The sequence below is a fragment of the Pezoporus wallicus genome, unplaced genomic scaffold (genome assembly GCF_028554395.1).
Source record: "Pezoporus wallicus isolate ANWC-B61680 ecotype Strahan unplaced genomic scaffold, APGP_CSIRO_Pwel_v1 contig_5785, whole genome shotgun sequence".
Classification (NCBI taxonomy): domain Eukaryota; kingdom Metazoa; phylum Chordata; class Aves; order Psittaciformes; family Psittacidae; genus Pezoporus; species Pezoporus wallicus.
This window is the reverse complement of record NW_026641150.1, coordinates 5,042,161-5,097,368: the sequence shown is the minus strand read 5'-3', so window position 1 is coordinate 5,097,368 and position 55,208 is coordinate 5,042,161. Positions and strand designations below refer to the sequence as shown.

General features: G+C 41.0%; 2 protein-coding genes across 3 annotated transcripts in view; both read left to right on the top strand.

The window, feature by feature from the left end:
* Positions 1 to 13,937: 13,937 nt before the first annotated feature.
* LOC130606217 (interleukin-1 receptor type 1-like) lies at positions 13,938 to 36,226 on the top strand. Of its 2 annotated transcripts, none has more exons than XM_057422338.1 (13): positions 13,938 to 13,984; positions 15,408 to 15,489; positions 18,134 to 18,404; positions 19,203 to 19,269; positions 19,710 to 19,941; positions 21,558 to 21,747; positions 22,815 to 22,989; positions 24,180 to 24,245; positions 28,607 to 28,727; positions 31,684 to 31,829; positions 33,292 to 33,435; positions 34,475 to 34,639; positions 35,523 to 36,226. In XM_057422338.1, exons 4-13 carry the CDS (start codon positions 19,209 to 19,211, stop codon positions 35,897 to 35,899), a joined length of 1,677 nt encoding a protein of 558 aa, XP_057278321.1. In that variant the 5' UTR covers positions 13,938 to 13,984; positions 15,408 to 15,489; positions 18,134 to 18,404; positions 19,203 to 19,208; the 3' UTR covers positions 35,900 to 36,226. The 2 variants fall into 2 exon arrangements, with proteins under 2 accessions (XP_057278321.1, XP_057278320.1); XM_057422337.1 differs by having other exon boundaries at positions 31,642 to 31,829.
* Positions 36,227 to 46,487: 10,261 nt separating this feature from the next.
* LOC130606216 (interleukin-1 receptor type 1-like) overlaps positions 46,488 to 55,208 on the top strand; it is a 14,354-nt gene continuing 5,633 nt past the window's right edge. Inside the window, exons 1-7 of the mRNA XM_057422336.1 lie at positions 46,488 to 46,512; positions 46,970 to 47,163; positions 49,753 to 49,822; positions 51,821 to 52,064; positions 52,373 to 52,559; positions 53,334 to 53,496; positions 54,925 to 54,990. Coding sequence (XP_057278319.1) covers positions 47,116 to 47,163; positions 49,753 to 49,822; positions 51,821 to 52,064; positions 52,373 to 52,559; positions 53,334 to 53,496; positions 54,925 to 54,990 — 778 coding nt within the window. The 5' untranslated portion in view covers positions 46,488 to 46,512; positions 46,970 to 47,115. The remainder of the gene's footprint in view (positions 46,513 to 46,969; positions 47,164 to 49,752; positions 49,823 to 51,820; positions 52,065 to 52,372; positions 52,560 to 53,333; positions 53,497 to 54,924; positions 54,991 to 55,208) is intronic.

Here is a 55,208-nt window from a genome sequence, read left to right as displayed (position 1 = left end):
CAAGTTGATGCAAGCCTTGATGGAGGCAGGCACATTAAGAATCAAAGATGTGACTGGGAGTGCTACTCACCTGGTATCTCAGTGACACCTCTGGGCCTGTGTCAAAGCAGAAATGCGGAGAATTTGGGGACAAGAAGCACTGAGTCACTTTTCCAATTCTGAAGCTGTAAAAGGACTAAAGAAATACCTACAATGGATGTAAATGTTGTGAGAATTTTGGAAATATTTAGGCACACTGGCAACCTTTATTCAGCAGCTAGGGAATTGCTCTGAAGTCAAAAGCTATTGTTCAAATCTAAAAATACGCAGAACTTGAAAACAGAGGAAGATGGTTTGGCAGCATCTTCTCTTATTCCTTGACACATGTGAAAGAAGGAGACAAAACAAGAATCTCTGGCACATCCCTTTATTGTTATATATCTTCCCAGTTGCCTGGAAATGAGAGAGAGAAGCACAAAGAGGTAGAGCCAACACTACCTCAAGAAACTTCAAAACAATCTTAGCTGTTCATAAATCAGTACAGTCACACAGTAAAAATGACAGTTTCCAACTTCTAAGGGACTTCTAAGTATTTGTAAGTTATAAGATATGCATGGGTTAATAAATTCTAAGGCATGGAAAAGAGAGGAACAGGATAAGGTGGGGAAGGAAGAGGATGTATAAGGGTTGAGATGATGACAGACACTTTAGGCACACATTTCAAGCTTTAGCCAAAACTAGAATACTGGCAGTGTCACTGTATGATTTAAATCGTGCCTATTATGGGCTAAACAAAATCCTGCCCTGTTGAACAGATGGATTTTATATTGTACAAAAATGATCTCATTCAATTACCTAGAAGTATTGTCTAATGTGGTTTGCTGCAATTCTGGAAGAAAATTCTAGGTTAAAATTACCATTATAGTTTATGTTTTAATCATGGAACTTTGTCCTTATGCTCACTGGTAGACAAAGGAAGAGATTTTGAACCTTTCTGAGTGGACCCTTGTTGTTCTCCTGAGTTCAGGAGGAAGTAATTGATGGTATGCTTCGCAGCTCTTTCTTGTAAAATTAAGGTAAGAAACAGTTTGTATTTGAAATTGGCTCAGCTGTTTATGTAAGATTGACCTACTCAAAAAGAACAATGAATATGATCCATAAGAAAAAGACTTCACAAATGAAAACACAAGTTTTCAAGTGAGGACTTATGCAAAAATACTGACTTGCTTAGCACTATGTATAAGAAAAATGCCCCAACAAGTCATCTTCAATAGAAAGCATAATCAAACATCAAAGAAGTCACAGCTACATCATCAAAACGGGTAAACATTTACAATGACTTATAAAAGCATATCTCCTCATTATTAACTCAGGTCAATTTCCACCACTAATTGGGTCAGCTAACCACAAAGGCACATGCTTCACTTCCTCTTCAAGCACGTCTTTTGGTGGCTTCTCAGAAAGTTGAAGCTTGTGTACTTTATGGCAATACTTTGAAACACTCCAGAATCATTAATGTTCCTTTCTTAGCCATCACCTTCCTTCTGTTCTGTTTTGCTTCTCTTTCCGTCAGTTAGTTCCCCTATTTTTTAATCACCTTGAAATAAGATAACTTTTTTTCATCTTCTATATGTTCAGCTGCCATTTCCTGTAAAATTTTAAATGTTTGGGTTTGTTTTGGTTTGTTTTTTTTTTCCAACAACACCTTTTTCTGTAACTTCCTTTTTTTTTTTTGTTTGTATGTTTGTTTGTTTGTTTCTGCCTGGTCTTACTCATTTCTTTGCTTTATTTAGGTTCTGTGATAAAGCTACACACATGGCATTTCTTCACCCCTATCCTCGATTCTTTACTAGTTCAAATACCCTTTTTCCTCCTCTTATTTTTTACATCAGGTTTGGCTTCCCATTCTCTTTCTCTAATTTGTTTAATCCAGCCCCACTTGTTTTCATCATTATGAGAAATTAGGAACTTCTTTGAAACTAAAATCACGGAATCATAGGATCACAGGATGGTTTGGGTTGGAAGGGACCTTATAGATCACCCAGTTCCAAACCCCTGCCATGGGCGGGGACACCTTCCACTAGACCAGATTGCTCCTAGCCCAGTCCAACCTGGGCTTCAACACTGCAGGGATGGGGCAGACAGAACTTCTTTCTGGGCAACCTGTGTCAGTGTCTCACCACCCTCACAGTAAAGAAATTCCTTCTTATATCTAATCTAAATCACCCCTCTTTCAGTTTAAAGCCATTCTCCCTTATCCTGTCACTACATGCCCTTGTAGAAAGTCCCTCTCCAGCTTTCCTATAGGCCTTTCCTGTTATCTTTCACATCCCTTGCAGATTCAATTCTAACTAGGACTTAGCTTTCCTGACCTGGTCCCTAGCTTCCCAGACAACATCCCTGTGTTCTTCCCAGGGCACCTCTCCTTGCTTCCACCTTTTATAAGCTTCTTTTTTCCTTTCCAAGTTTTCTCAGTCTGTTTGAACCAGACTGCCAAACATAATTAAATATCTGAAAATGTGGAACAAAACACAGTTGATAAATAATTTCTTCAATAGAGACCAAACTTGCAACATCCTCAAGTGCTGATGCTACTTTATTCTTTGTGGCTATTGCAGCTCTTCCCTTATTGAGTGTTACAGGGAGAGGCAGGAAGCCTGTCAAACCACAGAAGTACGAGCACAGGGTACTGGTACCTTTTGAGTAATGTTCCAGTTGCAGTCTAAGCTTCTGTAGTGCCGCACTGATTGCTGCTACGCCCTGTATTGATGTAGTAGATATTATTGACCTGTGGCTGAAAACCTCTTGAATGAGAAATTCAAAGATTGTCCTAATGACCTCTGTGAAAAATTACTCTTACAGTGAGGAGCCGTTTACCCTGTAGTCTGTTTTGGATTTTATTCTAGGTGTTAAAAAAATATTTATAATCAATAAAATCATGGTTTTAGTCTAATCAATCTCATCTGAAAATTGTTATTACTGAACAAAACTAGTGACCACTTCAACATTGCAACAAGTGTAAGTTCCCAAAAGCACTGTGGGAGTCTCCTTCAACTATTTGCCTTAACAGGATGAAACAAGTGAACTTTAAGCAACAGAATTGCTTTACAGCTTACTTCAGCACAGTCTTTCATTTTTTTAACATGTGTTATAACTGGCTGGCATTAGACTTCAGAAGGTGATTTACAATACATTAGTAATGAAGAGGTAGTACCATGGATAGAGTTGGTAGAAACTCTGTAAGTTTCTGAGTAATCTCTTTTTAAATATTGCTAAAATTATCCCTTTGAAACAGATTTTCTATACTTCTTAGTCATCTAAGTTTGTTTTTGAAGAGGAAAGCCACCCAAATCCACTTTGAAATTCCTAAAATGAGGTTTAAGAAGAAAAATACTGTGTCTACATGCTTTAAAGACAGAAACGGGAACACAGTCAGGGATGTGTTTTTGGTGTAGCTTGCATTTCTGTGCAGTGTTATGTGGATTTGGCCAACTTATAAATCACTGTATGTTTCACCTCGCACATGCTCATATTTGGTGAGTTACCAGCTAAGGCCTTTGAGTATTTTTCTTTGGGATGTTTTATCTGATTTCTGTCTATGCTCTGGGTCCTCAGTTTCTGTGCCATAAGAAAGGAAGTGCTCATTATTGCAACATCTTCATAAGTCATTGTTGCCATCCCTTGCCAGAAACCCTAGAAAATTCTGGGCCCTGTCTGCCATAGATACCAATGCAGGGAAGGTAAGGAGACAACCTATGACTGGCTGGGGTCAGGCCGCAGGCTGTTTTATCCCACATGCTAGCATGTCTCTGAAAGCTGTCCTAAACTGTAGCTCCTTCAGAGGAGTCTATCAATACCAAAAGATGACTCTGCTTTGCTTATGCTTTTTCTTTCCCCTTTTCTACCCTGGCTTTCCTGGTGACTGGATTTCTGTGGTTAATGGCTCAAAGGTACAGCAAGGGTCACAGAGGAGGAACCTACCAGTCACGGAATTCCCTGGGGGGAGGCAGATCTCTAAATGAGGCGCAGCCATGCTCCTTCCCCTCTCCACCAGTAGTGTTTAATCATGAATAAGCAACCTCACCCAGTCGGCATACAAGTATCTCAGATTTGTAATGTTTTCAGTAAACTGAAACATGTCGTTGAAAAGCTGCTTTTGAAGAAAGAAAAACAAGCTTTGAGAAGTTTCTTCTAAGTGAAGCAACAAAGGAAAATACCAGGTTTGTAATTTGCTGGACCTGTGCACTTTCTAAGAATGGAGACAAGGTCTGTTCTACAATGAGATTTACGTTGGAGACAGCTTACCTAAAGTACAGATTTAGCTTCTTTCCTTTAGGTCTGTCTTTTCCCTTGCAGTCTGTTAAATCCTTCACCTTACTTGCTCCTTCTCCCAGATACAGCATCACATCATGCTGAAACTGCTTCCTGCAGCACTGCTAAGTACCACAACACAAACAAAGGGCAGGGAAATAAAGAGAATGCTTACTGTTGAATCACGTGAACAAAAATTATTGTTTCCAGCTTGCCTGCTTGTAACATGAATTTCCACCCTCAGCATGTCCCCTCCTCTTCCATTCTTCAGGTTTCTGCTGCACGAGCAAGATGAGGAGGACATGAAGCTCACTTAACACCTGGTGGCATAAGGGAGGCTGGGAACATTCAGAACTCATACTGCTTCTCCCATTTGCTCCAGGGATGGAATAGATGCTGCATCCCAAGGCATCACCTTCCCACCTTCCCAGCTCTCCAAAGAATGGCCAGAGACCTGGAGGACCAAAGGGGATCGTTTAGGGGAATCAGTTGTTACAGTAAATTGAACTTTTTCATGCATCCCCAGAAAGTATTAGAAAAGCGCACCTGCTTTGTCTGTTTTAATTCACTTTCAAAACTCCATGCTTAGCACTCATGAGAGACTTATATTACCAATTTAATAGCTTACACTATCACCATCTCAAACTACAGATGTGATACCAGTTAAATGGTAGTCCCAAATCCAGATTTTTTACCTCCTGTATCAGACAGTCAGGTCAATCACTTTGTTTCAGCTAACACCCAGTTATCATACAGTGATTTATCACCATTTTTAGGGAATGCCCCAAAGGAGAAAGCCTTGAAGTGGCTCATGCATTCTCTGCCAATGTTCTTTTAAACTGGTTATGTTGCTCAGTCTCTCATCCCTGAACCTTCTTCATCTCAGAGTGGTTGCTTTTATCTGGGGAAGCATCAAGGCTGCTGTGAGCAATGGTGAATGCGGTGGCTCCGAATTCGTTACTGAGTCTTGCAAAAAGAGTTAAATTGGCTAAAGTTAATTTCATAATAGCAGTAAGAGATAGCAATTATTGTTGAATGAAAGAAAGCAACTACTTGACTGGAGGTTATGAGGTTACATCCTGTTGCAGGCTTTCTTTGCAAGAGAAAATCCAAAAAAACCTCCAAACAAGTCCACATCAATGGCAATCTCCTTCAGGTTGTTGTGAAACCTGTAAATAAAGTAAGGTCTCCTCACACAGAATTTGTTCCTACTGGGTACTCCTGATTATTTAACAGCTTTTTGTAGACAAATGTCATGTAGACAAATAGTAACACTCTGCCCCATAGATCCAGAGAGGTCAGTTGAAGTAAAAAAGAAATGGAGAGTACCAAAGCTCAGGGACACGCTTCTCACCCTCCAGCTACACTCACCTGTACAACAGTGGTTAACCTCTGAGTCAAAGCTGCGGCTAGTGTTCTTACTGCTCCACCCCCTGCCACAGCAGCCTGATCACATTTGAATGATGGGTTTGAATTAGGATTCCAGTTCAAACATTTGTCACAAGCTTGTTCTTAAAACTCTTGTTTGCTCTTTTGCAGGGGATCATGAGGCAGCTTTTCCCTACTTGCAAGCACAGCCTTGTTATATCTTGCAATGATATTATTCATGTGATAATGAATGATACTTCATTTCACTTTTCTTAATCTTTCTTCTTGGTATGGCCCCAGAAACCTGACCTATCTTGCTTTCTTCCACTCCTTTTTTCCTGCCGATACAAACTCTCTTGCCATTTACTCAGCATCGTGATACCATCTTTTTCAAGAAGCTGTTTCTGTCTGTCCATAAAGGTCCTGCTCAAGTTTTCCTCTTCCTCATCCAGATCTGCCTGATTTGATCACCTTTGAAGGCCTAAGACAAAGGTTCAGACAGTAATGCTTTCTATAGAATTAAAACTGTCAAAACATAAACAGATTTTTCGCACAACTTTGTAGCAGAAAGGTCTGGGTGTTTAAGAGGAAGATGTTTCCTCTGGTAGAATGCCGGGAAGCACAAAGTCTGGCAACAGCATTCTTACACTATTGCCCACTATTGTGCCTGACATCTCAGGAAATAAAAATCCACTGTAGTGGAGACAAATCAAATTATATGAAGGATTTTCACCTCTTGTCACAATGGATTACTTGAACTCAAAGTGCGTATGGATGTATGTTCTCTTTTGTTTCTAAACTTGGCAGTATAGGAACCTAGTACTTTAACTGGGGCATGAACTGGGGCATGATTTGATATAATACGAAGAAGGATATAGTTTAGGCTGTGACTGTGACCGTTACAGTACCCATCTCTGTGAGTACTCACATGCAATTTAGACAAAAGACAGAGGACAAAAAGTGCACATTGAAATCCAGAGAAGGAAATCATTTGAATCTAAAGAATTTCAAAATTAACTGTTTTGTTTGTTTGTTTGTTTTGGAACATAGCAGCTGACTGTGCCATCTGCAGCTGTATTTACTGTGGCTGGAGAACTGATTTTGATTACCAAAACCCAGGCAAAATATTATCCATAGCCCAATAGCTCAATGAACACTGCACCAGTGTTTTACTATAATGTTAGTATCACAGGCCAGATACTAACACAGATAAGCAAGAACCACAGGAACAGAAGTGACCAGCAGGGCAAAAGGATACACACAGTATTTTTACTTCTATTCCCATGACAAGATAGTCCTTGAGTGACTGCCAGTAGGAAAATGAAGAAATCTCAATGAAATTAATAAGAAAATTTCTCTGTGGCTGTGGAAAATAACAAGATACAGGTTTTTCCTGTTCTTTCATTGTTGTTGTTGTTTTTTTCCCCCATCTACAAAATGCCAGTTTATAGCTGTGGTCCAGCTGTCCTTTGTAGCAATAAAAACACACAGAATGAATGTCTCCAAAGGAGAAAGCATAAGGCTAGTGGGAGCTGGGATTGCTTGACCCCACTGTCGGCATTTGCCAACTCATTTTTAAAGGTTCCACTGACAGAAAACCAGCTCAGGAACTACTTCTGTATTCCACATTACTGTTTGCTTTATTTTGACTAGGGAGAATGCCAGCTCTTCAGGCAATGGAAAGTTTCAGTAGAGAGCAAATAAAGCTCTTGCAGCTACTTTCGGAAGCAACAAGAACTTATTAGTTCAAAATTTAGTGATGCGACCTATGAGGGAAATTGTCTTCTCTTCTGTAGTGTGATTCAACAGAAGGAATTATCACAAATAATTAGAAATGCATAAAATGTATTAGAGATGCTGCAGGCTGTTCGGGCAGGTCTGAGGACTGGATTCATCCTCTCCAGTGCAGACATCTGCTGAGTTCATGAACTCTGTCCTGATCACTCAAGTTAGGCTTTGCAAAAGCTTGAGAGATCTGGAAGCTGAAAGTCCTGAAGAGTTCGCCCTGAAAGGATGGTTATAAAGAGGAATGTGACACGTACAGCTGGGTAATGGGGAGAAGAAAAACCTAAGGAGATGAGTGTGGCAGGGGAACACTGACATCTTGTCAGCAAGAAAGCTGGAGACTGTTTTAGTTTCTGCTGAGGGCTGTAAGAGAAGGACAGGATTTAGGAGAAGCTATTGTTCTGTAATGAGTTGATCTCCTTGGGGTTAAAGACGAGAAAAAATTGCAGGGTTACTCTTACAAATTCTGAGTTAATGCTTGTGTTTGAAGGACATGTGGAAGGAAAAGCAAAGAAGTAAAACCATCTGAGTAGTGTTATGTGTTATGAATACTGCTGATGACTAAAAGCCGACTGAGAAAATAGGTGTGACCTGATCAGTTTGCTGCAATGAATGACAGGGATGCCCTAGGGAGAGCTCTGTCATGGGTAAGCTTCTTTTGTTTATATGCAGGAAAGGCAATGAAAATCTGCCTTGTAGACTTTAAATCTGTCAATTTTTCAGGTGAATCAACCTTAATTAGAGCTAACATGCTGGCACTGAGGCAAAGTTATTACATGACACAGCCATAGCAGTCTCCTGTTTAAAGGGGTTTTGTCAATATCCCTCTACATGTGCTGCTAATTACATGACTGAAATCCAGTTTTGACTTTTTACTTCTAGTCTGACTCTTCCTCCTTCTTCTTTGCCCTCGGCTCCTCTTTTTGCAACCTAGGTTTATGGTAGGGTGGGTACACAATGGTTGCAAAGAAAAATCACTTTCTCAAATACAGAATTTTTGACTTTACAACATGTACTGAAGAATGGTGGATAGATAAGAAATAAAAATCTAGTAATAAGCACAAATTATGAGACATTTTTCCCCAAACAGCCTGAGAGTATAAAATTTTTAACTGAGGGAACATGTTGTAATTTCAGCTGTGTTCACCACTCCAGGTTGCTTGGGCCTTTCCTAAGGCTTCCTTACTAAAGGAAGTCCCTATTAAAGTCCCTATTAAATTTGTGCACAAAGCTTCTGATGACTAGTCTATTAAAAACTACTAACAATGTCAGTACGGCTTATCTGCTTTGACGATTCAGCAAAAACAAGGTGAAAACATAGGAAAATCAAAGCTTCTGCATGAATTCAGTAGCAATACCAGTACAGGACCTTTAAACACATGTATAGAAGACAAAAAATTGACTGCTTGGCAAAACATTAATCAAAGTATTCTGCTGGTCTCTGGAAGCATCTGAGGCAGCATTTAGCACAGTGATTCATACTCAGCCAGTCTGAGCTCAGCCCTACGAAAGATGGTAAATTACTCCCCAAAGGCGAAGGGTTCATGCTCTAATCATGGGAAATCAATTACTGTAGATGATTAATTCTTATTTTATCATGAGCATTACCTGCCACACATCTGCTACTTTGATTTTATTGCTTTTTTTCTGCAAGGAATGTCATAGCTTAGGCAGAAAGTAGCTCTGCATTCTGTTTCCTATGCCTCATGCTGTTCCAAGATTTTACAGGTGATGGGAGAAAGAAACATTACATGCTTCTAAGGCAACTAATCCTTCCTTCTACTATAGGGTTAAATCGCCAACATACCCCAGTGTCTTCTGAGAGAGAGTTTTATTTTTCAAAGCACAATCCACTGCAAGTTACTGCTCCTAAAGATTCTTTCTTTTTCAGTTACCATATTTAAGGGTCTGCTGTAATTGTGTGGATCCTTTATGTGCTCTTCTAGAAATCTAAAGAATATTATTGTATGGGTTTCCTCAGGCCACTTTGTTGTTCCATCTTACTTGCTACTTTTTTTCATACAATTTTAGTGGTATTCTAGCAAGACACTGGATAATCTTATTATATAGATATGTAGCCATTGTACAGTTTGTACAGATTTTATTGTGTGCCCCTTTGTGGCTGGGTAAGAAGGTTAAATCTAGAATTCCTTTGCTCAAAGTTCCAGGTTCCTTTTCAGCATGTGGCCCTTTATTGTACAACATTTAATAACAATTTCTGACTGCGCACTGTACGTAGCAAATTGCAAAAGCAGAAGTTAGAGAGCTGCTCATAACAGCTGACAGATCATAGCCCTTACAAACAAGGACATTTTAAACTCATGCTAGACATATACAATGTATAAACCACTGCATCCATCTTACAGATGTCACTGCAAATAAATTACAGCCATCTCAGTTGCACTTCTGCTGACTCCAAGAGCTCTAACCCACAAAACAGGATAAGATCTTGAGGTGGCTATGTGTCAGGCAGAGATACCAAGTTGTGAAACTTGATTTTTATTTCAATGACTCAGCTACTGGGTACTTGCTTTGGCTCTGATATGCATTATTAGCGCCAACATACTGTCTCCACCTCAAGGAAGTCCTAAGCTGACCAATAATAACATTCCCAGCCTGCCTTGAGAACTGTTTCAGTTAAAACCAGAACTGTTCAGGTAATGTTCTGAGTTCACTACGTACTACATTTACTTAAGTAGTAACGTGATAAAGCCAAAAAAAGCAGGGTTTTGGACCTGCTCAGTCACATTGGAAATGAGCTAGGCTATAGAGCTTCTGTGTGCTGAAGGCAAAAAGGAAAAATCTCAACAACTGTCAGCATTGCTCTGAGAAGGCATGGAAACCAGTCACAGAAAAGTCAGAAGAGAAGCATCCTGCTAAGAAAGCAACAGTGATTCTCGGTGGACAGGAGGAGAATGGTGCTCCTAGTATCATTCCTAGTCAAGTGTTGCAGTGGCAGTCATATAACTGCACAGACTTCCTCCACTTCAGCCACAGTTGCACATGGAAACGTGTAGAACTGATGAAAGATATTATAGCTTTAAAAAAAAAAAGAAAAAATATTTAAACATCTATTTTTATTTTAAATGAGATTTCAGTTGCAAAAGCTGTCATTTGAGATAACTAGTATGTTAAAGTTTTTCACTTACTTAAAAGTGAATTTGAGATTAGTCACTCTATCCAGTATAAATTTGCTTAAGTGCAGATGGCTATACCTCATAAAATACAAACTCTCTTAGGTGTGGAAATGCCCAGCAGTGTGACTGAACAAGCCTCAGTACATGAAAACCTGTTTCAGGTTACTGCCCTGTGTACCTGACATGTCTTGGAAGAAGCAACACTATATAGCCACTGTGGTGAGTTCAATATGAAGTCTGTGTCCTTACGTTTCTTTTGCTACCCTGTCCTTTCAAAGAAGAAAGAGCTTTGTACAAGAGGGCATTAAGGGAAGAGATCTAGTAGGATATGCAGCTACTCAGTTTTGATTTGAACTTTGGGCATGGCTTACCAGAAATTCAACCACTCCCACATTTAAGATTTTCTGCAATAATGATCTTGGTGGGCACAAGCTCTGTTGTTGTGCTAAAACAAGTGTGTTCAGACTCTAGGAGACTTGGGACTGGTTTGTGTTTTATAAGATCTATAGGTTTTGGTGCTGCATCAAGCTGTAGCAAAACTTAACTCAGTATGAATAAACTCTCTGGTATAATTTTCTGGTTTTGATTTCTTTCCACATTAATCTATGTAGAAATACAAGTCTTGTGGAGAACTTCAGTGAAATATCAAATTGACTTTGCTTTAATTAGTGTGACATAGTCATCATTTCCAACACCAGTGACTGATGTGTCAGAAGCTGTACCTTTCACGGACAACTGGAACAACTTACTGTGTTGCTCTGGTCAGTTACTCCAGGATACTGAAAGACACAAACCGCTGTGTGGGTTCTTGGTGTTGACTGATTTCTGAAGAATGCAGTCTCCCTAGCAGCAACCTGGCATCAGCCCAGAGGTTTAAGCCCTGAAACATGCCTCAGAGGCCTGCAGTTGGAAACAATGACAGGCTTTTCCCAATTACACGTGAACTTGGCACTTAAGCACACTGACACGGTTGACTGTATGATCGAGGTAACAGGTTTGGTTGTAAAAGTCACTTGGGAACACAGCTCTACAGTGGAATAAGAACACAAATTTGCAAAATTGCTCCTCTCTGCGTGGAGTCTTACTAGATGTTTCATGATCAAATTCACAACACTCTTAGGAAACTCTAGGAAACATCCTCTGCTCTGAGAAAAGTGCATACTTGGCTCCTGAATCACAATTTGGCAGTGCTGACACTTGTGCGTGTTCTTTTGGAAGCATACTTTTGGTTTGGAGTGATTAGTTTCTCTAAAATGAGTGACAGAGAATACATGCGGTTTTCACTTTGAAAGTGTGGTCATGACAGGTAACGGGTATCAGAATTATGGAAATAGTGATGTGTGCCAGATTCTACATATGATGATTTTATCTTCTATGTTATCAAGTATTACATACATCCAACATATAATTGTTACTCTTACTTGAGACTGCTGGGTTTCTGGCATGCTCCCTAATCTCTTGCTACATGATGGACAGCTTTCCCGGTCATTGCCAGCTACTGGGACACACTTCTTTTCTGAACCCCATGTCACCAACTTTAAAACTTTGGATATTGTGGAATAAAATATTGGGCACATAAATAAATAGAGCACTCTAATATCTTTGTTCTTAAGATTGCTATGGCCTATGAAGTTCCCTCAGTTTAGCCACTCAGCTTAACAGCACCCTTGACTCAGAAACAATGAAGGCAAAAGCAGATAAAAGCATTCTGAATGGCTAAAATAGACATGACAGCTTGCAAAGGCTTGTTATAATCATGCACAGCAACAGGAGTAGAAATTTACTCATCCAGCTCACAGAGTGTTTTCTCCCTCTTATATCATTGGATAAGGTGGTAAACATTTCACAGCTTTCTTCTCTGAGAGTTCCATGGCTCAAGCCAGCTCTTCATCCTGATATTGTCAACATGGAAGAAGGCCAGTATGGGAATCCCTTCTTTCCTCCAATTAGCATTAATGAAACTAAGAGGGAAGCAAACTAGCCCTTCTACCTTAAAAACCCAAGCTTCCAACTTGGGAAAATGTGTGCCTGGAACAAAGACTTCTACCATTTAGCAAGTTAAAACCATGATGCCTTCCCACATTTTTCCAAAGCCTTAACCAACATGACAGTCCCTTCACATTGGTTTGGAAATAGTTCAAACCCCAAGATGAAGCTTCTTCTTACATTACATTTTTATAATTCATATTAAAATGTATGTTTACTTCAAAGTAAATGCATGTGGATGCTGAGTAAAAATGGAGACAGAGTTAAAGAATCACTCTCAGTACCCTACAGTCATGTCCTGGAGGAGTGACCAACAGTAAGTTTATGGGAACCAAAATGAAGGAGGTCAAGGCAAACTCAAGGGGGAAGAGGCACTGAACTGAAAATGATGGACAAGGGAACAATTTCAGAGGAAATTCTCCCTGGCTGGAAAAATTTGCATTTCTATGTTTGAACATGTTTAATTTCACCATCAAACTTCAGAATGAGAACTATATAGAACTACTACCCAAACCCTGAAGGAAGAAAACTATTGTTTGAACTGGAAAAGTGATGCCCTGGCACAGCAGAAGGGACAGCTGATCAAACCAGACTTTTGGAAAGCAAACAGCTCTGTTCCAAATAGAGAGGTTGAGCAACTTCAGGTGATGGAATACGGAAATAGTGGCATTAGGCACTCACATGACTATTCCGGTAAAGTGAGTCCCTGCACTCACTTGCATCAGTGAGGTGCCAGATTCACCAAGAGCTGCTTTCACGTGTGCTACGCAGGTGCCCAGGGCAGGTATGGTGTGTCCAGGATGCATCATGGTGCACAGGCAGAATCTGTTTCTTTGAAGACCTGAAAGCTCTCCGCTCCAAATGGGTGTTATCCCCGCATGATGGCCAACTCTGCACGCCCAGCTGGCCGCAGAGCTCTCCCGCTTTCCAAGATCAGGCTGGCCAGGGCTAGCCAAAAGCCCCGAGGGCAGCTGTTGGAAAACGGGTGTCCGCATAGTGCTGAAGTCAGGAAGGGGAGCGAAACCCAGGCGCGGCGGATATAGGAAGTGGGTTGCTGCCAGAGAAAACACGGTTAGCCCGAACTTCGAGGGGATGCTTCAAAGGAGGCCACCCGGGACACCACCGTAAGGGCCAGCCCTCCCGCACCAGGTGCCGCAGGCCCTCGGAGGTCACTTGGCTCTGGTCGGCTCCCCGCGTTCCCCACACCCCTTCAGCACACCCTGCTGCCGGCTGAGCTCCCACAGACACCATCAGCAGGCACCCAGCCCCCGAGAGCGGCAGGCGGCGGGGCGGGCCGCTGGGCGGGGCGAGTCGCCGGCAGGGGCTCCGGCTGGCCGGGCGAGGCGGGGCCTGCTAGCAGCCCGCTCGGTATGTGGCGGGGGTCCGGTTGGTTTGGTCGGCGCAGGGAGCGGATGGAGGTGAGGAAGGGCAGCGGGTAGCGTCGGGACAGCCGTCTCGCTCCCTCCGAGGTTCGGCTTCCAGCGCCGCCGGCGTGAACGGGACGGGAGGCGGCGGGGTGTCTGGCAGCGGCTGGGGCAGCCGGGCTTTTCCTCCCGCCTCACCGCGGCCCGTTTGGCAGCGTGGGTAGCGGGCGGTGGCGAGGGGGACTCTCCATCGTCCCCAGGCCGGTCAGGTGTCCAGTTGAAGGCAGGATCAACTCCTTGTCAGGTAGACTGAAGTGCTGGTAGTTCACAAAACCCCAAACCCTTGTTTTCTGTTAATTTCAGACGTGTTTTGATACGCGGTGTAGAGCTGCTGATTTGCCACCGAATAGCTTCCTTGGAAGTCATGGTTTTGGTCTTGCATTTCTGTCTGTTTCCTTGTTGTGTATTGTGTTATACACCTATCCTGTGTTAAACAGGATGGGAAGTGTGGTATAAAAATGAGGACTAGGAGTGCTGAACCGTATTTTTTAGTGTACTTGTAACAGGAAGCAGCATAAAGCTTGGCATGAATTTTCTTGACCCAGTAAACCACTACAGAAAGTTTTTATTGCATAACCATAATAAAACAGGCTCTTGTTTAGAATCATAGAATAGAATCATAGAATACCAGGTGGGAAGGGACCTTAAGGATCATCTGGTCCAAGCTTTTAAACTGTTCACATGCAGGAGCAAGGCTTTGTGTGAAGGAGGTGTCTGCAGAAACAGCAGTACCAAACTTAGCAAGGAGCTCCTGCTCTGGCAGTCCTGGACCTGTGCTGGTCACAACTGAGGTTGGCAGCAGCATGTGGAGCCAGACCTTGGCAGGAGTAAACTACCCAAAGCTACTGAGATGGATGAAGGTTCTGTTTGTTTCCAGCAGCAGCTCCTAAGTTTGAAGAATTTTCATCAGGAACTTGAGCAAAATGCTGGATGTGTTTTGTTTTCCTTTGTAAATTCGGCAACAGCACACTCATTTGACTTAGACTGTTGGTATGTGCCTGGATTCTCAAAAAACAGGCTGGAGTTACTAAGTGAACATGCTCATCTTTCATATAGATTGTGAAATTGGAATGCTGTAAAAGCCAAGAGATTGACATAAAACCCTTGTATAAAAATTGTTTTATAATGCAGAATCTTTAATTCAGCTATTTTAAATTAATCCTTAAATAGCCATTACTTTTTCTTTTCTTTTTTTTTTAACAGTATTACTGATTTCCTTCCTCTGAGAGAAGTACATTTATTTTTTAATACTTTGCATCATTGTGGGTTTGATACATTTTTATCTGCATGAACCCTTCTGGTCCTTTTAAATGCCTCTTAATTGTACTTTGAAAATGTTAGAGGAAAAGTAATAACTTACTTTGGACTTAAGTAAGAAATATTCCACACTAAACTCCACATTACTCCATATTGACAGGTAGCAGGGGGTGAAATGACATAGAAAAGTCTTCAAAGCGCTGACTGCGAAATGAGCTCCTTCCACTTCATGCCAAAAGGAGGTACTGTTTTGAATTGAACACTGAAAAGATCACTTTTTTCAAGGTGATCTGGGTGCTGTCATTGCTTCCAGTTTGATGTGAGGTTGAAGTGGGAGGATAAGTAGCTCTTCACTGTGCTAGAATCAACTGGTGCTGGTTGGTTATGAAGAGCTACAGGTATCTGTACAGTTATGTAGAGATACAGATGGTTTTTAATTCTCCTGTGCTTTGGTAGAAGTTGTGGCAGTACCTGTAACAAACACGTGGTTCAGATTCACATTTAGAGCGGTGAACTTCGAGACAAAGTTCAACTGGAATTTAGCTTATAAAGATTTAATTATTGCAGGCTTCTTTGCAAATATTCTTCTTTGACTTCTTTCTTCATTTTGATGTAGCTTCAAGATAATGTCTTGTATAATGGGTTTTCCATAAGGGTAATGCGTTTGTGTAATCATGCAACTTGCAGAATTGTCTGGAAAAGAGGCATTTAAGGTTGAAAGTTTGTGGTCGTCACTTTGCTGACAGAATACCACAATGGATAACCAGATCCACTTTTAGAGGGTACTTCTGCATCATTTTGTGTGACTCAGGGTTCACACATGCCCCTGTGAAATCACAGAACCATAGAATGGTTTGGGTTGGAAGGGATCTGAAAGATCATCTAATTCCAACCCTCCTGCTATGGTCAGGGACACAGAATGATCAACTGCATTTTGTTTAAATGTTGAGTGTGTTAAGACCAGAAAGTTGGGACCTTGGGAAAGTGGTAGACTGGAAACAAGGTATAGGCTGTTAAAATTTGATCTTGCTTTGCTGTTGTAGTTTAACCCTGGTAGGCAGCTTAACAGCTCACTCCTGTTGACCACAGTAAGCACAAGGAACGAGGTGTGAGCTCTATGAATTGTTGTGGTGGGTTGTATCTTGGTTTGGTGCTTGTACTTTGGAGCGTGTGGCCACATGTGTTTGGTTCTTCACACCCTCCCTACCCTGTTTCAATTAAACTGTATTGAAGTGTTTCTTAAAAAGTGAATTCAGTTCTCTTATATAGGTAGGCTACTAAATTGGGACATTTTCCACTTCTGTGCCGTTATGTTATTTGCAAAGGTGGCAATGAGTTGCCTTTTAAGCACAATTTCTGTGGTGTTCTGTATGGCTCAAAGGCTCAGGATCTGAGCCTTGCTGTAATGAATCCACATAGATAGTGATCAATATTTAGAGCCACTTAAATTAACAGTGATGTGCTGATACACATTCAAGGGGCTTAGATGCTTTCTATGCTACTGTCTTGAGCATTTTTTCATTGTGCCAGCCTTTGCAAGGATCTGTCATGTCCATGTATTTATAAGTTATTTACAAGTAAATTCTGCTGCATGCAGACTTAGGGACCTGGGATGTCTATAAACCTATTTTTATGGCATTTAAAGTTGGTAATGTACCTAAGGCAAGTAAAAGGGCAAGTTCTGAGAAGATAGGCACCCTTCAGAGAACAAAATGCCAGTATCCTAAATTAGGTCAGCATGTTTCCTGCTTCTGTTTTCAAGGTGGTAATTTTAGACATTTGAAGGAGCAGTAGTAAGTTGTATTTTAACTGTGGGAAGATACATATTAGGAAAGTAACTTGGAAATCAAACCTTTTAATTTTTAGTAGCTTGAACCACAAACATGATTGGTGGTGCAGGCTTTTGTTTGTTGTTGGTTGTCTTTCCCCTCACCTATTCTTAAAAGACTTCACATACGTTTTTCCTTTGAGCCCAGCAAATTTTGAGCTGAAGCAGTGTTCCAGACTAAGTCTGTAGGCAGTGTCATGAGTGAAATTGCCATTCTCTCTACATAAGTGAGATTTCTGAGCTTCTGTGGTTGTATCACAAGGCCATTTCATATTGCTGAGACTGGGATAGAAGGCACTACAAGGCTAAAGTTGTTAGGTATCTTAACAGACATCTGCTGTTAACAGACATCTGCTGTTAACAGACAAGTTTGCTGCTTCACATTTCTGGATTTTGGGTAGTGTTTCTGTGTATGGTCTGCTTAAGAAAAAGTGTATAAACCTTGTGTGCTCACTTGAAACTGCCTGACCAAAACAGAAATGCTCTATATGCTGTGAGGTATTGTGACTACTTTTCTCTTCTTTCTAGAGTTCTCAAGCTTTACTGCTGCAATATTTGATGGTGGTGTGTGTGCGTGAATTTTGAAACAGTAGAACTTTTAAAAAGTTGAGCTTTAGCATAAAGTATTATAAAGATAGCCACCCATGGTACTGAAGACCAGTAATGGATGCAAAATGTAAAGCTTAACCTGTTGGATCGCTTAACTATTTTTCTCTTGCCCTAAATTTAAGTATTCTTTGTTTCCTTTTAGTGGTTAAAACTATCTTACAAAGTAGCTCCTTATGCCTGGTTTTGGTGTGTGCTTGACGCCTGTGTAATCTTATGTTATTTTTGACAGAAACTTTATTTACCAAAAGCCTTTGCTAGAATTCATGGTCAAAACTGCAAGTTTTGTTGTTGCTCTTTTGTTTTCAGTCATCTCTCTAGTGTAGGCAGAGGGATGCTCTTGCTTTTACATTTAGGATGTCTGTGGAAAATTTGGGGTTGTATGGATATGTTGCTGTCCAAATAATGTGTTTTGTAAAATCCATTTTTTTCCTCTTCTCCACTCTTTACAGGTAAATTGAAACTCCAAGAATGAAGTGTCAGCTCATTTGCAAGTTAAAGGAAAACCACATACAAGGCAACTAAATAAAAACTATGGTATCAGTGCTTTGTCAGTTGAACTGTCCAGAAGAAGTACGTACTCGGAAGCTGTTACACTAAAGTGTTGAACTCTGCTTTGTGTTTCCCTCCCTACTACCCCAACATACCTGCATGTGAAATGTTTCAAAAGAAGGAGCTGGTGTGGCTTATTTGTCACTAAAGTGATCTACGCTGGGTATAAAAGTAAGTCAAGGCCATGAGTGTTTTTCAGGGAACACCATCTCCTCTTCCAGCCATTTCTAGCTGGGTAGAAGCCACATATTAACTAGGACCTTTGTAATGAATATTTTGCAATGGGCCACTTATGTGGGAAAACAGATTGCTTTAGGGTGGGAGGGAGCAGCATGCAAAATAGTCAGGAACTGAGGAAAGGCAAAACAGGTAAATGCAGACCTTAACTGATAAGGAGCTGTCAGAAGGCAAAGGAGTTAAGTGTTTTCCAGGTGGTTGATAGCAGAAGGCTTTGGAAGATGATGTCTTCCCAAGAAAAAGTAGCCACATGTGAGAGGGGAGCAGGACTTGGTTGAGATTTAGATGTTTTGTGGAAGACACTTGCAGGCCATGAAGGCAGTGGGTGTCTGTTCAGTCACATCTTTGGAGAAGGCTGCAAAGAAGTCCTGAGATGTGAAGTGAAATTACAATTCTCAAATGCTTTGTTTTCTGTCTGACCACAGCAGTTCATATTAGCTGCTGTTTCCACACACTTAAGTGCCAGATCACACTGGAGTTACAGCGTGCTTGTCCTCTTTCAAAGAGCTACAAGTTCATCTGCACTTAAAAGCAGTGTTTCCTGAACTGTACAAGAACATTTTGAAGAATGAAACCTTATACGTCACTGCATATCTGTAGTTGTGTCTCTTCTAAACATGTGGAAAGAGGAGTAGATGACTAATGCTTCTTATTAAGAAGTAATGCAGGGTGCAGAGAACAGCACAGCTTGAACACTCTTACTACACTAATGAAAAAAATTCTTCTTTGCAGCAAAAGATGACATCTAGGTTTTTGCTTATTGGCCATCTCATTCTACTGATACCTCTGCTCAGCGCTGGTAAGTTAAATGCATTGTTGAAATTACCATTTTAGAAAAGAACACCTGCAAGAGATGAGCGGTGTGTATTTAGCAGAAAAGAGCTACTGAGAGCAACATAGTGGATTTGGTGTTTGGTGTTGCTTTAGCATATTGGATATATGCTGAATGCCTCTTCTTGGGTTGAAGTTGGGGATGGAATGAACAAATCAACATAAATATTTTTAAATCTAGCCACATAAATTTAGGGTACTTTAGCTTCTCTCTGATTCCTCTGAAGAAAGTCCAAAGAGATTGGTTTCCGGAACTTAAAGGTAGCTGTTGAATGCCATCTTCAAGAGACATGCTGTAGCTCTGGTCCTGAAAGCAGTAGGACTCAGTTTCCTTTATAATTAATTATTAATATTTTAAAAGTATATATATTAAAAGCATTGATATTTTTTCATTTTCTTTTTCAATAGAAGAATGCATTATTTGTGATTACTTTGTACTTGTTGGAGAGCCTACAGCTATTAGTTGCCCAGTATTTATATCGCCAGCCCTTCAATCTGATTACAATCTGACGTGGTATAAAAATGGTAGTTCTACACCAGTAACCACAGAGAGATGGGCCAGGATCCATCAGCGACAGGACTTGCTTTGGTTTATTCCTGCAACGCTGGAAGATTCTGGACTTTATGAATGTAATGTAAGGTAAGGAAGAAAGGAGGGAAACAGCTGGGTGCTAATACAGGTGTGATAATACATTTGTGGAACTTGAATGTACAGAATTTTTTGTTTTTAGTAGAGAGCTTAGATCAGTTAAAAGCACTGTTTTGACCATGTTTTTTGTTTCTTTGTGCTGCCTTTTTTGATTTCCTTCCACACATGTAGCACTGCAGAAGTGGTTCATACAGAAGACTCTTTATCTTAAAGCATGATAATATTACCAATGGTCTGTGTGGGTGGGTTGCTTTGTTCATTTGTTTTGGATGCAGTATCACCACATACAGACTTTCTGAGGATCATATCGGCATTTGGGGAATCCTTCTAGAAATTTTAAACTAAAAGGCAGAAAACTATTGTTATGTTTTGTTTTAAAACATTACCAAATGTTCCAGATCAAAACTGAGAATGTATCTATCTGAACAGCAAAGCAATGTGCTATAGAGTTATGTGTACTGGTGGGCATACAGTTATACTGAAGGCATTTGGGTTTTGAGTGTAGTAACAGTGATCAACAAAAACTTCCAGTGTCTCAGGCCTTTGCACCTTCTTGCTCCAGAATTGGTAATGAAGCTAAAATTGGAAGTCAGAAGAAATGTAATCCTTTCAAGGCTACCCAGTTAAATAATTTTGATTTAGTCTTTCCTGCTATTTCTAGCTATTCTAGCTATAAGATGTATTCCTGTGGACACCTCACATCCCTGGCCCGCATAAAGATCAGTGGGACAAAAAACTTGAAGTTCAGTTGTGTTAATTGTAGGCTACATTTTGTGCATCATTCACTTAAACCTTAATGGCAGAGCTTTTCAGGTGCAGTATGTAAATAGTATATAAATTAGTGTATTGGAGTTAATGCCAGGACTGTCCAAACATGTAGTTCACCCTTCTGGAAACTTCTCCCTTAGCATAGTGTTGAGAAATAAAGAGTCGAGTGAAAAATTATTAGAGAGTATTCCTTTACTTCTGGCATCAGCTTCTGGTTTCTAGTGCCATTCATCCTCTGCAGAGCTACTGTACTACAGGTTATTGTGAGCTCTTGCTGCAAAATGACATTTTCGCATCATTGTTGCACCTTGATGTGTATGTTATTCAGAAGCTCTGCTTCTCTTTCGCTAAGACTTGCAGCCTTTTTTTCTTGATACGTCTCTCCAAGGAATGCTGAGATAAATCTGTCTTCTGTTCATTTGGGAGAGGATGTTCCAGAGCAGATATGTTTTAGGGTACCCTGCACTACTGTGTTTTTGCAAATGTAGCGCTGAAAATGGCAAGGGTAGGCTGGTGCTGGAGGCTCTGTAGAGCATCAGCTCTGAGGATTCCTTGCATCCCCTTTGGTGCTTTCAGAGCAGACCTTACTTCTGCTCACAACACACAATCAGAGCTTATTTGCATGTCTCGATCTGGAACAGGGGGTGAGGAGCTGAGGGGGATGTTTAAGAGCTAGGGGGCATGTAGAAGGGGTGTTAGAGGCAAGGCTGGTGGAGATGCGGAAGTCTCTCTGAAAAATCCCTGACTTGCTGGAAACAAAGAACCTTATTGCTAATGACTTGGTGGAAACAAGGAACCTTATTGTCAGTGATGTGACTTCTCTGCCATTCTCATTACAGGAGCTTTAACTACTCTAAGAAAAAAACTATAAATTTAGCAGTTTTTAAGAATGATAACAGTTTGTGTTTTAATGGAAAAATGAGGTTTGAACAAAAAGTGACAAGCAGAAATACTGGAAAGATAATATGTCCTGATCTAGAACATTTTAAAGATGAAGACAATAATCAGCCTGAAGTACACTGGTATAAGGTAAGGTGCATGTGTTTTACATATATACAGAATACAAAATAGTCTATTTAAAATGTTTTATAAAATAACTGTGTAAAAGCAGCTTTTGGAAGGAAAGATTTAATTTCCTCTACAGTTTGAGTAAGGTATCTATCTTGCTACAGTACTGGGGAGGTGTAAGGAGGTATAGGAGGTATGTTAAAAATCCAGTTGTCCATTTTTGGATTGCAAGTTTTTTTCAGAGTCAAAAACGTGTTTTGGCTTGTTGATTTATGAAAATCTAGTTTATTCTTTGGTTATTTCTTGTATGTAATAAGTTTAAAAGCTTAGATAGTAAGTTTAAAAGCTTACATGTTTCTTTAAATACAAGGCTCTGCATAATTAATTTCAGTTTTTCAGAATATTAGGCTTGTCCTATCTGGTGATCATGGTGTGGTATTATTATGCCTCTTGTTCTGTTTTTGCCAGAGTACTCTGTAGACTATGCAAGCTTAGAAACACGTATTTTGTGTTAAGGTAAAATTCTAAAGTAGCTTAATTCTGATGCTGGTATTAAAGTAGATACCTGAGCCTGTACATGTATAGGTGCAGTACCAAGGTTATTTTACATCTTTTGAGATGAAATGATTCTACACTGCTTATAGGTCAGGAAAGAGTGTTTTTCACTGCATTTGCACTGCCACAGAAACAGCAATACACCCAGCAGCACGAGGCACTGCTATAGCAGTTCTCATTCATCTTGGCAAACTGGCAATGCAGGCATGTATTCTCATAAACATGTGTAATAACTTCTGTTGCACTTGAGATATCTAACTGTGAAGCTATTAGAAAGGCAGTGAACTAAAACACAGCATTTGAAAACTCACAGGATTGGCTGCAGTGATTTTTAGAAAGTGCAAATGCAACAAGGCATCATCAGACTTCCTGTTGGAGTGTAATGATACTTGGATAAGAACCCATGTTGTGTCTTGCAGAAAAAATAAATCGGTATTTGTCAAGTACTTTAATAATCTGTAGAGTTCAGTAACTTATTAAATATTATCAGATTATTAGTTCCCTTAAATTACAGGTACTTTTGATATGTTTAGGAGTGTAAGCCTGGATTTCTTGAAGACAAGAGACTTCTTTTGGCAGAGGGTGAAAATGCTGTCTTGATTCGCAATGTAACTGTACAAGACAGAGGAAACTACACATGCCGTATGGTGTACACATACCTGGGAAAGCAATATAATGTTTCAAGAACCATGAGTCTAGAGGTTAAAGGTGAGTGCACTGAGGTTACTCTCTTCTCTTTTTGGCTCTGCTGTAAATGTTTGTATGAAGGCATAAACTATTTGGCATGTTACTTTTCAGCTCTGTGAAATTAGAGTTGTAATCACCTTCAATTAATTTTTCCCTGAACGGAAAATTGAAATGCAGTGGTGCATGTTAATTCTTGATGCATTTTGAGTATTGCTTCTGAGGAGGAATTGTCATGGAGCAATGAGAAATGCAGGGTTAGGAATGAGAATTAGGAGGAAGGAGTGATTACTAGGGGGGTTGAGTGGATGTGTATTTTTGCTAAAACAAATAATGCACTATTAAATTAAATAAAAAGGATTTTTTTTTTTTCTGAGACCATCACAGTAAAACACCTGCTTGTGGCCCTGTTGGTGAACTTGCTTACAAAGTTTAGTAGAATCTCAATTGATGGGAAAGGAGACGTAACAAGCTGTATAAATATTGTAAAGTTAATAAATCTTCCTCTGGAAAGGATTGGCTTTACTTGTTGGCACTTGGTTTTGCTCTTCTGCACAAAGGGCTCAGAACTGGCTGCATTAATGTCCCAGTACTGTCATTTATTGCTGTGATTATTGTGATTGCGTCTTTCTAGGTAGCATTGCTGATGACCTTGCCAGTACCATGGTAGTATCGTATCAGAAAAGTTAGTGGGATGCAAGGTGTTAATTTTTTAGATAAAATCCAAATTCTGACTTTAGATAGGTAATACAAGAACAGTGGGTTACTAGCAGTGAGTTTATACATCATGCAGCCCAGTTTAAGTGTGTGCTTGTTTACTCTTTTACTTAAATAGATATTCACCTGGTCTAGGAGTTTGTTGATACAATCCCTCTTCCTTTTCCATCTGTCTGACAAAGCTAATCGTATGTTTTTGGTTTGTTTTCTGGTTTTTATATTACTTTGATATCAACTATCAGTAAATCTGATTTTCTTTTAAAAGTATTTTTAAGATAAGCTAAAGCCTTTTGTTAATTTGGAAGCTAAAATAGAATAATTTGGATAGAGTACAGCAAATCTCATGAGATACTTTTGTTGTAAATTTGAAAGTGGTAGTAAGTGTGGAGCTACAATAATACCAGACAATAAAATAAAACCATTGTAAAACTATCAGTTGAAGTAAATTGTGGAAAATTTCTTGCCTGAAGATTTATTTTTCTCTTTGTTTCTGTTAGAAAGACCCCTGCAGATGAGGCCAGAGTTTATCTATCCGAAGAATAATACAATTGAAGTAGAACTTGGTAAGTAGTGACTATTTAAGAAGTCATTAACATTCAGTGAAACCAATAAGCCACTGGTCTGTCAGAAATAACACATGAAGAGTTCCACTGACTTCAGCAAGAGTGGGAGATAGGCGCGTGGATTGAGAATATCTGGAAGACAGATAATAGAGTATTATTCCTGCAAGTAACTGGGGAGTGGGGGAGGAGGTGGCACACAGACATGACATGATGACTGTGGGCCTAAGATTGGAGTCTCTTGACCAGCAGTGTTGGGTAGGATGCATTTATGTATTTATTTTATTCTTGCCATCTGTCCTTTGTACCACTTCCCAGTGTCCATGTCTTGACATATCTTCAGTATCCATGGAAATATGGTTACACATGTACAACATGTTAGGATAGTTACCAGTTGACCAGTTCAGTAGTTTTTCTTCCTCTGTTTCCTGTCTCCTTTCCCTCTCCACAACTTGGATTTTATTCCTCTGTCTAGGGCATTGAAAGCTTTCTGATCTTTTGTGAAACAGTAGGCTGCTAGTTGATGGATATCCCACATATTGTTTATCTCAGAAATTTTTTAAATAAGAGATTCTGGATATAAGGAATAACTTATTTCCAGTGAGGTCAGCCAGGCAGTGCAGCAGGCTGCCCAGAGAAGATGTGCAGTCTCTGTCTTTTGAGGTTTCGGAACCTGGATAAATCTTTGACCAGTCTGGTCTGTTCTCAGAGCTGGTCCTGCTTTGAGCTGGAAATTGGACTGGAGGCTGCCCAAAGTCCCTTCCAACCTCAGTTATTCTATGTGATTCTGTGGGCCAAGTGTATGGTAGGTTTGCTTAGAAAGACTTGCCTATACATGTTTAAATTGCACCATACATTGGACAGAGTTGTGTTCTATTGATGTAGTCCAGAAGAATGATGTTTGGAGCTGCTTGAACTGTAATGTTTTTTTTTTCTCATTGTGCACTAAGGGGGGAACTGTTTCGAACAAAATATTTGATTAGAAAGGGCATTAGCTGATTTTGGAGAAGTGTGATTTGTTATTTACTAGAATTTCCTAATGCAGCATCTAAGTTATCTTGTAATCCTTTGAGGAAGGATATTACCAATTGGGTAATTAGAGAAATTCTGAGGAAAGGTTGCTTTGGGTTTCTGGCTCCACATAGGAACCAAAGCAAGCACACGTGAAACTAAAAGGAGACATAATGGCTCCACCCACAAAGTTGGGTTTATTGTGGCTACTGAACAAACCCACAACATGGGTTTACTGTGGGCTAGTGAACAAGTACAAACAGTTCTCTACTACAGGGGATCCTTTAAAGGAAGTTGATGAAGGTTTTTGTTTGGATAGGGTTTTTGTTTGTTCTCTTTTCTTTAAAAAGGGCACTGCCATTGCCATTCAAAAGTATTCTCTGTTCTGTACCTTTAGTGTGACTTCCATTATTTAATGAAAAAAAATAAAATCTTTGCTCCCATTAAATGCCTGGCTGTGGGGCAGAACCTGGAAACACCTGCATGAACCTAGAAACATTTGTATGCTTTTTGAATGAGAAATTGCAGAAGGCTGTGTAGCTACTTAACAGTACATTCACGAATGTATGGAAATGGAGGGCATGAAATATTTGAGGGTTTTTCTTCCTTCCCAAGAGCTGTAAAATGCACTAAACCCCATCTTTAGAAAAATTCATTATTGTGAGGGGAGAGATGGGGGAGCATCTGTGGTTTTTATGTGAACTCTTGTTCAGGTAACTGCTTTGCATGTGAGCTAAAGGTTTATTCCATGCTTTTGATAGACACCATTCCTTGGTGGAAGCATCTAGATCTGATGTGGTTCTAGGAAACGAAACACCGAGATCTTTACATAGATCTGAGAGCCCACCTTCTCCTATCAAATCATGACTTCCATGGGTAAAATACAGAAGGACTCCAAGAAAGCTGCTTACCTTCCTGTAAATGAAACTTTGAGGTACATTGGCAATAAATATATTCTGCAACTTGGCTTGCTCTCTTAATACTGAAGTATTCTATAAGATCTGGACTCTTGGTGGCAAAGGAATGACAGGTGAGCTTATTCTGGGAGCAAAATGTGAGAGTATTCAGAAACCATCCCAGTGGACAGTGTTGGCCAAAAGACTCTGATCTGGAGTAAAGATGTGTGTGTTTGCAAACATGGGATTCAGCTGCAGGGTATAGTTATTGATACATGAGTATCCGCATATGAGTTAGGGTCCTTAAGTCAAGGTGGTATCATAGAATCATAGAGTCATAGAATAGTTAGGCTTGGAAAGGACCTTAACATCATCTAGTTCCCCCTGCCATGGGCAGGGATATGATGCACTAAATCATATCACCCAAGGCCTCGTCCAACCTGGTCTTGAACACTGCCAGGGATGGAGCATTCACAACCTCCCTGGGCAACCCATTCTGGTGCCTCACCACCCTAACAGGAAAGAATTTCCTTCTTATAGCCAATCTAAACTTCCCCTGTTTAAGTTTTAACCCGTTACCCCTTGTCCTATCACTACAGTCTCTAATGAAGTGTCCCTCCCCAGCATCCCTATAGGCCCCCTTCAGATACTGGAAGGCTGCTATGAGGTCTCAATGCAGCCTTCTCTTCTCCAGGCTGAACAGCCCCAACTTCCTCAGCCTGTCTTCATACAGGAGGTGCTCCAGTCCCCTGATCATCCTCGTGGCCCTCCTCTGGACTTGTTCCAACAGTTCCATGTCCTTTTTATGTTGAGGACACCAGAACTGCACACAATACTCCAGGTGAGGTCTCACGAGAGCAGAGTAGAGGGGCAGGATCACCTCCTTGGACCTGCTGGTCACGCTCCTTTTGATGGAGCCCAGGATACGGTTGGCTTTCTGGGCTGTGAGCGCACACTGAAGCCGGCTCATGTTCATTTTCTCATCAACCAACACCCCCAAGTCCTTCTCTGCAGGGCTGCTCTGAATCTCTTCTCTGCCCAACCTGTAGCTGTGCCTGGGATTGCTCTGACCCAGGTGTAGGACCTTACACTTGGCATGGTTAAACTTCATGAGGTTGGCATCAGCCCACCTCACAAGCGTGTCAAGGTCCCTCTGGATGGCATTCCTTCCCTCCAGGGTATCAACCAAACCACACAGCTTGGTGTCATCGGCAAACTTGCTGAGGGCGCACTCAATCCCACTGTCCATGTCAGCGACAAAGATGTTAAACAAGATCAGTCCCAACACCGATCCCTGAGGGACACGACTCGTTACTGGTCTCCAGCTGGACATTGAGCCATTGACCACAACTCTTTGCATGCGGCCATCCAGCCAGTTCTTTATCCACCGAGTGGTCCATCCATCAAATTGATGTCTCTCCAATTTAGAGACAAGGATGTCATGTGGGACAGCGTCGAACGCTTTGCACAAGTCCAGGTAGATGACATCAACTGCTCTACCCCTGTCCATCAGTTCTGTAGCCCCATCACATAAGGCCACCAAATTGGTCAGGCAGGATTTCCCCTTAGGAAGCCATGCTGGCTGTCACCAAGCACCTTGTTGATTTTCATGTGCCTCAGCATGCCTTCCAGGAGAATCTGCTCCAAGATTTTGCCAGGCACAGAGGTGAGACTGACTGGTCTGTAATTCCCCGGGTCATCCATTTTCCCCTTCTTGAAAATGGGGGTTATATTTCCCTTTTTCCAGTCTTCGGGAACTTCACCTGACTGCCATGATTTCTCAGATATGATGACCAGTGGCTTCGCTACTTCATTTGCCAGCTCCTTCAGGACCCGCAGATGTATCTCATCAGGACCCATGGACTTGTGCACATTCAGATTTTTAAGATGGTCTCGAACCAGTTCCTCTCCTACAGTGGGTCTTCATTCTCAATGGGGGCTCAATTCAGTTGCCTACACATAGATGTCTATTGCTGGTTTGAGTGGTCTGGCTATTCTAGCAGGACAAGTTTCTTGAAGATCTGAAGTCCTATCTGCCAGCTCCATACAGATATCTTAGATGCTGGAGAGCATCTCAGATGTCACCACACTGTGTACATGCAACTGATTTGAGCCCTGGAGATCTTTCAGTGGAGTCTGGAGAGCCGTTCAGTTGATAAGGTCCCGGTGTGTCTACTTGTATCTAAGTGGACTTGAGCAGAGCTAAACTCTGTTGCTAGCTTAGACATCTAGCTTATGTGTAGATGTGAACATTTAGACACCTACATTTAGGGTGGAGTTTATATCCAGGTCGGAAGCACCCAGGTGTGGATTACAAATGGATGAGTTTTAAGGACTCTGCTTTTCATAAGGTAAGTGGGTTTTTCCATATCCCTCCTTTTCAAAGCTGTTCCCCAATCACTTGATCCTGCTTCTGTTAGAAGACCTTCAGTTGCCATATTTGAATGTTTTTTGTAGGTTCTCATGTAGTTATGGAATGTAATATATCAAGTGGCATAAATGGCTTGATTCCATTCTGGCAAGTTGACGATGAGGATGTTGATATCTTTGATAACACCTACAGGGAACAGTATTATGAGTGAGTATAATACCTTGAACTGTAAATGCGTTTGTAGGTGAATTAAATGCAAAAATTTGCAGTGAATTCACAGTAAAGTTGAGTGCATTTGACTAGATGCCAGTAGTCATTGAAAAACTGATTAGAAGTCTACATTAAGTACATAATATTCATATTGCTTGGGATAAAAAAAAAACAAACAACAAACCATTTTATTATAAATACTGATTTATCAGATATAAATGTAATAATGCAATCATACGTAGGCTTTTATAATGCTGTTGTGAAACATAATTTTGTAAGGCTTATTTAGGCATCTGTTCTTATGCAGTCTTTTTTTGCTAATAGATTAAAGCCTGCCTTCTGGCATTAATATGGGAAGGATAGGTTGTTCCAAACAAAAATCACTTGACTTATTTTTATTTGTGAAGCTGGTCCTTTTCTAAGGACAGACACACTGCTAATCCTCAAGAACACAAAGCAGAAACTCTTATTGTGAGACATTTAGGTTTTGGTGGGGTTTTTTGGTTGGTTTTTTTTTTTTGTGTTCAGGAAAATTAAATACAATTGAAGCTGATAAAACCAGCAATTCTTTTGAGAGAGCAGGACCTTTCTCAGTCAGTGACTGGTCTATAACAGCATAGTGTGAATGTACTGTTTGCTTTCTCGTTTTATCAGTCACTGCTGTTAAATACAACCCTTAAAATACAGTATGAAAAGAAAGAAATAGAAATTCTCAGCTGATCAGCTCATAGTCATGCAGAAGCATTGCTCTCTCCACCAAGTGCCTTCATCAATGCAAAATAAGAGAATTAGCTTTCATACTGCTTTTAAAACCATCTTTTTCATTGATCTCTATCTGGCCTCCAGAAAGAATCTTAGTTCTCCTTTGTCCCAAAGTTCCCTTAGAGTGAATTATTAGTTTCATTATAGATCTGTCTGCTTGGTTGTTTGCTTATAAATATAGGACCCCAGCTTGTGGTCTCTTAAGGTATATCTAAGTCCATTTTTCTTTAGGGCATGAGGTTTCTCAGCTTCACCAGTTAAGATACATGTGCAGCTCTGTGTAGGTGTTTTAAAGTTGTAGTAACTGCATCTTCTTCTGAAGCCAACTTGGTGCTGCCATTAAACACTTCCTGAAAAGTATTTAATATGTTACACTCAAAGCAATTCTCCCTTAAGATTTTTTTTTTATTACTTGGAAGTGATTTCTAGTACTCATCACTATCTTGCCTGATAATTTTTTTCATGCCAGAGGTAGAGATGTGCAAAATATGTCCTGTGCAAGTTCTAATTAGCATTAATAGTGCAAAGCAAATTAGCCAGTATCAGAGAAATTAATCTAATTGCAATAATAATGTTTTATTTAAAAAAATACTAGCAATTTCTTAGCAATTAAATTTGTGGAGCATTTGCTGATAGCAAACCACAGTGTAGGCATGGCCAATATTATGGACTTGAGGCTTACACCTGGGAGGTAACTCTTTGCTTGGAGGAAACTTAAAACTGACATGAATAAGTCTGAACATGTTGCAAAATGGGGATGTTTGTATTAGCATCCCATGACAGAAGTTGCTGGCCATTATTTAAGTAACAGAAACTGGTTCTTCAGGATGTTCTGCAAAATGAGTTTTCTTCCTTGAGTGTTTAAGGTGATGTCACTTCAGTATATAGAGTATATATAGATTCTAGTTTATAGGTGCCTTCCTACTGCAGTTCCTCCACACCTTACACTTGTAAATCTTAGAGTAGGATGGTACTTGGCATGATAGCACGTTGTATCTCCAACCTTCTTATTGCCGTTTGGTCCATGGTCACTCAGCTTTTGTGAATTCTTTGAATAATTATTTCCCAAGTTGGTTGACACCATTGGCTGTGGACCATATGGGCTTGGGAAGTCTATTAGTTTGCATAGAAAGGTCTCTGCTTTATCATCAGTACAAAGAATCCTGGCACTTTTATTACTAGTTATTACTGGTTTGAATAGTCTTGCATTCACAGAATCACTTAGGTTGGAAGGAACCTCTTGAGATTGTGTAGTCCAACCCCCCACCTCAAGCAGGGTCAGATAGAGCAGGTTGCTCAGTCCTCTGTCCAGCTGGGTCTCGAATATGTCTACCGTTGGAGACTTTACTACTTCTCTGGCCACCCTGTTCCAGTGTTTGACCACCCTGACAGTAAAAAAAAAAAAAAGTTCAGATGGAATTTCAGATGGGAAAGTGTTTAATTGCCTCTTGCCTGTCAGTTGGCACTACTGAAAGGAGCCTGGCTCCCTCTTCTCCACTCCCTCCCATCAGGTATTTAAACATACTGATAAGATCCACCACCCACCCCCTGCCCTGGAGCCTTCTCTTCTCCAGGCTGAACAGTCCCTGCTCACTTGCATGACAGATGATCCACTCCCTTAACCATTTTCATGGCCCTGCACTGGACTTGCTCCAGTAAATCTCATATGCTGAGGAGCCTAGAACTGGTCCCACTACTCCAGGTGTGACCTTGCTAGTGCTGAATAGAGGAAAGACCATGTCCCTCAACCTGCTGGCAGTGCTTTTCCTAATGCAGTTCAGGGACTGGGTATTTCTCCTCAGGTGCAGGATTTGCATTTTGCTTAGAACTTCATGAGGTTCCTCTCAGCCTACTTCTCCCACCTGTGAAGATCCCTCTGGATGGCAGCATGACCCTGGGGTGTATCAGCTATCCCTCTGAGTTTTGTATCATCTGCATAACTGCTAATGATACACTCTGTCCCACTCAGCAATCAAGGCCAGCAACCTAATATGTATGGAAAATGCCAAGTCACCTCTGGTTATGAAGTTGTTTGTTACAGGGGTGATACTTACTGTGCTTCACTGGCTTCTTAGTTTTATAGAGGTAAAAAATGAATGTTCTTTTAATAGTGGATAGATGAATCACATATTAACCAATGATATTTCAGTTTCTCTACAGATGTTTACTTTTTACCATTTTTTAATGACAGAGAGTGGATGCCTCATGGACTTGCTGTATCTGGAACAAAATTTAACATTTCAGAAGTGAAAGTAAAGGATTATGCACATAAATTTTTCTGTCACTTCATATATGGTTCTCAACAATTTACAGCCTACCTCAAATTGGAAAGCCCAGGTAAGAGATCAAATCTTGATAATATGGTTATCAAGATTGATCTCGATTTGACAACATCTTACTTAGAGCTAAAACTGCATGATGTACTGTGGTGCAAAGTGGGCAGTGCAGCTCAATACCTTTCTTAGTGAAATTTTTGTTGTGTTATTAGCAAAATTAAAGAAAACACTCAATTTGTTTTGGCTTTTCTCATTCAGTGTTTTAGGAAACATTATTGAAACAGTCCAATTTATTTGAAGCAAGTATCATACCTCAGTGGAATACTGTGCTTCATTTTACACACTTGTACTTAAAGAAGCATGTGATTTGGAGGAGACTGTATTTCTAGAAGAGCAGTGAAAATGGCCAGTTCTCTGAAAAGCTGGGAAGGGAGACAAGACTAAGTGTGGACTGTCAAAAGGCCATGAATGTATATTTGGACCTGGTTGTGCTATCCTTCAGTAACAAATACTAGGCTTCAGATCGCAAGGAGAAAGGAGAGGAAAAAAAAATAAATCTACTTATGTAGTAGGAGAAACTCTAATAGTAATAATAATGAAGAAATGAAATAGTTGCTTGGAAAGGTTATGGACTTTCCGTTACTGATGCATGTGCTGTGTTATCACTTTCTGGATAGGCTCATGCATGTTGATTGGGAGCATCCTGCCACTTGTTGGAGAATGTGGCTTGTGCCCAGTCTTGTGCTCAGAGACAAGGATTAAGTTTGACCTATTGGTAGCTAGCAGGACATTTTCTTTTTAGTAGAAGAACTTAAAGGTAAAGCAGGCTTTGAAACCTCAAATGCAGGGCTGAAGAAAAATAGCCTCTGGTCTATTGAGCTTCAGTTGAGCTGATTTTGTCAGCTGTGAGCCAATCCTTCAACAGAAGTTATTCTCAAACTTGCCTCTAACTGGCCACATTGTAAAAGATTGACTAAAAAGTGGATCTGAGCTTTAGCTTGTTACATAACTAAGTTCTTCATAAAGATTGTCAGGGTAAGATTTAACCTCACAAATCATTTAATATGCATGAACTGAAAAATGCAGTTTGTGGGGAGTGATTTTTTTTAGGACAGAAAATTAGTAAATTCAATGACAGATCTTCAAAGATGCTAGACAGAATGGAAAGCTGGGGAGAACAGCATAGTCAGGAATCACCTTCCCACCTTTGACTTTCTTGCTTTCTGACTGATAAGATTTTGTACAAGAATTCTCACTACTGTTGCCCTGGTCTGTATGTCAATATTTTCATGTTTTAGCTGAAGAGTAGCCTCATTTGCCACATAGCTAAAGTAACTCTTCTCTGAAATGGAATAGTAGGGTTTTTGAATATTTGCAGAAAGGAATACATGAAAAACTTCCAGTTCTATTTATTAATTCCTTGTTTAAAAAGTATTTTAATGGCTAAACAATTTCGTCTCTCTGGTTCTAGTGTATAACTGTGTGTTGTTTGTTTCCTCTCTTCTCATTCCACCCTACTGCAGCTCGGAACATTCAAGGTTACTTAATTGGAGGAGGAGTTTCTTTAGTATTTTTAGGTTTTTTTACTCTTTGTATCTACAAGATCTTCAAAATTGATATTGTGCTTTGGTATCGGGACTCCTGCCATCTTTTCCTGGGTAAAAAAGGTATGTTTGTGTAACAATACTCTGTATTGTAACAAGGCTCCACATTCCCTTGCAAAGCAATGAGCTAACCACATGGAGTGTGATCGGTCTTCCTTGGGATTTTTGAAAGGATAACATGTTTTTAGGATGCTTAAAATTAGTTCAGAAAACAAAAGCATCTGCAGGGGGAAAAATCAGCACCTTCCCAGGAATCCAGAACTGTCATTCCTTTCTCTGAAGACATATTTCAGTGGTTTGAATGGTGCTCTGATAGCAGTTCTTCAGATTTCTTTTAATTATTCTTCTTACAGAAAGGAGTAATACAGTGGAATTGTTTCTTACTTTCAATAGATGAACCAGGACAAATTTCACTTGCTTTCATTTTCTATTTGAAGGCACTTCCAATTATTTTACTTCCTGTAAATTCCTGTCATTCAGAAAAATGTTGCTAGGGGAGCTGTCTATGAGACTATGGTAAATCGTGGGTCATTTCCTGACATCTCAGAGGGGATACCTGGCTAGAGAAACAGAAGGTATTTTCTAGAGGTATCGAGATTCCATTATGTTTCTTTGAAGTCTTTTAAATTTGGTCTTTCTGAAAAGTTTGTTTCAGAATACCTAATACCATTCAGACCTTGAATTTTTCCAAATACTTTGGTTTTTGTTTTCATGTCTAAGTGGTTGCTGGGCTTTGAAACTCCAGGTTACAAAAATTACCTTTGAGTTATATGGCAGCTGTAATATTAAGTATTCAGTTGTATTACTAGAACCCCTATTTCCCAACATTTTTAAAATTTGGAGTTAAAAAAGAATATTAAAACCTACTTCATTTTACATGTCTCTTTTGCCTATTCAGATCCAGCATACTGAATTTTAGAAGGCTTGATTCTACAAATATTTCAGGCTTAGTATAATATATGCTTAGGTAACAGCAGGATTAGGACCTAAAACAATTATTCCAGTGGGGAAGAAACCCCAGAGTTTAGAGATTTTTGTTTGTTTGCTTGCTTTTGTGTCTTTAGAATCCATTCTCATATTACTTCTGTTGCTTGCTCTTTAGTTTCAGATGGGAAGATCTATGATGCTTATGTTGTGTATCCAAAAAACAGAGAGAGCTGCTTATATTCATCAGATATTTTTGCTCTGAAGATACTACCAGAGGTCTTAGAAAGACAGTGTGGGTATAACCTCTTCATATTTGGGAGGGATGATTTACCAGGAGAAGGTAAGTTACCTGAAGACAAATTACACTTGAGTTTTTTCTCATTGGCAGTTGCAAATACAACTCAGAAACAGACAATCAATCAGATGTGATTCTAAAAATCAACCACAATCAAATGAGCTATTTTCCTATTTTCTCTGCTGGATAATGAGAAATACAGCACTAGGTGCTTCTATGAAGTCTGTTAATCTTTGCCTTTCCCCTGACGTTGTTTGGCTCTTCCAGGTTTTTTTAGTGTCTGGCTAGCCTAGACATCTGCAGATGAGTTTTATTTGGCCTATGGTTTTGAAACTTGTTTTTTTTTGCTATTGCACCTGTGATGATGATAAAATGACATTAGCAAAACAAGTAGTTGATCGTTGGTGGCTTTCCTCTGTTTATGCAAAACAAGAATATGCAAGTGCATGCTGATGGGGTCAGATTGTGTTGCATTGGCCAAATTTCTACTTGTTGGCTAACGCAATGTAACTGCTTGCATGCTCTTACTCTATCCCTATTTGTGAGGTAAAGTGTGTTGGCTCAAATATTGTAGAATCACAAAATTGTTTGGGTTGGAAATTACCTTAAAGATCATCTAGTTCCAACCCCCTGCCATGAGCAGGAGCACCCAGCTTCTGCTAGACCAGATTGCTCAAGGCCCTGTCCAGCCTGGCCTTGAACACTGCCAAGGATGGGGCAGACACAGCTTCTCTGGGCAACCTGTGCCAGTGCCTCATCATCCTCATAGTGAAGAATTTTTTCCTAATATCTTATCTAAATCTACCCTCTTTCAGTTTAAAGCCATTCCCCCTTGTCCTATCAAACAGTGAGTGAAACAACTGCAACATGCTAGTAACAAAAAATAGAAACATAAACCCTTCATTTTGTACAACCTTTTCCTCTACAGCTGTGATCAGCATCGCTGATGAAAAAATTCATCAAAGTAGAAGAGTGATAATTGTTTTAGTACCAGAACCCTCCTGTTACAGTATTCTAGAAGATGTATCTGAAAAGCAGCTAGCCATGTACAACGCTCTTATCCAAGATGGCATTAAAGTAATTCTCATTGAACTGGAAAAAATACAGGATTATGCAACCATGCCAGAATCCATCAAGTATGTTAAGCAAAAGCATGGAGCGATCCGATGGAAAGGGGACTTCTCAGAAAGGTCTCACTCGGCAAGTACCAAATTCTGGAAGAAAGTGCGCTACCACATGCCGTCCAGAAAAAATGGATCTTCATCAGGACTGCATTTGTTACCAAAAGACTTTAATTCTCCCTAAATAACAAAAGAAAAATGACACTTAATGACTAATTCCATTCACATGGTTGGTGATGGATTGATTGAAGGTCACATTTATCTGTTTTGTGCAGACAATCTTATCCAGATTTTTTGGACTGAAGGTACTACAACTTCATCTACAGATGTGAATCATTTTTTTTCTTCTGTCCAGAACAACAGAATGCTTTGAAATGCCATCAGTAGCACAGAGATGACATGAATATCACGTAGGAAGTACATGAAGCCTTTTCCAAGAATTGCACTGTGATTTGCTGGAAATTTTTTGTTATTAAAACTGAAAGGGGAGAAAAATTATCACCCCCCCAAAAAAAAACAACCAACCAAACAACACAACAAACAACCTTATGTTTTATTACAGTTAAAGTTCGAATATGAAGAGAACTGCATTAATTACAACTATGATATTATGTAGTGGGGATGGTTGATGCCAGTAAGTGGTTTTCTTCCATTTTGTTTTAATGAAAGGACACAAAACTTCTTTGTTAAAAGTTTGTTACTTGTCTTATTCAGTTTGCCAAAAGATAAATCCCTCTGTGTTACTGCATCAGTGTGTTACCGTCCAAGAGAAAAGGTAAGAGACAAGCCCAGCCCCCTCAAAGTGCTGTTGAACCTGACAAAGCATAAATACTCTTCCCTGATCTTGTTGACGTTGTAAAGAACTGTACCATTTTTAGTCACTTGTCCCATGCAGGCAGCATAAAAATATCACTTTAATGCTGTATTGAGTCAAAAACCTACTCTCTAGAGGATTTCACACTGACACCCCTTCATCCCCTCTCCCACAGTTAAATGGCTTAATATATTTGTTCTTATTTTACCCAAATGGAACAATTAGCTTAATGATACAGACTGTGTCTCCTGGGGAGTATAGGATGGTTGGCTTCATCTGCCTTACCTTAAGGACCAGATCAAGCGGCTGCATGGTACCCACTTCTTGCAGGTTGCTCTTGCTGAAGGAGAGCAGGTTTTCTCTCCTGTTCCTAGCCAGGGAGTTGGCTCCAGCATTTATCAGCTCCGACAGCTGAAGCTGGCTGAATCAGCTATGGTGGCAGAAACCGTTCTTTTCCTTGGTATAGTTTAGTGAGTTTATCTGGTTCCTGGAGGGTTCAGGGTGATATGGAAGAAGAAAAGGGGTGGTAGGACCATGTATTTTGGCTCCAGCTGTGTTTAGAAAATAGAGCTAAAATTATATTGTTGCTTAATACTCTTTAAAGTGAAAGAGATGCCCTGGGTTGCCCCCTGCCGCTGCTTGTTTTTCTTCTTTCCCTCTGCCCTGATCCAAGGAATCTGAGAGGACCATGTACTGAATTTGGCTGGGACTAGTTGAAGTGGGACTGGAGCTGCAGCTTCCAAAGAGCTGTTTGGGAAAGGAAGTTGTTAAAACTTAGTGTGCATGTTGAGTGTAACTAGTGATGTACTTTCAGTTCTTTTTGGGGGGGAGGGAATTGATTGATTTTTAAACAGATTTGATTTTTTTTTTCTTTTAATGTGGCCTGTCTTTTTCCATACAGCTCCCTTGTCTTGGAACAACCAACTTACTATTGTGTCAAACTCCATCACTTGCCAACCTGTCCTTCAAGGCTGTTGCTAATACAGTACTGGGCAGAAATTTTCCCTTTGAGTTGATCCTGTGATATCTCCACTTTTTCACCTGAAAAAAAAAAATCGTATTCTACGTCCTTCAGAATTTGTCTATTCATTTTGACACTGCAATGTTGGCCTTTTCTTCTTCATGGCTCAAGCATTTATCATGTTACGCTTCTGTTCTCAACCAAACAAGACTGAAAGTGTGAGGTGCTATCCCCTGGAAGAACTGCTTAGTGAATGTGGGATGGTGTGACCCTCATGTTCTGCCTGATAAGTGACAAAACCAGTGGAAATAGATTCCTCTCACACCTAAAGTGCTTTGTTTACCTTGGTGTATGCTGGAAAACTTGAAACTCTGCTTCTGAGAGACAGTGCCATCTGAGTTTTGTGAACTGAGTGTGTGTTTGGTAAGAATGAAATAAGTAAGAATCTCTTCATTTCAGGATAGGAGGGGGAAATAAGCATTTGAAACATGAGGCTTTCAAACTGCCATGGTACTGGAGTGTTTTACTGCTGAATGTCATGTATGCATATACAAGCACATGCTTGTATTCTGGTCTCATTCGATAGTTTGGTCAAGATGGGAGTGTCAAGGGCGGATCAGTTCTGGTCATGAAGTGCCACATTGACATAGCTGTCACACACAGCTTTTAAATCTGGTGTGTATTCTATGACAGCTTGTTGTAAGGTAAAGAGCCTGAAGGTACATCTAAAGTTACTGAGATCCATGTAAGCAAGGCTTGTTTCAGCTACCAGTGATAAAAGAACGTGGTAGGACAGAAGCTGTATGGTTTGCTCACAGACCTCCCCCTTAAGAAGATGCCTATATCAAATGTGAAGACTAGACCCTAGAAGTATGGTATTTGTACTCTGAGATCTAGGGTGTAATACTAACTTTACGCTTCCACATTGACAGCTCACACTACACAGGCCAGCCAACAGAGTTCCAGCAACTTTGGGCCTCCTGAATTATTTTTGCTGACTGGAAGAAACTGAATGAAAAACTGCTACTTGTTATCCCTACCTTTAGGGAAAGGAAATTTATTTTACTGAGCCAAAACACTGATTTTAAAAAAAAATACTTGTTCCTTTTGCTATATTTATACAAATGATGTTAAAGTTTTCATGTGTTATGTAAAGGCAATTTGAAGAAAGGTATTTTTTTAAATTCAATAAAAGCACTACATATTTCTTTCCTACAGCACTGCTGGGTTTGTTTGGTTTTTTTTTTCCTTATTCCTTCACTAAAGAACAGCAAGCAGGACCCTGGCTGAGAGGGAGCTGCCAGCCTGTGTTGTGTACTGATAGATAGTGAAATGTCTCATTTTCAAATGAACTTTAGCTTAATGAGGTACAGAAGTAGAAGCCAAATGCCTGTGATGACAGGGAGCTAGTCCAGAGCCCATCCATCTGAGAAGCTGCTTTGGTTTGTTCTTGCAGGCGCAGACTAGGGAACCTGTGCAAATGTCAGTCAGGAAGGAATGTCTCTTACCCTCTGATTTGGATTTTGTTCTTAAATGCAAGAAAACAAAACCAACCAAAAAATAAAAGTGGAAAATAAGAAAGTTTTCAGAGATGTATTAATATGAAATGAATTTTATTGTTACCAGCTGTCGTGGTTTAAACCCAGACAGGTAATTCGTTCGCTCACTTCCCCCCCCTTTCTTGCCCTCCCCCTGCTCCCGGAGGGACGGAGAGGAGAATCGAAAAGAATTCAACTCCCACGGGTTGAGATAAGAACAGTTCAGTAACTAAGGTATAGCACAGATCACTACTGCTACTACCAATAATGACAGTGATAAAGGAAATAACAAGGGAAGAGAATACAGCATCTCACTACCAGCCAACCGATAACTCACCCCCCTCAGCCCGACCAAGCTCTGTCCGATACCTCCTCCAACCCTGTCATCTACCAGCCCTTCCGGCTAACACCCGTTACATCCTGGGCATGACGTGCTGTGGTATGGAATACCTCTTTGGTCAGTTTGGGTCAGGTGTCCTGTCTCTGCTTCCTCCTGGCTTCCCCTCCTCCCTGGCAGAGCATGAGGCTCACAAAGTCCTTGGCCAAACCAAAACATCGTTATCAGCTCTGTTCCCAGGCCGAAAGTCAAAACACTGCACTGCACCAGCTACCAAGGAGGAGAAACATAGGCCGAAAGTCAAAACACTGCACTGCACCAGCTACCAGGACATTATCCACCTGAACCCAGGACATTATCCACCCCTTATTCCATACCATTCACGTCATGCTCAGATCCCACATTTTCAATATACCATCACTCTATCTAAGTGCATGGACCAGTAGCTATAAAGCTGCTGAGTCCATCTGGTCCATGATGTCAGGCTCCATCTCTTGTAACAGTCTTTCAGAGCAGGAGAGACTGTGTGCAGTGTTCACACTCGTGAATCACCTGGGCAATAGTGTCCATTGCTAAGTCCACCCCTCGATCGTGAGTCCATCTGTATGTTGCATCTCTGCTCTGATGGCCTGAAGTGCCATGGGCCCACCAGGCTTAAAATAATTCACTGTCCCCTTAAGCAGTTTCTGCAGCTTGCTGCTGGGGACTCCATGCAGCTGCCTTCCACCTCCGACGCTTCCAAAGCACTGGAGGGGCCCAGTGGACTAGATACTTGCCCATACTGTCCCACACACCCTGCCACACATGACTGTCCAGCCTTGGGGAAAACCTCTTGGTCCCCCTGCATCGTCGTAACCCCAGGTAAGACCCAAACCTGACTCTGCTTAACTTTTGAGATCAGACAAAATGGTTGTGGGTAAAACACAGTCTGTGTGTGTGCCAACATGCTGATCCCCATCACAATCAGCAGGCAGGTCCCAAGGATACCCAAAGGCCATTCAAAACCTTCAGAACTCTCAAACGATGCTGCTGTACTTGTCACTGGGGCTGGTGTAGCTGCTGTGCTTGCCGGCTCTCCCACCACCAGCTTCTCTTTTCCTGAGTCCAGCTCTTCCTCCTCTGCCTTGCTGGGAAATGCTGCGTGGTCTCCTGCATCCTCCTGGGGCTCGGCGGGCGGCTTCCGGGGGATGATCTCGGCCGTCGCGGGGCTCGGCTCGGCCGCGGGACTGGGCTCCTCCGCGGGGCTCGGCTCTTCCGCGGGGCTCGGCTCCTCCGCCGCCTTCTCCCGCTGCTCGGCAGCCGCCTCCTTCCTCTCCTCGACCTCCCCGGCCTCCTCCACCGGCAGCCGTCCCCTCGCGGCCTCTGGCCCCGCTCCCGCCGCCGCTTGGTCCCCGGGGCTGCTCTCCCCGCTTCAGCAGCCGCCGGTTCCTGGGGCCGCTCCCCCTCAGCGCCCCGCAGCCTCACGAAGATGGAGAGTAGGGTGAGGGCCAGGACGGTGAAGAGCAGCCGGACGGGCAGGTACAAGTCCACGGCCACGTCCGTCCCGCTCTGCTGCTGGAGCCCACCAGTATTACAAGCCATTGCTATAAAGCACAGTGAGACAAGAACCTTAGCCCAGGCCCCACACTTGATAAACACTAACACAGCAAATACCGGCTCTAAGTAAGTTACAACATTCTGAAGCTGTGAGATCAACAAGAACAACTCTGAGAGCCAATAAATCAGCATTGTGACGAGTGACTATTAATCCAGTCAAATCTGTCGTTATCTCAACCCTTTGTGCCCCACGTTGGGCGCCAAAAAGAACTGTCGTGGTTTAAACCCAGTCAGGTAATTCGTTCGCTCACTCCCCCCCCCCTTTCTTTCCCTCCCCCTGCTCCCGGAGGGACGGAGAGGAGAATCGAAAAGAATGCAACTCCCACGGGTTGAGATAAGAACAGTTTAGTAACTAAGGTATAGCACAGATCACTACTGCTACTACCAATAATAACAGTGATAAAGGAAATAACAAGGGAAGAGAATACAGCATCTCACCACCAGCCAACCGATAACTCACCCCCCCAGCCCGACCAAGCTCTGTCCGATACCTCCTCCAACCCTGTCATCTCCCAGCCCTTCCGGCTAACTCCCCGTTACATCCTGGGCATGACGTGCTGTGGTATGGAATACCTCTTTGGTCAGTTTGGGTCAGGTGTCCTGTCTCTGCTTCCTCCTGGCTTCCCCTCCTCCCTGGCAGAGCATGAGGCTCACAAAGTCCTTGGTCAAACCAAAACATCCTTGTTATCAGCTCTGTTCCCAGGCTGAAAGTCAAAACACTGCACTGCACCAGCTACCAAGGAGGAGAAAAATGACTGCTACTGCTGAACCCAGGACACCAGCAAAGTTACTTTCTGCATTCCTGAGAAATATTATAGATTTTGAATTAAGTTATTTACTTGTGTTATCTGTCCTTGTTTAAATAATTTATTGTTATTGCATTTAGGAATGTAATCTGCTTAGAGAAATAAGGCTTCTTAGTTTGAGAGAGGATGTTGTACTAACTGATATGACACTAAAAGGAATGGAGGGAATTACTTATGCAAACTCATGTAATTGCATGGGAAAACAATATAAAATTTATATAAAATTCATTAGTCTACTTGTCAGTCTTTCGTGTAATAAAGACTGATTGATTGTGTGATTCTATGTTGGGTTTTTTTTTTCTATAAAAAGGTCTGTTTGGCACAGTGCCTGTGTACCTCTGTTGAGTACCTATCCACAAAAAGTTTTGCTCACAGTTAATTACTCGTGGGTATACTACTGCAATAAAAATATTTAATATTCATAATCTTGGATCTGTTTTCAGTATGTTTTGTGGATATTTGAGTGACTTTCAAATACGTGAAATGATAAAACATGTCTTTACCACTGTGATCTCAGAACAGAGCCATTTTCCTGGCACCAACTTAATTGCTTTCATTTTACATACAAGATTCTTTTCCTGATGGATGCTGCTTCTCTGCAGCAGCTCAACATCACCAAAGTGCAGATACAAGGCTATAACCATTGCTTTGTGTGATATACTGGCCAGGTTGCAGTGTACATTGCCTTAAAATGACTAAGTTATTAAAATAGTGAACACTTCCCTAGTTAGCAACAACAGTTACTCTAATTACACTAGTGTAACTGAGAACAATTTATGTGTTCATTGAAATTATCTTGTGCCATGAAGCTTAAAGTAGAAATGTTAGGAAAATACACAATAATTGAAAATTGTTAGGTTTTGATTTGCCTTGCTCAGTTTCCAGATGAGCAAGAGATGCGATGAACACGTATTGCACCTAAAACCTAAGATTGTGGCTACAAACCACATAGGTTAGCCCTAAATATGCTTCCGGATATCTTAGCGACATGGTATGACTATAGTCTCTTTTCACGTACAAAGGATGATTTACCAAGAGCAGGTAAAACACAAGATGACTGAATTCTATCATTTCCCTTACAGAAGTAGCAATTTCATTTGCTTGTCATTGTCACTTGTCCTATAAAAATAAAAATCAGGGCAAGCGTTGCCCTGATTTTTGCAGGTTAAGTCAGTTGGCATGGATGCATGTTTCAAGAGACTTTATTTATTTCAGACTAGCTGCTGTCAGGTACTGTTGATAGCATGCCCAAGTAGTTGGAGCTTGTCTTCAAGTTTTACCTCATTTGAAAGGAACCTGTTCACTCTGCTACAGAACCGTTTGGTGATATAAAGCATGGGGGGTGGGGTTGAGCAGGAGATCAGCTTTAAAAGTGGTATCCTGATCCAAAAAAAATGCTGGTGCAGCCACATGCATATACCCGAAGGAGATGGATACAGGTGAAAAGGGAAAGTTATCAATATTGTAAACTGGGGAAGCCAAGTCATCTTGGAAGCTGGAACAAAACTACTGGAGGATGCAGAAAAACAGGAGGCTTGTGGTAATAAAAGGCAGTGGTCTAAATTCATCCCAGGCAACTTCCATCCCATCCCTAGCTAAGTCAATGGTCTCACTCTGATTTCCTTCTATGCATAAGCCAAAATGATTGAATTATTTATTGTAGGTAATCTTCTTTGTTTGTGTTATGTTTATCAAATAAATTAAGCAGATGCATGCCACCATCCAGTGGAAAAAGGGCTTCACAGTGATACCTTATTTAGCAAATACATTTTGGGAAAAGTAGTATACCAAATGCTACTCCCCAGACTTTGCTCCAGCTCCACTCCAAGATGTCTCTTCACTTGTATAGAAACAGCCTTTTTTGAGCACCTCAGCTGCAGAAAGATAAGCCACATCATAACCACTGCTTTGCTGCAGTCATTTTCAGAGACGGCACTGATGAGTTATATTAGAGCCCACCCTATGCTAATAACAACAGATTATTCTATATTAGAGCTTTATGAGACAAAATACTCAGAATATTTGTATAGATTAGGAAAAAAAAACCAACAAACCAAAACCCAGCAAATTCCACTGCACAGATCTGCTCAGGAGTATGTGTTTGGATAACTCTTTGCTTAGCATCACCTTCATTGCTCGAGTTGGTCATTCATAGCCTGCGGAAGTGTTCCTGGAGACTTGTGCCAATGCCCACTTTCTTCAGACAACCCACATCTCTGCCCCTCCCTGCAAGTTTTGTCTTGTGACACCCATGTTCTGTGTATTCTGCTGTCTCATGAAATCCAGCTGTTTCAGTTGGTACTCCTTCAGCTTTACTATAATGTGTTTTTTTCTCAATTCTGATTCATATCAATCACTGAATATTTGAATTACTGAATAGTTCCCATTTTACTTATTTGTTTTGGTAATATTTAACAACATCTTTTATACCAGAAATGTTTTTACTGAAAACATTTTTTTCACTATTAGTAGTATTATAATGAAGATAGGAGAAAAAAAAAACCACCATATATACTGGAACCTCTAGAATGTATGTCTCAGAAAGAATTCTGAATATACATATATATACATTTAAATAACTGCTTCTAGACGAATGTAGTAGAGCAGGTGAGGAAACACCTCACTTGTATTTATGATAATCAGATTTAACTCACAGATATTTGCTGGTGATGCAAAGCTGCAATACAGCAGCCAGAAATGTTGCATAAAAATGATGTGACCTAATACAGTGAGTTCATAAGAAACATTTCCAAAATGAAATATGGATATAATTGCTGACCAACGAGAGGCTAGCTGACTGCACAAATCCTGCTGTCTCTGCTGAGCCAGGAACGCATTCACTCTCTGTGTTCCTCCCAAGAGCATCATGTCTGAAGCTGCTATAATGTGCCTTCAGCCAGCACCAGGGGCTGGAGGAGCCAGTACTCCACTTTGCATCAGTGGAGGACAAGATATGCAGGCATAGCAGCACATAATCTCTCATCTTTGCTTATCTGTAGGGAGGATGATTGAGCATGCGTCCACTTGGTAAATACAATCATACCAGAAAGTGGAATGCAAGAAGTACCAGAAGGCGAATGAAAAATCAGGGTGGAAGAAGCAGGACATGCCTGGATTATTCCCCCCAGTTTTAGCAGAATGCTTGTAATTTGCTTAACAAATGTGCTTATGATGTTGTTTTTTGTTTTTTTTTTTTTTTTAAATAATGAGAACATCTACCTCGTTAATTCTAAAAGGTTAGGGTTTGCTGATTGCTGCCTACTGTGGGAGGAACCTATGAAAGAGGTTTCCTCGACCTTAGTAATAATTTTAGTCAGTGACAATACTGCCTTAAAAAAGTCCATATCCAATTCTGTGTTCATCACACGACCTTTGAAAAACTACTTGGAATAACTCTGAGTCCAGCCGTGCACAGGGAACTAAGAAATACCAGAACACAGTGAACATGCTGTTCCCAGAACAAGCTAAGTAACCTCTAAAAAACGCAGGGCTACTTAACAACACTTTAAATCTCTAAGTAAAACCTTACGGCTAAGTGGGACTAAATCTGTGCGCTCAAGCTTCGGAGCCCAGCATCTCAGCGACATGTTGCAGTCCGGGGAACCCGGACCAAGCTGTCAAAGTAGCCTATTGAAGAACCAAATAAACCAGCTGACGTCTCCGAGATGCTCCTGCCAATAGCCCCTACACGTGCGAGGGGATCATTCTCTTCCAGCGACACGTTCTCTTCCACTAGGGAAGCCTGCCCGTGCCACAGGACAAAACAAACGCCACTCACCCCAAGACTGGAGGGTTTGTTCCGGCTCCCTCCGGCTGCGGAGGGCGAGCCCTGGCGCGGCAGCAGGGGGCTGATAGCTGAAGCGAGGCGCCGCCTTTACAACGCGAAGTGGCTCTTGCTCAATCTGTTTTCCGTGGCCTGGGTTTAATCAGGTTTAATGCCGGCCGGCCGGCCTGCCTGCGCTGGGACACCTGCCGCCGAAGCGGGAAGGGGCGGGCTGAAGAGGAGAGGAAAGGAGGGCTCCTCTCTCCACCGTGGGGACACTGAGGTTTGCAGCCGGGAGAGGGTGAGGCCCTGAAGGCGGGAGCTGTAAAGGGGCGAGAGCAGACAGCGACTCCGCGGCTGCCGCGCTTTCTAGCACGAAGCAGCGGGGCCCCCCCAGCTTCGGCCAGCCCCGGCAACGTACGTGCAGGTAGGCAGCAGCGAGGAGTCCTCTGGGAGCTGGCCCGTCCGTGAGGTGTCTCAGCCCGAGTGGTGCCTGCCGGGGAAGCCCAAAACAGGGCACAGCGTAGGGGTGAGGTGAAATCTGTTTTGAGAGGTCAGCGTTTTCCCCCGCGCCTAGCGCGGATCGGGTTCTGACAGAGTGCCGTGCCCTCGAAGTTAAGCCGTGTCCCGTGGTCTAGTGGGTCTCCTGCGGCATCCCACCCTCCCTCCACCCCCGTCCCCTTCCCTGCAGCGCGGTTCCTGCGCCTCTGGGGAGCTGCAGCCCCTTTCCAGTGACACCCGTGAAGAACTTCAACGAGGAGTATTGGGAAATGATTTCCTGCCGTCGCTGGTGAGGTATGTCAGCGGTTCGCAGAAAAACGGCTGTCAAGATACTCTCGGTGCTGTAACTACATCCCAGCCCAGCTCTCCAGCACCAGTTAGGTACGACTCGGCAAAGAGGAGTATGTGGATTTGTTGTGATCGTTTTTCGTAGATCAAAACTTGATTAAACCCTCTTGAAGAGGCACAGTGTACCTTGCAGGTAATACAAGTGTTTAAGGTAATATGAATATATAATGGTTTAAAATGCTCATGAGCTTATGTAAAAGAAATGGTGTGATGCTCCAACTTTCAGTTCTGAGAACAGGACTGTTGTGTATTTTAATCTGTCTGTATTTTTGAATAGGACATTCGAAAAACAAGTGCCACGAATGTGCAGAAATCAGTGAAAGGCGTGATGCTTCAAAGTTCTGATGAGATGTGTGATTTTGTTTTAATTGCCCAGGTGAACTTCAAAAGCAGTAGAGAGCAGAGGAAAAGGTGGCTGTACCAATTTAATGATGGCTTTGAATAGTTATGCTTTATTATGTGCTGTCATGAATGCTGTAATTGTCATTAAGGTGCATCTATCATTGAAGATCTCTTCCAGGCACTTGTCTTCTCTCTCTCTTTTTCTTTTTTTAATTAAATCTTATATTGATAAAAATATTTCCTTTCAGGGTGAAGCTTTATGAACATGGCCTCAGATACATGATACATGGAGCTTTTTCCTCTCTGGAAAATACGGGCAAAGATAACACCAACTGAGTTCTGTCCTGAGTGATAAAGCTCTGCAAGTTGATTGCAGGCTCAAAATGTGGACAAAATGGCTGGGAAAAGGGAGAAATGTACTCGTTTACCATGGCAGAATATGGTATGAAAAGCATTTGCCCATAATATTTGTTATTTTCATCATCAGTTATGTGAATGCATGCAAAGAGCAGAGCCTAATTTTGCCGTTGGGTATACCTTCTGCAGGTATAACCTGATGAGGTTTTTTTCATCAGGAAAAGTAAGACAAGAAGGAATCTCCTCCTTCAGGAACAGTTAATGTGTGTGGTTTTACACAGGGCTTTGTATATTTGCAAGTCTTCCATGTTGGCAAAAGGACAAGTTCTAAGTTTAAATAGATAGAAAGAACATTGAATTTATAGAGAAGTAGGTTTCTGGAAGACTTTCCTTCAGAACATGGCAAAGTAACTGCTGCTGCATCTCCTGGATCTAATGCTGGGGCAAAAAAACCTGCTTGAGAGCATGTGTGAGTCAGAACACTAGAGTAATGCTGTAATGGAACAGAGCTAATGAAAAACCAGTGATACGGAGAAGTCATAAAGAAAATGCCTAGTTATAAATGGAGTTTGTTCAGTCCTGGTTTCTTTTTAAATTATTTCTATTATAATGTTTTAATCTCCTTTAAAATTGAAAACCAGAGGTTTTGAGAGTTACTGTCTGTGACAATTAGTGACGAAAGCTGGAGCTTTAGTACAAACGCCCATAACCCCCCTCCAGCAAACTTAAAGGTTTATGTATTTCTGCTTATGTTCAGCATTCTTGCAGGGACTTATTCCTTCTTGCAGCTAGGCAAGAGAAGACCTGCCTGGTAATTTGAATGGCATTTGCAGAGGAGAAGGGAAGAGAAGGGGAAGAAGGAAGAAAGCAGGCTCTGCAAGAAGCAGTGTAGATGACTCAATATATGGCACACTTCTGAATCAGTTTGGTGAAGACACAGCAGCCGGAAGTGTCGTCTTTGACTGTTGTAGAAATTGGCGATCAGCTGAAGATTCTCACAACAGGATGGGATTCTCTTGCTTATCCTTCAGTTTGAATAAATGCATTTGTCCTTTCACAGTACTGTAAAAACTGGTAGGCTGAATAGGGAGAAAAAAAAAAAAAAAAGTAAGGCAGGCCAAATGAAGGAAAAACTTGTCAGAGGCATGCAACTAATAGATCCTTTTCTAAAAAGAGTCTGGAGAGCCGACAATTTGGGTATAAAAAAAAAAACCCTATGGGTTAGGCTATGGGAAGATATGAGCATAGCAAGGAAAACAAAAAAATTTTGCGTTTGTGTTCACCTTGGAAGAATGTGGATTTCAGTACCTTTTCTTATGGCTTGTCTTCCATGGAATGATCTGTCTCAAATTGAAGAGTCGGTACTGGCAGTTAGAGAACAAAATGATCTGTAATGAAGCACCACGATCGGCTAAAACTTTTGTGTTCTGTTGTTGTAAATGTCTCATTTAAAGCAGCTTTGGGGCCAACAGATCAGAAAGTGATTAGTGGGTTATTTATCCTCTCCAAGTAATCAAAAGAGAGCCAGGAAAATAGAGACAAGTGAGTCTGGTATTTGCAGCAGGCAGCTGGGTAGACACTGCTTTAAAGAACGAAACCAGTGGAAATGAAGGTAAATTATGCAGGGAAGGAGTCAACAGTGACTTTTGTAAAGGGATGTCATGGCTCTCAAATACTAGAAGTGTGTTAGAATTGTACACGTATGCGATTACACTGGATACAGGAGACATGTCTGATTCAGCAGTCTGTAGCGCCTGTAATGAAGGCAAACTGCCATAATGTTTTTATTCTCACCTGTATGTGTAAGTAGGTAAAAGATGAATGCTCAGTTTTTCAGATGGAGTAAGATTGCTAATAGAGTCCCAAACAATCCTCTTCTGCTCAGCGTATATTTCTAATGATCTAGACAGATGGAAAACTGGTGCAGTAGCAGAATTTGCCAATATTACAAAGCTATTCATGTTAGAACAATGGGGTGGCAGAAGGATGTCATGGTAGTGAATCACTGGGTAATAGTGGCAGAATAAATTTGTTGTAGGTAAATGTAAAGAAAATTTAAAATGAAAATATATGAGCAAAATCCTGTGTTTAGCAGCTGTCTGCGTTTACCTGATTTTTAACACTCAGTGATGAGAACTTGGGGTTTCGCTACATAGGCCTGTGGAAATATCAGGTCAGTACTCAGTAGAACTTAACAAATAGATTGTTAGAAATTATTGGGGGGGGGGGGAGGGGAATAATTGTTTTAACTTGTAGATCTGTAGTGCAGTTATGTTTTGAAAACTGTATGCAAGTTCTGTTCTCCCCTCCCCACCTCAGACAGCCTGTAGTGTAACTGGAGACAGTACAGAAAAGGGTGGCAAAGACGGTCAGAAATATGAAATTAGATTCCATCTAAGGGGCAGTTAGAGTAAAACTGTAGCTTGGGAAAGCAAGAGCTCAGGAGTGTGCTAGAGATGTAAAAAATCCTGAGTACTCGACAAGCTGAATAGGAAATGTTCACTCTTTTTTTTTGTTTTCTTGTAATGATTAAGAGCTGTCAAGCTAAACAAGCAGGTAACAGGCTTAAAACAAGTGAAAGACAATTCTTATATTTCCTGTATTAACTGTGTATTGCAAGCATTGACTTTAAATTGTGGAAGCCACTAATTGAAAGTTTTTTCCATTTCTGCAGGGAAACATGAGAGCAAAAACATTGGGTTTGTGTAATATCAGAACTGCCTTTCTGTTTCTAATTATTGCAGGTAAGTTTGTTGGTGGCTACAGAGGGTCTTGTTCTGAATTAACTCACACAAGTAACACTAATTTTCTGTGAAAATGGCTGTAAAAGTAAATTTATGTGCATGCCAATGAGTCTTTTAAACAGTCCTAAAAGCAGGAACCTGTAAAACATAATATGTGCTATTTTGTGTGCTATCTTATCACAGAATCATTCAGATTGGACGCGAACTCTTGAGATCATCTAATCCAACCTGCCTGACCTGCCCAGGGTCAGTTAGAGCAGGGTGCCTGATATCATGTCCAGTTAGATTTTGATTATCTCCACAAATTGAGACTCCACAACATCTCTGAACAACTTGTTCCAGTGTTTGATCCCCATCACAGTAAAAAAGTGTTTCCTTATGTTCAGATGGAATTTTTCTGTGTTTCAGTTTGTGGCTGGCTCTTTGTTTTTCCTTCCCTACCGTCAGATATTTACATGTATTGGTAAGATCCACCAGTACACTCCCTAGGCCTTCTCTGAGCTGAACAATGTCCCTGCTCTTTCAGCCTCTCATGTGAGAGATGCTCCACTCCCTTAATCATTTTTGTGGCCCTGTGTTAGACTTTCTCTAGTGAGGCCACTGGCAGGTACAACAGACAAGGATTTACCAGTGCTGAGTAGAAGGGAAGGATCACCTTGGACCTGCTGGCAGGTTCTAATGTAGCTCAGGACACTGTTAGCCTCTTTTTCGCCATGAGGGAGCGTTGATGGGTCATGTCCAGTTTGCTGTCCGTGAGGACCCCAGTGGTGTTCTCTGCAGATCTCCTTTCCATCTGAATAATCTCTAGCATGTGCTGGTGTCTGGGGTCATTCCTCACCAGACGCAGGACTTTTGAACTTAACAAATTTTCTGTCTGCTCAGTTCTCTGGCCTGTCAGGTCTGCCTGAATGGCAGCATGATTCTTTGGTATATAAACTGAAGAAATGACTTGTAGTTAGTAGAATGTGTGCTTAGGATTCACCAATCCATTGGATAGTCTGTTTTTTTGTGAAGTAATCTTTTGGAAAATTTGTTATTGGCTGCCCTCCCTGCAGTAGCAGAGACCAGTAGCTAGGCAGGTGAGGGAAAGTTTACTTTGCCAGTTCTCACAAGAAATACATGATACCCAGAGAAATAATGAAAAGCAGTGAATGGTTTTTCATGCACAACATAAGAGGAAAGAGACCAAAACCAAAGTATTCCTCTGCTTGTTGTGTTCTCTTTTTTTCTTACACGTTTGCTACGGGTTGTTATCAGAGACAGGATTTTGGGCTAGACAAACACTTACATGACTCTGTGTGGCTGTTATGACATTCTAATCAAACCAGAAATTGTAGATAAATACAATACTGACTCAGAACTGTAACCATGGTATCTGGAGTTGGTGCTTTTTTTGTCATACTCCCATATGAATCTCCTTGTGTTAGAAGGAAAGGAAATGAGGTCATTGATAAGTACATGTAATAATTCCTGTCTAAATGCTCATAAATTGAAGGGTTAGTTTAAATTTCCATAGCAAACTTAATATTTGTACAACAACTTTAACTTCAGTGTTCATTTAGGACATGTGGGTACTGAAAGCATCCTCTGTCTTGAAGGCTTACTTTGACTACGGTTAAGTGAAATTAGCAAAGACCTTGAATGTGAAATTTGTGTGTGCATGTGTGTATGTATGTGGGCATGAAACGGGCTGGAGAAATACAGGTTCTTCAGTAATTTACATCTGAACTAAAACATAAAAATAGCAGTCTACTGCAAACAAGATTCTACACAGTGTAAAGTTTGTGTTCAAAAAACTTCCAGTGGCATAACTTTCTGCATATCACTGAGGCGTATTTTAAACTGTAGAGATAAGGGATTATAATTGTATTTTTAGTAGATGGCTTTAGAATGGAGGTGAAAACGCCAATAGACTTTGTAAACGTAATCAAGAACTGAGTTCAGTATATCCTTTTACAGTGTTTGAGGTTTTCTTAAATCTGTGTTTCTTCCCTTTAGAGAAATGTGAAGCCTATGATGTGATGTTGAGGCAAAGTCTTGTGCTTAATGGGCAGCCTCTTGCTATTAAATGTTCGCTCGAAAAGAGCTTGAGAAGTGAAGACTACAACTTAACATGGTATAAAGTTGGTAACCAGACAGCTGTACCCAGAGACAAACTTTCTAGAATTCATCAGCAGAAGGATTTAATTTGGTTTCTTCCTGCAATGTTAGAAGATTCTGGAGATTATGAATGTGTCATAAGGTGAAAGTTTTTAAAAAAAATACATTGTTACTAAAATGAGTTGTAAAGGGAATAACTTTTATAAAGAAAGTAGAATTTGGAGGGTAAGAGAAATACTGATGGAGAAAGGAGATTGTATTTGCAAAAACTAACTTTATGTTGGGGAAAGTAAGTCTAGTTTTGGGTTCTTTTTCCTAGGAGACAAAGACAAGTCTATTAGAAAATCTAAACTTCTCATTTTCTCTTTCTTCTCTAAAAAGACTACCATATACTTCTGAGTGGGAAAATATGCCAAATAGGTTAATTTAATTATGCTATATCGATTGCAGGAACTTGACAAGCAGCTGGAGAATGTGTACAAAAGTGACAGTTTTTGAGAGGACTGATGGTTTATGCTTAAATGAAAAATTTGCTGTAGGGGAATTGATATTTACATTATCGTCTGCGAAGGTTGTGTGTCCACATTTGGATCGTTTCAGGAATGAGAAGAATTTTCAACCCGTTCGTTGGTACAAGGTGAGAATGCTGTGGCTTGTGCTGTCTTATAACTGTCCATTGTTTAAATAATAAATCACTGATGTTTGTGAATTGTAGGAGAGAACAAAGAGATTTACTGCAAATACTAGAAAAATTATTTGAAAACAAACTGGAAGAGGATTAAGACTTCTTACCTTTTAAAAGTATATATAGTTTTTTTTTCTTAATGGAGTCGAAATTCAGCATTGATGTGGGAAAGCTGTTGACCACATATCCACCAGGTGGCATCTTTTGGCCTGCTATCGAAAGACCCTGTCATGATTTTTTTTTTTTTGTGTGTGAACAGATTTAGAATGTCATTTGTGAGAGATGGCATATCCATTATGTGCTCAATATTGTTCCATTAAATAAATGACTTTTCATATTGTTTACACTTATTTAAAGGCTATTTACATTATAAGGAGGTAGTGCCTTCTGCAGCCTTCTGCCTCATTTAAAAAATTAAGTCTAATTATTAAGTGATTCTTCATTAGTGAATACTTTTACAAATTCTGATGCTTGCTTTTTGCTTGCTTATTTCTCTAATATTTAAAGTTGTTTTCTATGGGACATGAACTTAGAGTATCTTTGAATTAAAACTCAGAGCCAAAATGAAGTATGGTTTGCTTTTGATTCCACTGTCGTTGCTCTTTATCAGCCTCTGCAAGGCATCCATTGTTATGGTGTGATCCACTGAAAGTTCCGCTTCTGTTAGCGACAAAACACAGAAAGACATAGTGATATGAAATAACAGAGTTTTCTACACATGTTTAGGACTGCCAGCTGCTGGAAGGGGAAAGGTTTGCCTTCTCAAACAGCGATCTTATCATTTTCAATGTGACTGTACAGGATCAAGGAAACTATACATGCGAAACAACATATACCTACAATGGGAAACAGTATAACATTTCACGAGATGTCAATCTGACTGTAGAAGGTGAGTAGGTAATTTCACCGTGTTTATGAAAATTTTGTCCAAGTTTCTCAAAACTAAAGCTTAGAAGACCCATACTTAGGGCTACTAGTTTCCACTTAAATGTGAGGGAAGGGAATGCTGTCTGAGAGTTTATGTATTGTTTGGAGTACAGAAATGGAATTTCCCCTTTAGTAGAAGTCTAAAATAGATGAATACTCTGAAAGTATTTGGCTCCAGTTTGTAACTGTGGGGTGCTGGGTCACAGGCTATCCAGACTGTAGAGGAATGATACTCTAGATACTTACCTGTACCCTCAGCGCCTGTGCATGCAATATTTACAGGATTTTTATGCCACAGAACAGCCAGTCCACCGTGAGTGTGTGGAGATTGGGAAGAGGTGGAGTGAAGAACAGTTTAGCTTCAAGTCAGAAGTAACTGACTACCTGAGATACAGGGGAGATTTAGAATCATAGAATCAACTTGGTTGGAAAAGGCCTTTAAGATCATCAAGTCCAACCTCTACCCCAAGACTGCCAAGTCCACCACTAAACCATGTCACTAAGGGCCCCATCTATGCGGTACAGGTTTACACCTGTGCTCACAGCTCTGCTTTTCCTTTCTGCCACCTTTCTTTGTCCTGTCAGTCCTTCCTGGGCCTTTGCCCTAGGGGTGAGCTGGACAGTGGCCAGATGCCCCTCAGCCTGTGGCTACCAGTCTCTCCTGCTGGAAAGGGAGGAAAGAGAAGGAAAACAAAAAAGATGCTGGGATGAAGACACTCCAAGGAGGAAAAGCAAAACTGGCCGTGCCGTCCCAGCCTATGTGGACTGAGGGGATGGAGAACGAAGAAGCCCTCGATGCGATCTCCGAGTGGGGAAAAGGGGAATTCGAATCTAGGACGCTAGAAACCAGAAGCAGCTCTTACAGTTGGCACTCCCTTTCTGCCACCAGAAATTCCCGGTGCGGCGAGAGCACAGCACACCCTACAGTCCGCACACCGCCCTGCGCCCCATCTCGCTGGTACCCACCGATAAGCACATCACCTCCGAAACCACGGCACGCCCACCTCTCCACCCTTTACTATGAGGGTGATGCGGCACTGAACAGGTTGCCCAGAGAAGCTATGGCTGCCCTGTCCCTGGCAGTGTTCAAGCCCAGGTTGGACGGGGTTTTGAGCAACCTGGTCTAGTGAAAGGTGTCCATGCCTGTGACAGGGGGATTGGAACTAGATGGTCTTTAAGGTGCCTTCCAACAAACCATTCTGTGATTCTGTGATAGAATTCTTTTAATAATTGAGTAATGTCTGTTATAAAATTGCTGACAACCTTGTTCACAGGACAGGGTGAGATTTTTTTCCTTTTTTTTTAGTTTGTACTTGGGTTATAGAGCATAGAACGAACTGCAAGTGCCCTGGGTTTTCTGAAAAGCACTTTCTTTGTTTTTCTTGATTAGTGAGCCCACCAAAAAAGCCCCCTGAAATATCTTACCCAAGAAACAACTCCATTGAAGTGGAACTTGGTAAGTTGCTTTTTCTGTAAGAAAATATGATTTTTGTATCCTAGTGAAAGTTTATACTGAGTGCCATGTTTTGTGTTTTCTTGGGTTTTGACACAAACTAGTTCAGTGACCAGTTCAGTTTCCCTATGTTGACCTCCTGAAGGAGGGATGTTTGGGAGTGAGAGCGACAAGGCAAGTTGCTTACAAAGTCCTAGGGAAATTTATCAGATACAAGGAAA

What these genes read in the sequence shown, in the direction of transcription:
- LOC130606217 (XM_057422337.1), top strand. Translation starts at nt 19,209, where the DNA reads ATGACATCTAGGTTTTTGCTTATTGGCCATCTCATTCTACTGATACCT. An exon ending in CTTTATGAATGTAATGTAAG is followed by an intron (nt 19,942 to 21,557) that starts GTAAGGAAGAAA and finishes TTCTCATTACAG; the next exon opens with GAGCTTTAACTACTCTAAGA. An exon ending in GGATGATTTACCAGGAGAAG is followed by an intron (nt 34,640 to 35,522) that starts GTAAGTTACCTG and finishes TTTCCTCTACAG; the next exon opens with CTGTGATCAGCATCGCTGAT.